The sequence below is a fragment of the Rosa chinensis genome, chromosome 6, assembly GCF_002994745.2.
Source record: "Rosa chinensis cultivar Old Blush chromosome 6, RchiOBHm-V2, whole genome shotgun sequence".
NCBI classification, from domain to species: domain Eukaryota; kingdom Viridiplantae; phylum Streptophyta; class Magnoliopsida; order Rosales; family Rosaceae; genus Rosa; species Rosa chinensis.
In genome coordinates, this window is record NC_037093.1 from 55,633,451 (window position 1) to 55,703,500 (window position 70,050).

Consider the following 70,050-nt stretch of genomic DNA (forward strand, 5'->3'; position numbering starts at 1 on the left):
CTGTAGTGTGTTCATTTTGGTTTTGTGTGTTTATGCAATTCACTTGAGGGCAATAATATGATTATTAGAGGGCAATAATATGATTATTGGGAGGCAATAATATGATTATTTGAGAGGAATAATATAGTTACTGGGTATTATTAGGGGGCAATAAATTCAGACGCTGGAATTCAGTCACTAGTCCGGTGCCGGATTCAGGATTCCCGTGACCGGTGGCCGAATTCAGGATTCCGGTGACCGGTCACCAAGTCCGGTAGCCGGAGTCAGGTCACCAGTCGCCGGAGTCTACCACAGGAGTCCCCGGCCTGCCACTGGTCACCGGAGTCCCCGGCCTGCCACTGGTCACCGGAGTCCCCGGCATGCCACTGGTCACCGGAGTCCCGTAAGGTCTCCGATGACTTCTCTCACTAAGTGACAAAGAAGGAGATGGCAAAATTGTCCCAAAAATAAATAAAAAAGAATAAAAACAATATTTAATTGGGTATTAGGGAAATAATCTCTTAGATTGTTTGGGTAAGTGGGCAATCTCTTAGAGTGTTTGGGTAAGTGGGCAATTTTTAAACTAAAACCCTTTTAATACAAGTGTTATGATATGAGTGGTTAGTTAGGGAGATGTACAATGAACAGGTTCACCGCCCACTTCCGATTGGTTAAAGAAGTCTAATTACGACTTTTAGCGTTGACCACGTGATCATTACCAGCTTAAGTTTTTGTTAGGATACATTTGGCCCATTACTGTTTAATATGCATACGTGTTTATAACGTACCCTAATACAGAAATACCTGAGTTTGCATGCACTAGTTTGTGTCACGAGGAAAATTAGACTACATCTTCTCCTTTCTATTTCTAATTGCAGTCTGTAATAATTTTAGTTGAGAAACCCCATGCACATGGAAGAATAGGCCAATAATGGTATTCACTAGAAAAAGAAAAAGAAAACCAAATCAAGAGTGTACTAGACCTAGCTAGGTGGAAGAACAGTAGCTGTGCTAGCTCTGCTCCATCCTTTAGGCAGCAGTGAGTATTCACGAGTACTCATGTGGCTCAATCGTTCATCTCCATCGGTCGATCCATTCAGCTCATCGCAGAATCCGAACCGGTTCATTCGGCTCGGCAGAAGGAATTGCCTTCTGGGTTTGTGCCACGCCGTTACACAATTGATTCAGGACTTGTCTCAATATCATTAGTAACAGTACTGGTCTCAGTGGTCTGTGATTGATTCTCATGATCACCATCAGCTTCACAACTAGTCTTATTCTCCCCTTCCCCTGTTTTCAGCCCAGTTTGTGTAGTACTTTCGCATGCTACTATTATTTCATCATTTGCTGCAGCAACTCTGTTTGGCATCTCGTTTAGTTTGAATTCTGGTAAGATGGGTCTCTTAGTGTTCTTGTAAACCAGGAACAAAATCATCTGAGCCATCCCAAATGTAAACCCTAAGATATTTGGCGCCTGCAAATACATGAATGATTTAAGTAAGTTAAGTACTTAATACGGTATTTTCATGCATGCTAGTGCTTATATTCTAGGATCAAGTAATATCGTACCGCTACAAATAAATCCTTGATCAAAAGGCCATAGAAGAACCACATGACAGCACAAATGGTTAAGCAGAACGATAGAGGGAATGACATGTATTCCACACTCTTTGTTCTAATAACCAGTCTCTGAGAAAATGAAAGGAATTATAAATCACAATTAAGTGGAATAGGTAAATATAATTTGGTAGTTATATAATTAAAAGGGGTTTGATTATATACCAGAATACTTAGAGGGGCAGCAAATACACAGACAGAGAAGACGACATTTATCCAGCCAACGACTTTAAGCCGCAGAAGAGGATTTGGGATTTGGTATGTAACTCCTACGATCACCCCATAAGCCAAAAAGTTAAACAGGACTAGCAGCTTTGCCGTGAAAATCTGTAGAAACCCAGAAACAGTTTATGAATTAAAACCAAGTACAATGCTGGCTCCCCTTCAAAAAAATTAAAACCAAGTACAATATTCACGTAAGCAGAGAGAAGATATAATCTAGATAAGAGTGGGTTATAACTAAGTACCCTGGAATTTGATGGTGCGTAAATCATGTAAACTATAAGGTATATAGTTTCTATGATGGAGCCAAAGGAATTGATTCCCAAGAGCAAATAAGCATTTTCTTTGATGTAAGCATAGTAGAGCATTAACATGGCACTAAACAAAGCCACTGAATATGGTAAAGATTGGAACCCGTCTGCTGATTTTCTCTTGTAAATCCTATAAAATGTCGGTCTGCGAAACACACGAACAAAAAGCGAAAATTAGGATGAACAAAGTTGATAAAAGATGATACATGCATGAATAAGTGAGAGCCAGCCAGACAGGGAGAGAGAGAGAGAGAGAGAGAGAGAGAGAGAGAGAGAGAGAGAGAGAGAGAGAGAGAGAGAGAGAGTTTACAGTGGGGCTAGCAAGACGAGGAAGGAGACGAGGGTACCTGTAGGGAAAAAAATAGAGCAACAGAGGAAAACAGAGAGAGGTTAGAGAAGAGAAAAACAGAGGGACATTAATAAATTAAAGAGAGAATTGAATTACGTATAAGCTATCTAGAGGAAGCTTAAGTTATGCTAAGGCAGTACCTAGCATGCCAAAAACAGAGGCCAGGGTATGAGGATCAGGGGCTACCATTGTTGGCCTGAAATGAATTAATGAAGCTCTTTAACTACTGAGAATTTGAGGGGCTTTTGAGGGCACACTTCAAAAACTCAGAGAGCTTGTCTTAATTTCCTGCATTCTGCTCATATATATACGGCTAGAAAAGGGAAAAGAGGGGAGAAAAAAACAAGAAAGAAATGGGTCTCTGAGAAAGAATTAACTGTATGTGTGAAATGGGTGTTTCGTGGGCAACAATTAATTGAGCTAGCTGTGAATAAGCTGATCTTCCACTATTTATGACCAAGAGCTTTCTTTTCCTAGCTTCTATGTATAATCGGGTTCGGGTTAAAACACACGATTACATTTGGTGAGTTAGAAATATTAGGTTGCCTGGTGAAGCAAATGATTGAGAACTTGAGCAACAAAACCAAGACAAGTAATGCATATCTCTGGTACAGCCTACAACTGGCTGATTGAACAACCCTACTAAACCGATAAACCCTGAACTCTAAACCCTAGCCCTGACTAAGCGTGTCTTCGGGTCAGACCGGAGGAATCTGGTGAAAGCATTTTTGGTAAATTGGGTTGGTGAGTCAACTGAAATGGGTAGAAACATGAGCCATTATATCGATTACGTGAAGCAAGTGACATAGCTAGAATTTGAGCAATACAAACCAAGCGAAGAATGCATTTCTGAGATAGGCTTTAACTGGCTCAAGTAGCCGTTACGTTTAATGTGTACAAATCGGTTTCTTATATACATTGTATTGTTGTTTTGTACATATGCGTTTTGTACAATGTTGCAATCATATTGCTTTTGCTTTACCAATTGGCACAACTGGACTATCGTCTTTACATGAACCAGATCAGAGGTCTTTTTGATCAGCTCACCAAAACAGTTTGTATGCTTCCTATTCAGCGTGACATAATGTATTTACCCAAGTGGCAATTCACACTTAATAAGTTTAAATCATATTCGCCCTAAATTTGCTTAGAACTTAGCATTATGGCGCGATTAAATTCGGTTGGATTGACACAACAAGCTACTTTTCAAGCACATCATGTGGGGATTGACACAACAATTTACCAACTTTAGTTGTTCAAGTTAGAATAGTCATCATCATTATCTTAATCTAATACGTTATTTAAGTTGGTGCGTTATTTAACCTAAATACTGTCACGTTTTAAATTAAATATGTGATAATAGAAATTTCAAAATTGAGAGATTTAGAAAAGTTACTAGTAATATTAAATATGTGCCAACTTAAATCAAAGGAAAGATTTGAACCTTGAAATCTATTACACCCAGGGATGAAGTCTGTGTAGTAAGTTCAGTGCACTGTTCGGAATTGGCAGCTAGGTTTCACCCATTTAAAAAATCTGACACCAGTCGTATGTCATTTCCACCTCCCAGATCCGACGATATCAATGTACTTTGTTTAACGCCAAATTGAAAACCAATGGTGTGGTTTGATCCAGTTTAGGCAATTGCCAATTTCCAGTGTGAAAATGTTTACCCCTAGTTCCACCGAAAGAAAAAAGAGGAGACGAAATTATAAGCTATATCACATTATGAACCGATGTTTGGATGCATTAAGGTTGTCAAATTTATTATAGAGAGAGAGAGAGAGGGTCATTATCATTATCGATCATCTTCATTTTTCGTTATTTAGGTATAGATGCCGGCCAGCTGATATATAACTTGATTGGGGATAATAACTACATAAGTGTAGAATGAATTGGCCACAATATATAGTCTTTGAAAATTCTAGAATTAACTAGCTTCTTTCGTTGCTTAGTGAGAAATGGCAACCTTAATTAGGTAAATATTTGCCATATTTTAATTGGAATAGCTGCGTCCGGATAATTGCAAGCTTAATTAGCGCGTTCAATTTTTACTTAGTTATCGGTTGTTCCTTTATTTCCATACCAATTAATGGCTGAAAGAACCAATTTTGCAAAACTATTTCTTAAAATGTCAGTGCTTCCCAGATAACGAATACTACTAAAACGGCAAGTGCAGAAGCCAGAAGCAATTATCAATACCAATTATGCTATGTAAATGGAAGGTCATAAGTTGATGACTAGTTGTTGATGTAATAAATAAATAAATAAATAAAACCAAAAAAAAAAAACTATGCCTTGTATGACCAATTGCAAGTTTATTTATTTATGTTCTTCATTTGAGATTACTTAAAACGCCATGCAATCATTTATACCATATATGTACTTTTGTTGGGTTAGGTTCCTTTCCTCTTCAGTTATGGGCTAGCTCTTAAAAGCTCATTTCATTCTTCTTTTTCTGAGGTCTATTCAATTCATTCAGTCACGGACTTTCTTCCAACGGTTTATAGTTCATTAATAAAGAAGCCATTTAATTACTGTTTCTTTTAGATCAACCAAACAGATTTTGATTTGACAGAGGTGTAAATATATACGGATCGATCATCATCCTCAGAGAGAAACCTAGCTAAAGTGCGCCAAATAGTTCGGAGTATTAATTTTTTTTGCACTGCATAATCGCGCGACCAAAAGATATAATAGCCTAACTTTATATACATGATGTATGTGTATATACACGTATATCTTTGTAATCTAGTGCATGCGTACTAGACTGGAAAAGGGGAAGGACTTATTGCATCCTAGACGTTTGAAAGTGCATATAGATCGATCTCTTTTTGTTTGTCATCTTTTCTTGTTAGAATACAAAGTTCAGTAGAACTGTTACTGAAATAACGTATGGCATCATCTGTATTTGTATATATCGATCATCCATCTATAGTTCATAGCATTCATACTTTATATGTACTGTGGATACTATCGTTTTAGTTTGTAGATGACTATCGATATATATCGACTTTGGAGACAATGATTAGTGGAGCATGTGTATTACTTAGTTTGATTGAAACAAGTATGAGTTTACCTTATCTTAAATTCTTAATCAGAAGACGAACCGTTTGATTGCACCAATTTTGCTAATGTACTGAGAAAGTGACTTATATCTTCTTGGTATGTACAATAAAGGAATTAATAGTTTGGTATTGTTTGAGAGATATGGAGAGATGATAGAAAGAGGTTGGTAGGTATCATGGTATGTAAATGTTATAAAGGATTTGGACTTTGATAGCATTGTGGAGAGCAAAGAATTTTCTCTATCAAATTAGGTAGCTAGGCAACAGGGTTTGATTCCAATAAAGGGCATCAGTACTGGGAGTGGAAGAGTAGGCGTTAAGAACTTAACATATTGACACATTTATGATATGTTAAGACACTAATTTTACAATTTCGTATTTTACCCACACTAATTTTACAATTATGAAACTAACATTGTAATTTGGAGGGGTTTTGTTTTGCCCCGTCTGTATTGTATCGACATTCTCTCTTTCTAATAAATGGAGGTCTGCTCCTTTATTAATCAAAAAAAGAAAAAAACTAACATTGTAATTATATATAAATGAATTATACGTACATTAATGAATCATATATTTGTTAATGTAATGTGTTTATCATGTGTCGGATGTCAACTTCGTATCATGTTTAAATCTAGTTGGGAGTCAACCACTGCAAGTGGCCTAGTGGTTCTTACCTAGTTGGGTGTGCTCCCCAACCTAAGTTTGAACCTCGAAGCTGTCAAAGTGGCTAAACACTGGGCTGCAATGCACAGTAGTGGCCAAAGGGGTTTATCTTGAGCCTAGGAAGCCTTTGGGTTCCCCTTGACAAAGTAAAAAAAAAAAAAAAAAAGTTAATTCCTGTTTACCCAGAAATCACATGTATTGTGCCCACTTGCACCAACAAGTGATAGGAGCACAAAGTGTGACGTTTTAATATGTATTTTTCCTCATTTGGCTAAGTTATTCTCTTAAAATTAATAATTATAATATAGTTTCTGTTTTTATGTACTTCATGGTCGAAAATGGTGAAAGGAGGTAAAAAAGAGCAGAAATGAAAGTAAAATAAGGACAAGTCATTTTAGAAACTTTCCTCTTTCATTTAAGAAAATATTTCCTATTTTGTTTTAGGGAACTTTCTTTGAACTTTCCTATTAAAGAGAGAATTTAGGAGTCCATCAAATTAAGAACTCTTGAGTGATGAATTCAAGGAAAACCTGAAGGAAAAATCAAGAAGAATTCAAGGAGATAAAAGGGAGTGTTTATAATCAATATATATTTATTCTTGATTATCTTATTTTTGATTGATTATAGACACCAATTAAATTCTGATTTTTCTTGATTTTAGGAGTTAATTATGTACACAATTGGAAGAAGAAATCAGTGCAATTCAAAGGAGAGGAATAAGGGATGTATCTGGTCACTATTCAAGGAATATACAATGAGTCATTAAGGGGAAAAGAGATCAGAAAAATCAAGACTTTGTCATGAGAAAATCAAGCAAATTTGGAGGAGAAATCACCTCTAGATGTTTGGCCATGATTGCATCACAAGAGAGGAGGATTCCACTATAAATAGCAGCCATTCTCAATACCAAGAGTATCACTTCCTGACCAAGATCACTTCCTGGCCTATCACTTCCTGACCAAAAACTATTCCATAACTCTGCCCAATTCACTTCTCAAACCTCCATCACCTACAAGACCTTGACCACCATCCTTTCATCAATCTGCAAAGTTCTTAGGCGCAGAGTCAAGGGCGCTCCACCACCATAGCAGAGATGAGTTCATCACCTTGTTGCTAAGCCGCTGAGGAAAGCTTCAAAGTGTAACTATGACTCTACTTATAATTATTATTTTGGTTTTGTGTGTTTGGATTTGCGAGTTGTGTAATTGGAGACATGAAACTTTCAAAATATTTTTATTAATATTTTTGAGATTTTCAGTTTATTATTAAGTTAATTTCGAGAATTCTTTGATGATGCATGTTACAATCTTATGCCCTTTTACGTGTTTAGGTAATTTTCAGAGTTAGGTTAATAAGTTTGCATGCTAGAATCACGCTGAGTATTCATGTGTGTTTGCTTAATTTGCCAAGAGTAATTATTATTTGTTAAGACGCTGAGTTAAACAAGTAGTAATTAGTTCTAAAGAACGATTCTGGAAATTACATGTTAATTGCTATATGTAATAGTTAATTTGCACGTGTGAGTTGATTCGAAGAACGGATCAGATAAATGGATTGGACCGTGACAGCTTTTCATTTGGGCTCTTATCTAGCATTTAAGATGGGCACGTTTTTGAAATGAATTTTCTGTTTTTACACTTAGTAATTTCCGAGTGGTAGTGGTCTAGGTTAGGGAAGTCGATCATTGTATATAGGTTTATTTGTTTCGTTTTTATTTTAAGTAGATTAGGAACCCAAATTTCCAAAACCCCCCATTTTATTCTTTTATTTGTTAACTGACCTTTTTGTGTAGGTGTACCCTACAATCCCCGGACTGAACAATCTCTGCTTATCCTATACTAACAACTACATTGGGTTAAATTGTGAGGCTATTTTAGCCACATCAACAAGTTTGTATTGTGCCCATTTACACAAATCTTAGGGGAAAAGACCAATGAGGGTAGTCTTTTCTAAACTAGTGCCTAATATGTCATATGCTGACTTTTGGGTTTAACCTTTGCCTTTTCTTATAAAAACATGTTCATACTTTTGAGAAAAACAAAACTAGCCTTCAACATGCTCAAGTTTTTCACCTAACGGCTCCCTGCCTAACGGTTACTTTAACAGGCGGAATCACTGCTGCTTGCTTCTATCTTAAGCTGAGTCAATTTTTTCTAAGAAATAGAAAGTCTAAGCCTAGAAATCGTACAGGAATAAGGCAGAAACTGATATAAATATTTCAAAACATCAAACTAAAAAATAAACATAATCGACAAGGTGGATGAGCAATCTGAAATTATTTATTCAAACATAATTTACATACTAAGGTTCAGAGCCTCATTCTCAGGTAAACAGCTAAGAAGCTATTTAGCTATCCACAAGAATGATTACAGACACTTGTAATGAAAGCACACTTCTTCACACTAGACAGGAAGGAAAGAGCACACTGCTACTATGGCTTTCTTACTTTTGAGAGAATATGATTCTTCCCCATTTTCGAATGCCTTACAATGAAACCTAAAGCTCCTTATATAGGGAGCGGAACTCAAACTGGAATTCAAAACATAAAAATGTATAGAACAACTTCGTGAATATCTGCTTTCGTGAGTGCTCTTGATAATGAAGGTCGGTTGGAAAAAGCAGATTCCTTTAGGTGAAATGTTTTTCACCTGCTTTCTTTTTGAAAAGCAAAAGCAGCTTTTGGGAAAAGTCCAAAGTTGCTTTCGGTGCTTTCTACACCTGCTGGTTCACATGTTCTCGTCCGTTTCTGAGTTGTGACCGATCGAGGACAAAGGAGTTGCTATCTATCCTGGCCATTTTGGTAGTAGTTGCATTTTCCTCGACATCTGTATCTACATACATCTTGTAGTGGTTGTCATTTTCAAGCTTTTCAACCCACTGTAAGAATGCCAGTGTCGAATCTATCTCTTTTCTTGTGAGAGATATGAAGAGGTCACTGCTGTTTGCTTCAGGATGATCATAAGCAGTGATAATTATTTTTCTCCTGCTGCCAGGAAAGTGTTTCTTGTATCTTCTTGGATGATCTTCTTGATGTATTCGAGAGACATGGCCTTCATCCATGGAATACTTGAATTTGGCTGGCCATTGTATCCAACACAGGCGGGCTGAAGATATCTTTTTTGAATAATTCTCACATAATGATAAGGAGAAATGTGTTCAACTTCACCATTTGTTCTATGAATCCATTCTGGTCGAGTAGATCTGAACTTCAGTCTAAGAGTACAGTCATTTTTTCTGACATTTTTGACTGTGTTGACGATGATAGGGGGTAGGCCTTTGAGGTCATCATCTGTTTTGGTCCATAGATTATGGACAAAACCATTTTCAACAAGCCAAACCTTGTGTTCTTGAGGATGTTCACTCTGAACATTAACTCTGTACCTTCCAACATAAAGTCCTGCAACAATGAAGAGGGTTGGAGGAATACAGTCCTCAGAATTATGGCTTCCAATCAAATTATGGAATTAAAACCAATCTGATTCTTTTAGTGCTATGCTAGGTACTCTAGCACTTTCTGGATCTTCAAGATAGTGAATTTTTTCACTTCTAACAGCACTCTACTGTATATAAACTTCTTCATGCTGTGGTATAGCATTTTTATGGAGTTCTTCAGCTAATGCGAACAGAGCTGGGAACATAATACCACTGTTTCTTTCTTGAAAGGCAAATAAGAGATTATCCAGGATTGCCTTCTGGTGGTAAACTAGCCTCCTGCCAGTTCTGAACACAGGATCAGCAAAGGTTCTTAATTCATAATTAAAAACATTTATAAATCCAGTTGGAGTTGGTTTGCTTTTTGGCAAAGCAACAGCCATCAACGGTCTTGATGAGTCTTTACTGTCTGCCGTTTGAGACAGGCTAGCCAATCCTTTACCCTGAGATTGATCAGTTGTGGCTAGTCCTTTTGAACTTAGCAGAAACCTTTTGAGGATTTTTTCTTTAGGATCCTCAGCAGTTTCATGTTCTTTCCCAGTTCTTCTGTTTCTGGGGTTGCGACCTTCGTCGTCATCTTTTCTGTTGAACATTGCCATTTCTCTGGTTAGGGCGTCTGGAAGATAGTTCTTGTTTCCTGCAATTAATTTCACATTATAATCATATTGGTTAAAAAATAATTGCCAATTTGCTAATCTTCCTCTATCAGCAGCTTTGTCAAGTTTAAAATTTTTAAAATTCTTTACTCTAGCACAATCGGTGTGGATAGTAAAGGGTTTTCCAAGAAAAGCTGGAGAATTTAAAATTATTTTCTTGACAGCCAAAATTTCTTTTTCCCCTGTGGCATAATTTAGTTCTGCAGGGCTGAACTAGCAGCTACAAAATTTGCAGATCTTTTCAATGTTAGTTCCAGGCATTTTTGCAGGACTACACCGGACCAGTAATTATCACTCACATCTGTTTGGAGGATAATTTCATAATTTTCCTCTGGTTGTTGTAGAGGAGGGAGGTTTTTGCAAAGATTTTTTATCTGCTTCACAATTTTTTCATCATCTTCAGTGAAGTTCCATTTTCTCTTGGAACTTGTTTTAGGAGATAAAATTGCTGTTAGTCCTGAGATTTTGAGAATGTCTCTCCCATAGTTTATGACTCCTAAGAATCTTTCTAGACTCTTAGCATCAGGAACTTCCAGATTTTCTCAAGGATGTGAGGTTGGAGTTTTATTACTCCATTCTTAATATTTATTCCTAGGAAATCAACTTCATCGAGGATAAAGAAGATTTTCTTTTCTCCTAAGATAATTCCATGTTGAACTATCAGCTTTACAACCTCATAGAGGTGTTTCATGTGTTCTTCTCTGTTTTTGGAGAAGACAAGGATGTCATCAATATAGATGATGCATAATTCAGCCACATGCTTGTAGATGTTGTCCATCTTTCTTTGGAAGATTGAGGGGGCTTGTTTTAGACCAAAAGGCATTACTAACCATTCGTAATGTCCTTGTGGTGTTCCGAATGCAGTGAGAGGAACACTCTCAGGATGCATCTTGACTTGCCAAAAACCTGACTTTGCATCGAATTTTGAAAAGATTTTAGCTCCTCTGAGTTAGTTGATCAGTACTCTTACTTGAGCAATTTGATAACCATCCTTGATAGTCTTTTTGTTGACATCTCTGTAGTCAATCACCATTCTAGCTTTTCCTCTGAGGTTTTCTGCATGATTTCTCACGTAGAATGCTGGGGCATGATGAGGGCTAGTGGATGGTTGAATTAATCTCTTGTTCAGGAGATCTTCAATATCTTTTCTGAATTCCTTTTGATCTTCCTCTTTGTACTGAGGAATAGCTTTGACATGACATATGACATTCATATCATATAATCTTAATTCACAGACCACTGGGTCTTTTTCCCAAAACTTCTGAGGGTCTACATCGATATTCTGTTCTACCATTTTATCAAGAGTAGGAATTTTCTGCGACTCAAGCTTATTCTAAAAGTGCTTGAGGTTATGCTCGTGGATGAAACTAGCTTCTTCATCTACGCTAGTTGCTTCTTCTTCTTCAGAAGATGATTCTTCAACAAGTAGTTCTTCTTGTTGTTTAATTTGGAGGATGGTTTCAAATTTGGGTTTGTAGGGGGTAAGATCACCACTATTCGGTTGCGATCTCTGATATTGTGTAGTAAAGTTTGGACCTACTACACTTTTGGCTTGAGTAAGCCTGTCTGCCCAGAACACCCGTTCTCCTTTTCTGAAGCCTATTGCTTCTTCATCCTGGATGAACCTCTGTTGGAGAATAAAATCATTTCCCAACAAGAAATCTGATCCTTGGCCTTCCGATTGCCAAACGTTGTGGATGGTAAATGTTCCTCCACCAATGGTGATGTGAACATTTTTTGCTACTTTATTCATTGTAAGATTGCTTCCATCAAACGTGACACCAGTAGCTATTCTTTTCTTATATTTTTTCCAGAGTTCTTCTGGAATTGCAAATCTCTTTACAACTGTAAATCCTGATCCATTATCTACAAATGCATGTAGATGATATTTTATGTGATCAGGGAATTTGAGTCCAATCTCTATGTAGTTGCTGTATCTACTAGTGTTGAAGCTCATTTTCTTGAGCTTGTTCTTGGGGTATGAATGGTTTACATTCTTCTAGAATATTTTCTGGTATTTCAACCAGTTCTATAGTTGTATTGAGTTTTTCTTCCTCAATTTTTTCTTCCTTTATTTTTGAGGAAGAGGATTCCATAGTTTCTTGGAACATAGTTTCTATTTCTTTCTCTTTTTGTTCAGAGAAATATTCTGTATATTCTTGTTCTACCAATTGGCTGACAAGGCCATTTTTGGTCTTTCTTCTTACTTCCTCTATGAAGCATTCTTTGTGATAAGTCTTTTTTGATTTTTCACAGAACATAGGAAGTCCATTCTTCTCGTGACATTAGCAGTAGTCACAAACGAATGTGCCAGGGTTCACCTGATAAGAAGACGTTATTGCTTCCGTCTTGCTTTTTTCCCAGTTTTTGACATATAGAACATTCATCTGTCTAGATTCTAAGTATTCTACTTCAGAACCTATTTCTGAATCAGATGATTCTTCTTCTTTTTCAGACCAGGCAGAGTAAACTGACCTGTCGTCATCCTCTTCATCAGAAAAGGCTATTTCGTAGCCCTTTATATTTGCCATTTCTACTATAGGCTCGTATTCTTCAAATAGAGTTTTAGTAGATGTTTTACCCTTTTCTAGGCATTCATTGGCATAGTGCCCTTCAGCTTTACATAACCAACATTTGCAAACTTTCTTGCTTGGTTGTTTAGGATTGACTTGGTGATTCTTCTTTTTCTTGAAGAATTTCTTTTTAGGATCTTCTTCCTGTTTTTCGAAATTGGAACTTTTCTTGAATTTCCAATCTCTTTTCTTATTACTCTTTTTGAATCTTTTAGAGTAATATTTTTCTTTTTTCTTTCTGTGGAACTTGGCTTCATGACATCCCCAGTTGGTTGGCATATCCATTATTCCATAACAGAAATTTTCAACTCCTTTGAGTTGTTTCTTGGCCATCTTAGCTCTAAGATTGGCTTTGCATTGTTCTTTCAGTAATTGCCTGATTCTGTCTGCAATTCCTCCAACTGAAAATCTTTCAATTGGTTTTTCGGCTATGCTTTCTCTCACAGCTGTTCTCCATGGTTCAGGGAGTTTTTTGTGCAATAAGTTAACTAGATCAGTATTCTCTAGTTCTCCGATTATATAGTAGTATTCTTCAAAATATCTCATGTCACAAATTTTGAGAGCATAGATATTTGATTTGGCCGTTTCTTTAGCCTTTTCACTCAGATTTGAGAGATCTCCACATAACTGATCATATAGGGGTACTGCAAAATCATACGGAGATTTTGAATTTTTGATTTCTTCGAGCCAGTCTTTTCCTCTAGCAGTCTCTTTGAAAGAGAAGTAATACTTTTTTGCTACTCCGGTGAGAGTAGTTTCATAGTACACCTGAAGATCTGGTGCTTCAAATTTTCCAGGGTTAGAGCAGAAGCCATCATCAGAATATCAACCCATTGGTCAAAAGTTTTTTTCTTGTCTAGAGCTTTGTCTAGATTTAGCCAGATACCATGAGTGGAAATTGGTATTTTGGGTATATTGTCCTCTGGGACAAAGCTTTGAGAATTTCTTTCTCCATTTTTTCTCGTAGGTGCTTTCTGTATAGGGAGTTTTATTTTTCCCTTTTCTCTTATGATGAAAGTTTTGGAGTTTTCTCCTTCTTCCATTTCAATATCCTGATAGGGAAGGAGTTTTCTTTCCTTTCCTGGATTGAAAATTTTCATTTCTTTGATTAGTTTTTCTAATCGTTCAGGATTTTCGTAGGATTCTGCTTCATCATAGAGATCATAGAGCTTTTGTGCTCTAAGCATATTTACTGGTCTGTTCAGATCAGCTTCTAATTCTTCTTCAGTGATGGGCTCTGTTGGTTTTTCAATAGAGAATTTGGTACCACTAACACTAGCTTCTCTAGTGCTGTAGCTTATTCTAAGAAAATTTTTGTTTATCCTGATATTTTCAGGACATACGTCACTTTTTCTGTAATTGTCGAATTTTAGACTGATATCTCCAGTCTTTCTACTTTCATAGATTGCTGCTTCTGCATTTTCTGCTGGTTTTTTCAGACCAGAAAGTTTCCATTCAATAGGAAAAGTTACTTCATTCCAAGTAACCTTATAAATCTGTTGTGAATGATTCTTCTAGTTGGTGAGGAATCCAGTAGTAAGACCTAGGATGTTTGATATCCTTGTCTTAGGTTCTACTGTGGTACTCATTAATTTATAGTATATTCTATATACTATAGCTAGTTCTTGCATATTTTTTTTCATTGATATGTCGCCTGTCTTGACTCTCAGTCTTAGACAGTGAGCTGCATCTTTTAAGCTGGTTAAGAAATTCGGAAAGCAGTTGAAATATGCCACTTGATTGCATAAAGATGCTTCAAGTGTTCCCAACAAACTAGCTTGAAAATCTGTTAGTCTATTGTCTTGTTAGACACATAGAACTGAACAGTTTATACCTTCTCAGGCAAGAAGTTTTATGCCTACTTGGACTGCTCCAATATGCATAAATTGATAATTTTTTGTTCTTGCTCTGGCCACTTCTTCAGGGGTGATCATCAAGAGATCTGTTTCTCTTGTTGTAGAGGGGATTGTAAATTCCAATAATTTGAAATGATGGCTATCCATCAGTTCAATCTTTCCCCTTTTGTAGATTTGTTTAAAATCTAACTTTGGAATTGAGGAGTTTTTTTACCTCCTGTTCAATTTCGTTGAATTCGAATTCTTCAGCATTTAGGAGTTGTACTCCTTTCTTTTTCCCGAAGATGCTCATCATTTTGACATCTCTTACTTCTTTCGGGTTTTCATACCGAATACTAGTATGACTAGTAGATGGTTCTAGAAAAATCATGTTTGGAACAGGATTCCTCTCTAGTCTTTCTAATGGTTTAAATCCATTAGCTTTCTTTGGTTTCACTGTAGGCACTTTCTTGTCCTTTAGTATATTTTTCATAGAATCCAGCGTTTTTTGCTGTTCATTGATTTTTCTACTAACGCTTGTTAGCTTTTCTTCTTCCGTTTTTGGAAGTTCCTTGATATAATCTATTTTTTTTTTTCAATTTTCTAATTGGTAGATTATAGCAGGTAGTTTTTCTAGATGATCTTGACATCTAGATACTTCTTTCAGCAAGATCTGATGTTTCTCATCAAATGAAATCAGTAGAGAATTCAACTTCTCTAACAGTAATTCTGACATTGTCCCCATTGGGGATTCCCCTTTTGAGCTCTTTACAAGCTCTGATACCAGTGATTTGCCGATCTAACCAATGCTCAAATAATCAAGAGGTTTTTGCTCCTCTTTAAGAGTATATAGGATATTTTCAATATCCTGCTCAACTTTATAGATTCTTGTTTGAATCCTAAAGATGATATCCCAGTAATCAGAAGTTTCTCTATTAACAACTAGAAATATCTCCTTTCAAAAAAAAAAAAACAACTAGAAATATCTCAGAGAAGCATATAAAAGTTACTCCGCTTAAAAAAGACTTGCATGCAAAAGTCTAAGAGAAATGCTAGCAACCTTCCCCTCCAATTTTTACCTTTCTACCTTCCCTATTCATTGCATGCTACATGTATTCCACTATTTAAAAAATTCAAATAATTAATACAATTAAAAGACAAGTGTTCACTTCCCCTCTTTACCCTTATTTAATTTCACATGTATTTAATTAAGTAATTAATTTTAGTTTCTCAACTTTTTTCTTTTTTCTTTTTGTGAATCCTTTTTATTTGCAATTTATATTACTTTTGTGGGCTTACGTACATATTTACATAAGAAATACGTACATATATATATATATATATATATATATATATATATATTTAAGAACATACATACTTCAAATTTTTCCAAAAAAAAAAAAAGAATTGAAACCAAAAATATGGCCAAACGTTTGCTTTACTTATATACATATATCAAAGAGAATGTTAAAAAAAAAAAATTATATGATCATCTAATCTAACATGTGTTCTAACGAGAAGGAAAAGAAAAAAAAAGTTTGCAGCTATCATGTCAGTGAGTTTTACCATTTTGTTTTTTGTTTTTTTTGTTTCTTTTTGTTTTTTTTGGGTTTTATATATAAAAAAAAGTAAAAAAAAAAGACTCAGTATTATGGAACATGACCAAATAAATGAAAGAAAAATTTTCATTGAAAAACTTAGGAAATATAAGAAATGAAAAAAAGTTAGAAAACAAAAGAGTCAAGAGTTTTTTTTTCCTCATATTAATAGAGAACATTTAATAAGATCAAACATAAATAAGGGCAAAACATGGAATGACATTAGTGTTGTAGAGAAACTGAATTTGAGAGGAATTTGCTGTGTCTTCTCATTGATAATAGGGGCCTCTTTATATAGAGGAGTCCAATGCATAGAATCTCAATCATACAAGGAAAGTAATCGTACATTGAATAGGAATCTAGATCCTTCTAATTTAGCCCTATTACCACTAGAGCAAGTAACCTAGAGTTTGGGCCAAACACAAATTAGGGTTTACTTGAACAATTAGTTATTTTTTCAAGATAGTAAATACGTAGATTGTAATCATAAATGAATCCACATGACACAAGATAAGTGGGGAAGGTAGAAAGGGAAAGGTTGGAGGGGAAGGTTGCTAGCATTCCTAAAAGTGAGTCAATAGCATAAAAATTAAATTAGGGGCAGTTCCTTCCCCTTAGGATTGGAACCGGCTCGGCAACACTAACAACCTTGGCAACACATGTCGCTTTTCTTGCTCTCCTTGAAGGCCCACAAATTTGAGCCGAGGCCTAAAGACCCAAGCCCAAATCCTAGCAAAAGAGGCAGAAACTTGGTTGCTGCCAGGCTGCCTCTGCTGCCACCATGCCCTCTGGAGACCGACCATTCCACCCTAACATCAGATGTCGATCAAGAACCACCAAGCCCAGTCGAATTCGGTAGAAAATTAGAAGAATTATCGATCATGCCTTGCTAGCAAGAAACACATATCGAAGCACTCCGCAACTGATTTGCCCTTGACCTCGATCTGCAACCTAACCCCGAAATGCGCTTCGACCTCGATCCGTGCTCTGTAGACTAGAGATCAAAACCAAGCCAGAAGACGTCCTGACCTTCTTGACCACTACGCAGTACTGAGCCTTGGCTCCTAGGGCTCCACGACCCCCGATGAAGCCTCGTAGGTACCAGAAACCATAAGGCAATCGGAAAAAAATTTCCGTTGTCGCTCTTCACTCAAAACCCTAAGGCTTTGCTTGTTTTTTTTTTTTCTTTCTCTGTTGGAATATATATAGCAGTCTAAAGTAAAAACACAAACAGAGTTATCTAACAACGTAGATATTACAAAAATTCTAAGGTGCTGGGCTGTTTTCTATACAATTATTATTTTTTGAATATTTTGTACCATTAGATTAATAATATATCCAATGGTCTTGACTATTTTAAAATGTGAGTAACCCATAATTTCCTCATCTATCAGGACGGTTAGAGAACGCGCCCCACGCGCGCGAAGAGAGAAAGAGGAAAACAGGTTGGTTTCGTGCATCCTCTCCCATGCTGGGTTCCGGTCCGGGAAAGGATGTCGGTCTGGGTTTGCAGCGTGTTTCCTTGGCAGCAGTGTGGTTCTTGGCTAGAGAAAGGCAGGTCATGCTCTGCATGGGCATATCGACTCCGATCTGTCCTTCCCGGATCATGGACTAGGGTAGGCGACGTGCAGAACTGGAGCAAGGCTTGTAGGCGGAGAGATCTGGAGTCACTACTGCATTGGAGATCTGAGCTGTGGTTGTGATCTCGTTCTACTGATAGAGTTGTGGCCGGTGAGGGCCAGGCTCCTTTTGGGATTCTGTTTTGGAAGTTGATAGGGTTCTGGGGTGGCCTGCGAGGGGATGCGGCGGTGCGGTGGAGCTTGGATGCGGTGCGGCGGAGTAGCGATCCAAGGAGGCAGTCAGATGCCGATGTCTACTGTTGGTGGAGCTTTCCTGATTGGTTTTGTTGGATGGTGGAGGTTGAAGGTGATCGGGTCGGGTTGTGGTCACAAATTAGTGAGTGGTTTGTCAAACCTTCTGTGGAATTGATGTTTGGAAGGTGGCGGCTGCTGCTCGAAGTGTTGACTGGGTCGACTCTGGTTTCGTCTTGTGACTGTAGGGTGTTGGTCCTGGTGCGTCTGCCGTTGCAGGGCCCATCTTTCTTCCGAGTTCATGTAGAATGGGTGTCTGGATTTGTGCTCTAGAAGGCTGGGCCTGGGCTCCCTTTGCCAGTGATGCTGCGCTTTCTGTTTTGGTTACTGTTTACTCTGTTGGTTTTGAGGCTGTTTTTTGTTGCTTCTATTAGTCAGTTCTTGAATAAGTCCATACTCTGTCAAGTTATGGTTGTCGACGTGGATTCTAGGGTACGAATTGATTTAGGTAGCTGGTTCGTAGTTAACAGGACCCAGTCTTACTCTGGCTTAACGTCGGGTACGTGTTTCTTTATCAGCCTGTGTTAAGGAGAATGGGAGATCCTGGGATAGCCCGCCCAATAGTCTTCTATTGTGGTCAGTTCCTATTCCAGTAATTGCTAGTTATTTTGGTCAATTTAGCACAATCAGCGACTCAAATTGGTCTCCGTCGTTGGATTCATTGACGAGTCAGTCTCTCTTTGTTAGAGTGAGGATACGTGTGGGTAGTCTTTTGTTGTTGTTCCTTGATGTAAACCTAGTTGGGTGCTATGATTGCTTTGTAATTATAGATTATGAATGAAGTTATTTCCGATCAAAAAAAAATGTGAGTAACCTTTTTTTTTTTTGAATAGAAATTAATATCATTAGAATCAATAGCCGGGAAATTGCCAATAGCTAGAGTTTATTTGCACTAACAACAAAATAGCCAGCAAGAAAATCCGGAAACCCTATTCTAAGTAAAAACAAACTCACTACAAGTCGATGATAAGCTTGCTATAATTAGCGAACTTATAAACAAAGAAACTTCATGTCTTCTAGGGCAAAATCATTCTCTAATTTCTCATTAGCCAATCACGTAATTGTACGTGATACCAATAGAAAATCACTTCCTAGCCAACAAATAGGAGCAACTCCTTATCCATAAGGTGCTTGACAATCTTATTCTAGATAAACAACAAATAGGAGCAACTCTCATAACAGTATGATCCAAAACTGATTGATTCAGGACCATAAAACAACCCAACTATCCAAGAAGGTCCACCTCTTAGGCCAGACCCATCCTCACCACTAAGTGATAAATGAGGATGGTAAGGCACCCTCCCTACAGGCCCATAAAATAGAGCCAAACAACCCAAACCCGAGCAGACTGAGCAAAAGCCCTAACCCACCTCTGTCAATCCATGCCACCACCACCACCACCAAGTTTTCCGGCTGCCGACCTTTTTAGCACAACATCAACTCGATAATCTGCTGCCGCTCTTCTGCAAAAGAGCAGTCAGCAATCCGCAATCCAAGTCTCAAAAAAAAAAAAATCTACCAGAACCAAGAAAGAAATAGTAAACGCGCTGCCGACTCTGTTGCTTCAACACTGTGCGCAAACCACCAATCCACTGCTGACTAGAACAAGGAGATCGAAACCGCCCCCCGACCCTTCGGTGCTTCCTCCTACCTCCAAACCAGTAGCCACTACTGCACTAAGTTTTAATCCGATTACAGAAGAGATCATCTCTCCTTCATACTTGTTAACTGTAACCGCTAATACACTCACCTGGCCGGAAACGGCTCTAGGCACGATCATGCAACCAGCCGCTGCTTGCACGAAACCTTATGTTGGTCTCTCTTGTTTTTCTCTATAACCGTTTTTTTTTTTTTTTTTAAGGAAACCTTTAACCCACCCCACCCTTACATATTTCAGTGAGAATCGAACCCATGACCTTTATAATATTGAAATTATAACTTACTAATATGTCATAGCTCATCAGCTTATGTAACCGGTTTACTTCTTAGCCAAATCATTAGTAATAATTAATTATGAAATATTTTTCTCTAAAAAGACAAAAAAAAATTAATGAGTCTTTTATTAAATCACACATTTTTTTTTAAGGAAATAAGTCAGCCCTTTATTGAACTAAAATGATTACAAACTACAACCCTCAGCTGCAACTGCAGCTAGAAGAAAATCAGGAGTAGAAAAATAAAAACAAGCTTGCTAAGTGTGCTAGCATGCGCAACTAACCGGTGTGCAATCATATTTGCATTCCTTCTAACATGAGTAACTCTCAGATTAGTGTGGGACTCCAAAATAACTCCTAGGTCTTCATACATGTACCCCAAGACATAAGCATTTGACTCAGCATGGAAGGTTAACTGACGTTGCACCGCCATATCATCAGTCTCCAAAGTAGCCGGCAAATAGTCATGTTGGACAGCAAACTGTATAGCCAACTTACAAGCCAAAACTTTAGCATGTTCAGGAGAGATTAAGCCATTCAAAGGACAGCTTCTACCTGCAAGCATTGCTCCACTAAGGTCCCAGATGACAAAACCTACACCCCCCTTCCTAGAAACATGTCGAAAAGAGCCATCGACATTTATTTTAAGCATACCAATTGGAGGAGCAACCCATCTCACTGCCCTTGTTCTGCGAACAGCAATACTGGACGTTTTCAGGTTATGACGTTGAAACTCCTGCAGCCTTGACATAGTCCTGATAACCACATCACAAGCCTCACTCTTCTTTTGTTCCCATACTCTACTGTTCCTCTCCTTCCAAATCCCCCAGAGAAGAAAAATTAAATCACCAAAACTTTTCACAGAAAGGTCCTTTGCACATAGCGCCCGCCAGCTAACTAAATTAAGCTGTTCTGCTTGAGGATTGTAGCAAATCTGTTTTAACACCCCATTAGTTTGTAACACCATCTTGGTGAAAGGGCAATCCCTGCAAATATGCAAAGTCGCTTCCCAGCTAACTTCACATAAAGCACACCTTTGAGATTCCAACTGTACTCTTCTTGAGGCTAGCCTCTCTAAGGATGGAAGGATATCATGACATACCCTTCAGATATGAATTTTTGCAGCATTTGGAACAACCACTTTCAATATCTTTTTCCAAAACTCACCACCAACAGATAAATCAACAGGACTACGAGAAGAGGAGTGAAAAAATGAGTTACGATAAGCAGTTTTAACCAAAAATTTACCATCTCTCGCGAGCCTCCAAATCAGTTTATCAGATACTGTTCTCATACTCAAAGGAATGCTAGTAATCTCAACTGCCTCCTCCACTGGAAACAATCTCCTGATCAACGACACATTCCAACTGCCTGTGCTAGAAATCAAGTCACTGATAACTCGAACCTCCTCCAAAGCCACCACATTCTCACTGGGCTTCCCTTCAGGCAAAGCTGGCACCCACACATCAGAAAAAATCTCTACTGCTGTACCATCCCCAATATGCCAACAGACATTATCCTTCAAAAGTTCTCTAGTTGAAAAAAATACTCCTCCAAGAATATGAAGGGGAGTTATGAGGGATAGCAATCCAAAATGTGTAATACCCCGAAAAATCCAAATTAAATTCCGTGGATCTTTAGAATTGATTTTACGGTAATAGGAGCGAGTACGAAGCTTGAAGAAGTTGTGGAAGTAGTTCGAACGATTTTATTTTCGAAATCGAACGTTATTTAGGGGAATCTCAAAAAGTGACTTTTTATACGTATGGAATTTGGGAAAACTTCCTTCATGAAAGTTGTAAAGCTCGTCGATACGATCGCGTGCATATGTGGAACGCAATATTCGGAGTTCGTATGAATAAGTTATGAATATTTGAAATTTCGGAATTTTCTATAAATATCAGAAAAATTCTGATATTTCATTAAGGACGAAAGTTTTGAGATTTTACGGAATAGTCCCCCGGATTCTCTCTCTCGACCTTCAGACCCGGCGGGTCGCTTCCGACCCGACCTGGCTGTTTCTCTCTCCTCCGGCGTCCTCCGGTCACGACCCGGCGCTCCCTGTGATCGCCGCTCCACGCCCAGACGCCCTCTGCCATCGTTTTGCTCCGCCGCTGCCTCCAGACGGAGATCGAAGGAGCCACAGCTCCGATCGGTGACCCGGCCGGATCTCCAGTTTTCCGGCATCCCCTCGGCCGATCCTTCCCATTTTCGTGATCTCCTCCTCCCCCTGATCATCCCCATGTAAGTCTTTCATCACGATTTTGTGTGTAGAACGCTAGATCAAGGTTTGACTTTTTCGACGTCCCTGATTCAATCTAGGATCTGATCAAACGCACCAGATTAATCTAAACTTCAAAGCTTGATCTAGGACGATCTAGGCCGAACCAGACTTAGCTCCAGGTATGAAAGTTCATCAGCCCTTCATTTTGAAGAAGTTTGTAGTTGACAACTTTTGCATCGGAGGTGGTTGACCGCCGTGTTGACCGCCGTGTTGACCGCCGTCTGACCACCGCTTGTGGCGGCGCGTCGGACCTTTTTTTGAGTTTATATTATCTGGACGATGATCTACGCATCCATACGAGCGTTTTGATATATTACAAGGTTATTTTTGAAAAAGTTGATAAATAGTGGATTTACGTTTTGACGTTACTATTTAACGTTTTTACGTTTTATCTTCGGTTTACGATCTGTGAAGATCAGACCATCGGTTTTACTTCAAATTTTAATATGTTGATCGTATGACTGTCCCGATGACTTTGTGTGGTCACGGGCGAAGATCCGACCGTTGGATCTTCGTATAATTGTGAAATAGTGATTCGGAAGGCGATTCGGGAGAATCCGACCGTCGGATTTTCATGAAAATTTGTGGAGATGTTTATAAGGACGATTTAGGAAGATCCGACCGTTGGATCTTCGTGATAATTTTGGAGGATGATCCTAAGGGCGATCCGTGAGGATCCGACCGTTGGATCATCATATAATTTCGATCCGACCGTTGGATCGTCTTTATTTTCGAATCCGACTGTTGGATCACCTTTATTTTTGAATCCGACCGTTGGATCGTCTTTATTTTAGAATCCGACCGTTGGATCGTCGTTTAAGGTTATTTCGTGTTTCGTTTACTAAGCAAAGACCATACTTGATTAGGTACTTGACGGTTTGAGTTGACGAGCGTTCGGAATATTGATATATTCGACTTTTTAGAAGACGCAGCTGGATTAGAGGTGAGTAAACCTCACATGGTTCATATTACGAACCGAATAAATTTAATTACTTTATTTTTGTCTCAATTGTGTGAAAATATCTCAATTATGTGAAAATATTTATGGAATAAATATTTGTTTTAAATCATATGGACTTGATCAACTACGGTCCATAGGTAAGTAAAATGATTTTATTATACAAATGAATTTCACGGTTTTTATACTTGAACTATAGTTGGTATTAGTGGTCATTCCTGAGCGGATGATTGCGTATATATATATATATTTACGTGGAATATATATTTTTGGTTGACGTGTGATTAGCATGATGAAATGATTGAGAATTGATTGGATATTATTCAAGCTATTAATCTCCCATTTAATTGTTGAATAATGAAATGTTGATCATGTGATGTGAAAGCTATTTTATATGGCCAATTGTGAATATGTGGAAATTATTTTAAGAAGTAAAGATTGTCTTGAAATAATATGTCTCTTATGTGGGTGTACATATGCATATTTACAATCTAAAATTTATAAAGATTGTATGTTGTGAAATTGATTATGTCTGAAAAGTACAATTGTGAAGCCGGGTGATTACAACAACCCCGTGCTTAAGTGAATTACTGGTAAAACTTTTTTGGGTGTTATGATGACGTTAAGCTGTGGGCTCTAGTCCCTTCAGATAGTGCACTATTATACTCTTAGGAAGGGTGGTACTTTGAGTATACATACTTTGGAGAGTGGCCTTGGTATGCTGTGGCTTACACATGCTTTGGTATTATGGACCCTAGCATGTGGTTTCCCGTGCTTTGGTATTATGGACCCTAGCACGTGGATTTATGATTTGATACCAGTCAACCTGGTTTTCCCGTGTTTTGGTATTATGGACCCTAACACGTGGATCTGTGATTTGTTACCAGTTAATCTGAAAATTCACTAAAAAGAGAAATGTACTTATGTGAAATTGATCAAATATCTATCCATGATATATTTTGAATATGTGAAGGTGTTGGTAAAAAGAAAATCAAGCATGCATTGCTTTAATGTTATTTCACATATTAATGTTGCAATATTTGTTGGTTGTGATCAAGCATGTGTTGCTCAAATGTTATTTCACATATTAATGCTGCAATATTTGTTGATTGTTTACTTGAGTTATAAGAATTGTAATTTAATCAATCAACAGTTCTTTCTTGTTTACTCACGAGCTTTGCAAAAAGCTTACCGGGTTTTGTGTTGTTGCAATCCCGGTACACTATTCAAATTGTGTAGCGGGTAATCTCACAGGTCAGGAGAATCAGGGCAGTGATCGTGCGGTTTAGAGTATTAGTGTTAGATTTACAGCATTTGTTTTTGTGAGGAGAATTATACTCATTTGAGCTTACAATTTGATTTGGTGAGAGTGTGTTGTAATAAGTAGCTTGAGGATTTGGTTTATGTAATATTAAGAGGTGTAAGGTGTGGTTGTTTCTGAGAGAAAAATTCAGAACGTTATTTGTATTGTTATTAGTCATGTTCCGGATTTGAATCCTTATTTCAAAATTCGGGGTGTGACAAAATGAGTCCTCAGGATAATATTTCGCCTTATACATACGAGCAATGAGTGACATAGGATTATTGATCACCCGCCAAGCCTGCTTGGCCAACATTGCAAAGTTGAAGTTAGACAAACTTCGAAACCCTAAACCACCATCTTCTTTTGGATTGCACAAGTCTTCCAATGAATTTTCCTCTTATCTAGAGTACTTCCCCACCAAAACCTAGCACACATATGTTCCAAATCTTCACAAAATTTCTTCGCCAGTTGGAATACACTCATTGCATAAGTAGGCAGAGCTTGAGCCACCACACGAATCAAAATATCTCTCCCAGCGCCACTTAACATCTTCCCTTGCCAACTTGATAACTTTTTAGACAAGTTTTCTTTAATATATTGAAATGTTGCTATTTTCCTTCTCCCGACATAAGTTGGTAAGCCTATGTACTTTTCATGTGACTCCACTACTTCAACTCCCAACAGACTTGAAACTTCCTCCTGCATGTTATCTACTACATTCTTACTAAAGACCACTGAACTCTTGTCAAAATTAACAAGTTGACCATAAGCCCTCCTATAAGTCTCAATAACATCCTGCAGCTCATAATATGCCTCCAATGAAGCCTGAGCATAAATCATACTATCATCCGCAAATAATAAATGATTAACTACGGGGGCATTGTCACAAACCTCAATCCCTGGTAACAGACCAAGCTCTTGTTTCTGTTGAAGCAAGGCAGAAAATCCTTCAACACCAGTAAGAAACAAGTAAGGTGATAAAGGGTCCTCCTGTCTTAATCCTCTGCATGGAGTAACTAAACCTCTTGGTTTCCCACGCAAAAGGAATATTTCATCGAGAAAACACATTGCATCACCGTCTCAATCCAATCCTGAGCAAGCCAAACTTGTTCATAACTTTCTTGAGAAAAGACCATTCCACCCTATCATATGCCTTACTCAAATCCAGTTTCAAGGCCATAAAACCCTCACTTCCTGCTCCCTTATTATGTATAAAATGAGCTATCTCATTAGCCACTAAAATGTTGTCTGTAATCAGTCTCCCTGGCACAAAGGCACTTTAGAAAGGTGAAATCAGATCTGGCAGAATCAGTTTCAACCGGTTTGCAATTACTTTCGAACATAATTTGTAAATAACATTACAAAGTGCAATTGGTCTCAAATCAGACATCTGTTCAGGACTATTGACCTTTGGAATAAGGCATATGTGAGTGAAATTAATCTGTCGAAGTAGCTAACTTGATTGAAGAAAACTCTGAACTGCCTTTGTCACATCAACTCCTATGGTTTCCCAATAATGTTGAAAAAATAATGGAGGCATTCCATCTGGACCGGGCGACTTAGTAGGATACATTTGAAATAGCGCACTTCTCACCTCCTCTTGAGTATACTGCGCACATAATTGAGAATTCATATCTTGGGTAACACAAGGATGAATAGCCTCAAGCGTAGTTTCCACTGCTGCATTGTCAATATCTGAGGCAGAGAACATCTTAGTGAAGTATGAAGTCACGATCCTTTCCAGGCCAGCATCATCCTCACACCAGACCCCATTTTCATCAAAAAGACCGTGAATCAAATTCTTGTGTTTCCTATTGGATGCCTTCCTATGAAAGTACCCAGTATTTCTATCTCCCTCCTTGAGCCAAGTTACTCAAGATCGTTGTTTCCAAAAAGCTTCTTCCTGAGATAACAATATTTGGAGACGATCCATCAAGCATTTCTTCTCATACTAAACCGGTTCTAAGATTGAAACATCCATTAATTCTTCCAGTCTAGCCCGGATACCAAGCATTTGCTGCTGCCTGCCCTGAAATACCTGTTTCTGCCATTTATCAAGGTGCATACGCGTATACGCTATCTTTGTGGTGACACAAAACATAGGTGTGCCTGATACATCAGTGTCCCAGGCCTCCTTCACTACACTATCACAATCTGTATGTTGTAGCCATTAGGCTTCAAACTTGAAACGATGATGTCTTGGGCGCAAACCCAATGGCGCTGCACTAGCTTGCAACAAAATGGGAACATGGTCAGAATCACTAGGAGGAAGATGACGCAACTTAGAGTGCCCAAAAATATCCCACCAAGATAGCGTACACACCGCCCTATCCAAACGAAGCTGCGTAACTGAGTTCCACCAAGTAGTCATTGATCCTTGGAACCCTAGATCCAACAAATCACGGTATCCTAAAGTCTCACGGAATCCCCTCATTTGGCTCTCCGATCTGATTGATCCATCAATCTTTTCACCGTTGTTTAGGATTTCATTAAAATCCCCTATCACCACCCATGGAAGAGAACTCATGTCACATAACTCCCGCAGTAGTGACCACGAACGATCTCTCTCCGTTGTTCTGGCATAGCCATAAAAGCCTGTCAGACGCCATTGAGGGTCACCAGGGCCTCCTCCAATCTCCAGGTCTATATGATGAGCAGAAGCTGTGCCCTCCTTCACCTTCACGTCATCATTCCAAAACATTCCCAATCCTCTAGATTGGCAGTCACTTAGCACCTCTTTAGAATGTCGAAACCCTAGCGTTGTTTGAAGAGCATGAAAATCTGTCAAACGACTGATTTTGGTTTCACAAAGAAATATGATTTGGGGTCGATTTTGGGACATGGGATCCTTCAATGCCCTCATTGTTGTGTCATTGCAAATGCCTCAACAATTCCATCTAAGTATATCCAATCCCATGGTAGATTGAAATTTGCTTTCTAGAACCTAGAAAGTAACCCTAGGTCGAGAGCCACTAGGTCAGAGTTTTTGTTGATTGTTTATTATTAAATCACACTTTAGTTACTCTACTTAGTTACATCAAGCATAGAAAATGTGGAATTCCTTTCAAAAAGAAAATGTGGAGTTTTCGTTTAAGAAATCAAAAGGTTCAGTTTTTCAGGTTTTATGTACGTTAAGTAAAACTGTGAAAGTAACCAACAAATGTGTTTAATTATGCTAGTGATTCAGTAAATGTTATTGTTTTCCTATAGTAAGTTATCAGATCTTGAAGTGAAACATATAGACTAATGTGCCAAATGAAAGAACTAAACTTTTGACCTACCCCGTTTCATCAGCATTAAGTTGATTGAAATTGATGGATATGAGATCTCATTGTTCTTCAGAATCTGGCAATATTGCCCTTCAATTGTTCAATCATTGTCAGATTACAGCTTGAAAAGTTCTCTATTTTTGTTTTCATCTTAGTAGAACAAGAATCTGCCTACCCAGTGACGTGTAACATTGCAGTACCAGAAACACCAGCTACGTACCTTTGTAGTAAATAAAGAAATACATAGGCATTTTTACAGAATTTTCAGAATATTTAATTTAGGACTAAATACTGTTTAGTCCTTGAGTTTTTGACCATAAAACACTTCAGTCTCTGACCTTCTAATTTCACACGTTTAGTCCCTGTACTTCAAAATTTCAGACTAATAGGTCCTTGCCATCTAAAAGTCGCGGCGAAATGTCTATTATGCCCTCAGTTTTTTTTAATTAATTAAATTTTTTTTTTTTTGGAAAAGGAATTTTTTTCCCCCTTTCTTTCTTTCTGTTTATTTTTCCTTTCTTTCTTTCTGTTTGAAAAAAAGAATAAAATAAATAAAAAAGAATAAATAAAAAAAGAGAAAGGAATAAATTTATTAAAAAAAAAAAGAACTGAGGGCATAATAGACATTTCGCCGCAACTTTTAGACGGCAATGACCTATTGGTTTGAAATTTTGAAGTACATGGACTAAACGTGTGAAATTAGAAGGTCAGGGACTGAAGTGTTTTATGGTAAAAAACTCAAGGACTAAACAGTATTTGTTAAAAAGTATTGACTTACTTTGTAGAGAGTAAGAAACGTATAAAGAGAGATGAGGGGAAAATAGAGAAGTGTATTATTCAGTCTTAGAGGCCTCCCTTATATAGAGGTAGGGTTTACATGATAAGTGTTTAAACTATTGATATATTACATGTAGGTCCCTAACCAATAACGTGGACAGCCACATAAGAAATAATATTTACAACACTCCCCCTTGGATGTCCACCAATTGATGATGGCATTGGACGCGCTTATTGTTGCCTCATTAAAAACCTTGCCAGGTAACAAAAACCCAGTGGGATAAAAATAACCCTGGTCGAAGGACAAAAAGAGCACAACGCGCAGATGTCCTAGGTAGCATGTTTCTTGATGCTCCCCCTGATTGCAATCTCCCCCTGATCTTTGCATGCGTCGCTTGATAGCTTCGAGAGTCGTCTCAATCTGATCCCTTCCACTAACTTCTGGAAAGTACACTTAGGTAGAGATTTGGTGAATAAATCAGCCAAGTTTTCGTCGGATCGAATTTGCTTCACTGAAATTTCTTGATTCTTCTGAAGCTCATGAGTGTGAAAGAACTTTGGTGCGATATGCTTAGTCTTGTCACCTTTGATGAATCCTTCTTTAATCTGAGCAATACAAGCAGTATTGTCTTCATACATGACTGTTGGTTTGTCAGTTACTGAAGGTAAATCACAGGTGCTTCGAATGTGGCGAATCATGGATCTTAACCAAAAACATTCTCGGCCAGCCTCATATAAAGCAATTATTTCTGAATGATTAGAGGAAGTTGCCACGAGTGTTTGCTTAGATGATCGCCATGAAATTGCTGTGTCTCCACAAGTAAAAACATATCCTGTTTGAGAGCGACCTTTATGCGGATCAGAGAGATATCCTGCATCAGCATATCCAACAATCGTGGAATTATCAACAGATTTATTTGTATAGAATAAACCCATATCTGTTGTACCACGAAGGTAGCGTAAAATGTCTTTTACGCCCTTCCAATGGCGTGATGTTGGAGCAGAGCTATATCTTGCCAATACGCTAACTGCAAATGCAATGTCTGGTCTTGTACATTGCGCCAAATAAAGAAGGGCACCAATAGCACTAAGATATGGTACTTCTGGACCAAGGATAATTTCGTCATCTTGTCTTGGATGAAATGGATCTTTCATAGTGTCAAGACTCCGAACAACCATTGGGGTACTCAGTGGGTGAGCCTTTTCCATACCAAATCTCTTCAGAATTTTTTCTGTATAAGCAGATTGATGGACAAGAATCCCACTATCCAAATGCTTAATTTGCAGCCCGAGGCAATACCTTGTTTTTCCAAGGTCTTTCATTTCAAATTCTTTCTTTAAATATTCAGCAGTTTTTCCAAGTTCTGAAGAACTTCCAAACAGATTCATGTCATCGACATAAACTACGACTATTGCAAAACCAGAATTTGATTTCTTAATGAACACGCAAGGACATATAGGATCATTAACATATCCTTCCTTAAGTAGATACTCACTGAGGCGGTTGTACCACATTCGTCCAGATTGCTTCAATCCATATAAGGATCGTCTCAGTTTGATTGAGTACATACTGCGTGGTTTTGCAGTTGCTTCAGGCAACCTAAGTCCTTCTGGGACTTTCATGTAGATATCAGTATCTAACTCACCGTATAGGTATGCAGTAACAACATCCATAAGACGCATATCAAGTTTTTCTGAAACTACTAAACTTATTAGATAGCGGAATGTGATAGCATCCATTACAGGAGAATATGTTTCCTCATAATCTATCCCAGGCCTTTGTGAAAAACCTTGCGCAACAAGTCGCGCCTTATATCTTGCAATCTCATTTTTCTCATTATGCTTTCTCACAAATACCCATTTATATCCAACCGGTTTGACATTGGGTGGTGTTTGGACAACAGGTCCGAAACACTGCGTTTTTCTAGAGAATTTAATTCAGTTTGGATTGCATCTTTCCATTTGAGCCAGTCATGTCTCTGTCTACATTCATTAACAGAGCGAGGTTCAGTGTCATCGCCTTTTATTATTTCAGTAGCTACTGCGAATGAGAATATATTGTCTATGATCATATCTCGACGATCCCACAACTCATTAGTGTACACATAGTTTACGGAAATTTCCTTATTTTCAGGTACCTGAGCCTCTTCATGGGCTGGTGTCTCACCAATGTCATTTTCCTCTTCTGTAGTCACAGAATCATGAATTGTGGATCGGACATTAATGTCTTGCCCAATATTCTCTTCAGGGGCGATTTCATTAGGATTCAGATGTGCCTTTGTTTTCCTCTTTCTAGGAACTGAATCTTTTGAACCTACAGGTCTGCCACGCTTCAAGCGTGCAGCAGATGGCTCATTGGCCGCCACATTATTTTGTCCAATTTGGACATTAATTCTTGCCGGTGCATTTATTGCTGGGATATGTGATCTTGTCACTTTTGCTGTGTCAGTGAATGCATCAGGCATTGTGTTAGCAATATTTTGAAGGTGCAGAATCCTTCGTACTTCAATTTCACTTTCTTTAGTACGAGGATCAAGATGAGATATAGTGGGTACAGTCCACATTAATTCACGACGTTCATTTGGAACAGTCTTATCTCCCCCTAACGGCGGGAATATTGTCTCATCAAAATGGCAATCTGCAAACCGTGCGGTGAAGGTATCACCCGTCATGGGTTCTAAATACCGAATAATGGATGGTGAATCAAAACCAATGTAGATTCCCAATCGACGTTGAGGGCCCATTTTTGTTCTTTGTGGCGGTGCAATAGGCACATAAACAGCACAACCAAATGTTCGAAGATGGGAGATATTGGGCTGGCTCCCAGAAACAAGTTGTAATGGGGAATATTGATGGTTGGCTATGGGCCTCAACCGAATTAAAGCTGCTGCATGCAAAATTGCATGTCCCCATGCAAAAACTGGCATCTTTGTTTTCATTAGCAAAGTGCGAGCTATTATTTGAAGTCTCTTAATAAGAGCTTCTGCCAAACCATTTTGTGTATGAACATGAGGAACTGAATGTTCAATTTCAATTCCCATAGACATGCAATAATCATCAAACGTTTGAGATGTAAATTCACCAGCATTGTCTAAATGAATGGACTTGATAGAGTAGTCCGGGAATTGAGCTCGTAATTTGATTATCTGAGCAAGTAGTTTGGCAAATGCCACATTACGGGTAGACAAGAGGCAAACATGTGACCATCTTGTAGAGGCATCAACTAGTACCATAAAATATCGAAATGGTCCACAAGATGGGTCAATAGGTCCACAAATGTCCCCTTGAATTCTTTGTAGAAAAGATGGGGATTCGATATCTATCTTTGCATAAGATGGTTTATCCACCAATTTCCCTTGTGAGCAGGCTTTGCAAGGGTTGCTTGGCAAAACAATATGTTTAGTCATCAATGGATGTCCATTGGAATTTGTAATGATCCTACGCATCATGGTGGATCCAGGGTGACCCAAACGGTCATGCCAAAGCATAAATGTATGTTGATTTTTGAACTGCTGGTTCACAACATGGTATGTCTCAATTGGTTGAATGGTTGTGTAATACAACCCAGATGATAGGGCAACCAATTTTTCCAATATATGCTTTTGGCAGTTTTTATTGGATGTAATGCAAAGATATTCCACATGATTATCATTTGTGGTCTCAATGTGGTATCCATTTAAACGGATATCTCTAAAACTGAGGAGATTTCTTCTGGATCTCGAAGAGTATAAAGCCTCTTGAATGGATAATTGAGTTCCATTGGGTAGCCTAATGTGGGCTCTTCCGGAGCCTTCAATCAGGTCTGCAGGACCTGAGATAGTAGTCACATTGGCTTTAGAAGGTGTTAAAGTGGAGAAATAAACCCGATCACGAAGGATCGTATGTGTGGTGGCACTGTCAGCAAGACATATTTCTTCTCCATCCTTCATAAGTTGAGAGCATCCAAAATCCATGTTCATGCCTTCATAAAAGAAATAATAATAATAATTAATTAATTAGTCTGACTAAGGCAATAAAACATGATATTATAGATCATTTATAGATAAAAACAATTTAGTCATTCATTTGGGTACGAGAGAAAAAAAAAAATATATATATATATATATACCCATCATAATTCCTTTTTGCAAACTGACGTCAAAAAAATAGATGCATCATAGACCACATGCAATTTAATTAATGAGCTCCAGAAAAAAAATAGGGAGGCCCCTTATGCAATTTAATTAATGCATCATAAACCACATGATAGAGCAAAAAGTATCCAGAAAAAAAACTTCTTTTTATTGCCTTGCAAAATAGCTAGGAACAAACCAAACTAAAAAAAATCAGAGGCCTAAACAAAAGGTGACTAATGTAGAAAGAAAATAAAAAAAAATGCCTAAACATAGGCTGACAACTAGTAGTCGTCAAGAATTCCACCACTGGTCATATCATCAAAATTGCTTCCATTGTTCGCAAAAAAATCTGAGACATCGAGCGGAGTAATGTCTATAGGCTCAGATGAATCCCAAGGGTCAGAGTGGTCAATGTAGTTTGTCTCCACATGTTTCTTTTTCAAGGAAGCTTTGTAGAGGGCCACCAAATGGTCTTCTACACGACAGGTGCGAGCCCAATGGCCTTTACCACCACATCTAAGACAAACATTGTCTTCATTTTTATGAGGTTTGATCATCTGACCATTTCCTTTAGTAATCTTGGCATTGTTCCTTGGGCCCAACTGCTGGTTGTAGCCCCCACGAGGTTGGCCATTTTGTCGACCCTGACCACGTCTATGACCACGGTTACGGGCTTTGCCATGCCTTCCACCACATCTATTGCCATAACCACTAGTAAAAGTAGCATTCGCTTCAGGGAATGGTTGTGATCCTGTAGGGCGAGACTGATGGTTCTTCATTAAGAGCTCATTGTTTTGCTCAGCTACCAGAAGACAAGAGATGAGATCAGAATATTTGGTGAATCCTCTTTCTCTGTATTGCTGCTGTAAGACCATATTGGAGGCATGAAAAGTGGAGAAGGTCTTTTCAAGCATCATGGCCTGAGTTACAGTTTCTCCACAAAGATTCATTTGGGAGGTGATCGTGAACATGGCAGAATTATAATCTATCACAGAACTGTAATCTTGAAGGCGCAGATGCGTCCATTCATAACGTGCTCTAGGGAGCACAACAGTCTTTTGGTGAGCGAACCTATCTGCCAAACCTGTCCATAGCTCAAGTGGGTCTTTGACAGTTAAGTACTCGTCCTTCAATCCCTGATGGAGATGGTGGCGCAGAAAAATCATAGCCTTAGCTTTATTCTGCGGGGACGCTGAGTTTCCTTCCTTGATTGTAGGCCCAAGGTTTTGGGCTTCGAGATGAATCTCTGCATCAAGGGCCCAAGACAGGTAGTTCTTGCCAGAGATGTCAAGGGCGACAAAATCCAATTTTGCCAAATTCGTCATCTTCCTGCCACAATGAAGATGAGGTATGTTAGGATCCATGTATAGTGTTAGAACTACAGGTTCTTAACAAATAAGTAATCAATATCGAAACTTCAGGTTCGAAAAAAAAAAATGAACATTGGATCGCAATTATATACACGAAGCTTCAGGTTCGTGGTCTTATGATTAGAACTTCAGGTTCTAAAATTCCGTATTTTTGAACTTCGGGTTCAAACGGATATGTACTCGAAACTTCTGGCTCGAGTAGCAGTAGTGAAACTTCAGGTTCACTTGTATTATGAATATTAAGTATGTTTAATTGATAAAACATATAAGATAAATTTAATTAAATAAATATTAGATATGCTATAAGGAATGAAACAGCAAAAATATATCCATTATGTTAACAACATATACCTCATATATATATATATATATATATATGTATGTATATGTATATGTATACAGGAACATGCGATTAGAGAATCATATGAAACCATATATATATAGCTAGATAAGTGCGATTAGAGAATCATAGCTAGTAAACCATATAAGTATAAAGGAACGTGTTTGTGAAGCAGGATATATTAAACTATATATATATATATATATATAGTGTACTTGATAAAGTGATATATTAAAACAAACAACCATATCGCAACAAGCCAACAACCATATTAAACTATATATATATATATAGGATTGCAGAAGCACATGTCAGATGAAGAATGGAAAAAAATAAACAAAACCCCAACATACAAGGGACAGTTCCCGTGCTATTAATTAACAAAACATTGATATGATGCCGTATATCTCCATAAACCCTAATATGCATAATTGATATAGATTATAAATAAACTCATAGATCATGAGTTATAGTTAAGAGCAACAACGTTGCACCATAAACTCATAGATCATCATAGAGTTTTAAGAAAAATAGCAGAGCGTGCTGATAACGTGTTAAAAAATATTGACTTACTTTGTAGAGAGTAAGAAACGTATAAAGAGAGATGAGGGGAAAAAAGAGAAGTGTATTATTCAGTCTTAGAGGCCTCCCTTATATAGAGGTAGGGTTTACATGATAAGTGTTTAAACTATTGATATATTACATGTAGGTCCCTAACCAATAACGTGGACAGCTACATAAGAAATAATATTTACAACAGTATTTAGTCCTTTAATTTATATGCTTTTAGTTTCTTCTTTTAGGTAAGAAGTGCAAGTGCAATTCTCACCTTTGTCTTAAGTCTGCAGCAAATCTAATCAAAGTGATTGAACTAAACTTGAACGCTTCCCATGCTTAAACTACAGCGAGGCCACTAGATGACTGGCTACTTTAGAAATCTAGAAACATCCACAAGTTTCATGGCAGATGAGAAATGAAAGAGAACAGTAAGTGTATTATTGTTCAACGTGAAAAAGCAAACTGAATTCATGGTAACTAAAATAAGCGAACTGAAGAAGCTGCTGCTATTAAAAGAAGGATTAATTTCAGTTTACCCTCCTGAGGTTTGGGGGTGAAATGATTTCACCCCCTCTACTTTCAATTTTGAATTTTTACCCCCTAAACTTTTCAATTTCAATCAGCCGTGTCCAATTTTTACTGTTCCGTCCAAATTGGACGTTAAGTTTGACTTTTGAGGGTTAAAATAGTCATTTCAACATAAAAAATAAAAAATAAATTTTTTTTTTTTTCTGTTTCTTCATTTTTTTTTAAATTTTTGTCTCCAACCTATACACCACAAGTTATAATATGTTTATAAAAACAAAAAAAATACTCTAGGTAGTTGAAAGCCGCTTGCTGGTCTACGATATTTGTGACATATCTCCGATAAAGTGAAGAAATATCTGTAAAAAATAATTTTACACTTTATCTATAAATAAATATTTGTAAAAAATGATTTTACACAGATATTTCTTCACTTTATTGGGGATATACAGATATTTACAGATAAAGTGTAAAATCATTTGTTACAGATATTTCTTCACTTTATTGGGGATATATCCTAAAATTCTTCAATTTATTGGATATATATCACAAATGTCGTAGACTAAAAATGATTTTACACAGATATTTATTCACTTTATTGGGGATATACAGATATTTATTTACAGATAAAGTGTAAAATTATTTTTTACAAATATTTCTTCACTTTATTGGGGATATATTCTAAAATTCTTCACTTTATCGGAGATATATTACAAATATCGTAGACCAGTTAGCGGCTTTCAACCACCTAGAGTATTTTTTTGTTTTTATAAATCTATTATAATTTGTGGTGTATAGGTTGAAGACAAAATAAAAATAAAAATAAAAAACGAAAAAAAAAAAAAAAAAAAAGACCATTTTAGCCCTCAAAAGTCAAACTTAACGTCCAATTTGGACGGAACAGTAAAAATTGGACATGGCTGATTGAAATTGAAAAGTTTAGGGGGTAAAAATTCAAAATTGAAAGTAGAGGGGGTAAACTGAAATTAATCCTTAAAAGAATCGAAACTCGTGCAATTTATTTCCTACAAACTTTAGTATAACACTGGCTAGCTAATATGCATGTAGCTGACAAATTTCGGGTCCAAATTGCAGTTTGCTAGTTTGGGTGTCAAATATGATAGGTTGGTTTATCTGCTAGTATGCTCCTATGAGAGTGAGACCAGTGGTCCTTTGCCAGGCAAAAATATTTGCAACCACTAGTCTGCTCACCCAAAATATATGTACAAGTTCTGAGGCTGAACGTCAAGACTGGAGCCCTCTATAAAATGAAAGGCAATGATTGGAGGTTACAAAATAGGCAGGTCCCAGAAAGCAGAGCTCAAGTCCATGCTATCTCGGAATCACAGAGAATCCAGAAACTGGAGAGTAAACTGGTTCAACAAGGCTTTTTTGAGTATATCAAAAGCAGGAACAATAATCAGTGAAATATCAATTCCAGTGCCTATGACCGTGCCGCGGTTGCTTCTACTTGGAACAAAAACATGTTTTGGGATACCAAGTGGTCGACCAGCAAGGCTTCTGTCTTCTAAGTTCAAGTGATAATCCAAGGTCACCACAATGGACCAAACTTCTTGTACCTAAGCGTTGTTGTTAGTGCAATGTTTATTTGATTGCATTTCCTAAGCACAACAACCAAGAGTCATGTTTTCATGTAATAACTTTCTACTCTTGGATCCTTAGAAGAATGGAATGCTTCAAGCTTCATGCACAACTCTCATCAATCAGGTATGTCTTGTATACGTGTGCATGCTTGTAAAGTGGTTAGGACTAAACTTGCCTTTGAATCCTATTATAGGATGCGATCCTCTTTGCAATCCTATTGTACTGATCTTTTCTTTTTTTTTTCAGACGGTTTTATCAAAAGCATTCAAACTTTCTTAAATTGGTTTATGGGCTTTTCTAAATGATGATTATATTTTAATCCATGCTTTTTAAAGGAAGTCATGAAGCCCATGTACATCAGAAACCCTAGCTCGTCCTCTCCTATATATATGTTTCTCTTAGGGTTGTTCAAGGCGTGGAATATATCAGAATATTTGGTCGTTGCCTTCTTGAGAGTTTTCTGCCTTTATCTTCAGAAAGCATTGAGCTAAAGTTTCATGTGAGAATCCTTCATAAGCTGTTCCTTGTTTAGCTTTTGAAGGGTTATCAAATCCCAAGCTTTTTCTGTCAAAAAAGTTTTCTGGTTTTATGCTTCATGTGTGTTGGTAGTTCATGCATGATTTGTGCCTTGAGGTGATTGACAACAGAGGTGAGAGTTGTGCCATCTCAAGATTGACAAAGGAGAACAAGATCGCTGATTTGGAAGTAGCAAAGATGAGGAGACACCGCTGCCCACTAGATTGGTTCTAGTAGAGTTGTGTGAGATCTTTTATGTACTTTCATATTCATATAGTGGATTGTTCACCGGCATAGTGCCCGCAGTTGTTTACTCCGTCAACAGATCTTGTGTTATGTGTGATGATTTTCCTTTGGATGGTTTGGTGAATTGAATAAATCATAACATCATCAAAGATCTGTATCTTCGATTAGGACTCAAGTTCTACTTCAATCCTATATTAGGATGCGAACAGGGTTGCACTCCTAAGACTGATTTCTAAAGTTGTTGACATATTGATCAGTTACTTTGGTTGGGAAATACATATATCCATTCTGTAATTTCACTTGTCTTTGAGGAATATCGCTGTCGAATCGTAAGAATGTAATAGGAGCCTGACCAGCAGCACCAAACTGTGGTACACTGGTATGCAATATGAAAAACAACCACCGAGTCCGCGGGCACGTAATAAGAGAATACTCACTCCAAGATGCCCCCATTAATTACTCATGCTATCGAATTGCCTGGACGATCAAAATTAATACCTCTCTCGTTGAGGCCACAGCCAAAAAGCAGTTGAGCACGTTCTGAATACCCACACTTGAACCAAAAGTGAAGGTTTCATGAACAAGAATTCCGCTGACAGATGACCTATCGTTGTAGTTTCGATGGAAGGTGCAAAGATTATTACCACTGCATTGTGCTGGGTTGCATAGGTGGTGTTGATCGTTACAAAGGACAGATGTAATGGTAGAAGAGCGACTATAAGGCTAGGGAAAATGATTTGAGTCTGGTTGAAGCGGTTGTGGCCTGGTTATCTGCAATCTTCGCATTGTGTTCATTGAAAGAGCTGCCAGTGTCAAAGAGTAGAATGAGCTATAGAGACCATGACGTTGAAGCTCTGCCCCTGATCGCACAGTTTGAGGACATATGGTGTGTGAGCTGGTAGTGTTGCTGATATTAATTGAACTAGTGATCGATTAACAAGTAGGTTAATGCTTTGAGCATTGGAGAGGTTGCCTGGTGACTCACGGGAGTCACGGTGGATGAGCCTCATGGAGAAGCCATTAGTGGGTTTTCCCAATGCAGCAGTACTTGATCGATACAAATTTTCAGATAAAATGTAGAGAATAAGGGATAGGACTGGTTTGGCCATGGAACTCATTAGACTCTTCTTGAGGTTTGTCACAGAATACAGTTTCAATATATGGAGTGAATTGTTGGTGTATACCTATATTCAAGAACATATATACAACAGTACCTGCCCCCCAAAACAAATCTCTAAAACTTGGTGTAAATTCAATGCTATAAAACACAGAATCCCCAAGGATATTTAATGCAATATCCAAAAATATTAATGAAAGTGATGCAGGTGTATATGGGGTGCTGGTGTAATGGCGTTTAATCTGGGAATCACTCAATCAGATGATAGGGTTTGGGAATCACTCACCAAAGAACAGAGTATGCACTGTTGATAAACTTTCAATCACATTAATCTCCCCACAAGGCCAATATTACATGATATATATGAAAGACACAACTTAATTGAAATTCAAGTTTCAATAGGACTGTCACTATGACCAAAGATGACTTTGACAGCTTTCCATGCGCATGACTTGTTTTAGAGACGAGGAATTAAATTACTTCTTGCACTTCCAATGGACTTTAATTAGCTTGCAGCTGGTCCTTTGACTGATGCATCAGAAAGTAAAATATCTTTCATATTTGGTTAAAACTGAAAAGTTGAAAGAAAAATTTGGTTGACCGACTCCACTTGGCTTCATCAGAGAAAAAGAAAATCTGAAGGCTCTGGCCCGAAAAGATCTTCTCTGTTGCTCTTCTCAGCACAACATAAATCTCCCTATCTACTATCTACGTGTGACATTGAAGCACCAGACACTCACCGCTGTCTTATTCTCCCAAAAGTCTTGCAAGTTGAATCTAGTCAAATGGTACGGTGATGCCTAGAAAGTTGATTTAGGACACCAAAATAGTATTTGGATATTTGTTTCCTAATTTAGATCAATTTCTATCTTGTTTTATTTTGAACTAAATTCTTGTAGGTACCACATTGGTTTGAAATTTCTGTGTAGATGTAATATAGTTTATCAGAATGTTTCTCCATTTTCTAGGCTGGTGCTATAAGAAACCTGTAATCATATGACAACTGCATAACAAAGTAGAAAAAGGTTTAACCGGAACGTGGGAAGCTTTATACATCATCACTAACAAGCAATTTGACTAGGAAGGGAGGAGCCTAAACAACACTATTTCACATTTTGTAGAAACAAGCAATCTAAAAAACATCCAAGCTTTAGCTTTAAAAGCTATTGAATACAATATTAGTAACTAAACTAAATGTAACAAGCATTTTGGTAGGACTTCATACCAGTGCTTCCACGACCTTGCAAAATGTTATAAAATCTTGTCCACCTCTCAGTATAAACCTTCAAGACCCACTCATGATCTGATTACCATATCTGCCAAATACCACATAAATATTTTCATTTTAAGATGTTGAAACTGGATCCCGAGTAAAAATACATCAGAAGAGGAAAGTTTGTTCATCGCCGCCCCTGCTAACTACCAGTGCATTATTTCTTAGATGCAACTAATTTGCAATAAGAAGGTAAATGAAGGTAAATGAAATGTGACATTGATGCATACATGAGACATTAGTGCAGAAATTGAGACTTCATACAGAAATACATAATGCAGATCTACCAGCAAGAAGAAAATGATTAGTTAATAAGAGGAAAGCAAACTATATTGGAGCTGTCATAATTACATACCATTTAGTTATCTATCTTTGCAAAACGTCCCTTAATTCTTGTCCTACTTTCTGCTCGAACCTTCCTTGATTCATACCTGATGTGCTTATCGTACCTGTTTTTTTTTTTTTTTTTCAAGGAATACATGTCATTTAACAAGCTCTAAAGATATTGAAAAGATGATATACACGGCATTCAAACAGACATGAAGGTGCATAAGTAAGTTAATTAATACCACCGCCACTTGATGTGAATATTATCAAATTAGGCTTAGGCAGTCTATTCACAATACATAATGATGTATATAAAACTCTCGATATAATCATACCATGATCTGAGCACATAAAAGTTATAAATTGCCTAAAACAATCAAACAAGTTTCAATTTAAAAAAAATATATATATATATTTCCAAAAAAATGAATATAGAATTCTAGACATAAAGTTGCAGACTTTGATGGTGGTGTAATACCTCCTTGTTTTCTTCTTCTCCTTGTACCTTGAGAGTGCAGACTCTCTATTTAGAGTACATTCATGTGAAGGAACTTTTGGGAAAGCTGAAGAGGCTTCAGAATTCATTTGCCCTCCAAAACCATCACTAGCATGACTTGCAGTGCCATCATTATTCGAATTTAAATCAGGAACCATAGAACAGTCCTGAAGGTAGCTCCTCTGTAATGTTTTTGGGAAGAAATCTTGACTTGAAGACTTGTCATAATGATTAGCCTCAGACTCCTGTGCCTGCATGAAATGAAACACACTCGGCCCTTTTTCTCAACTTCATCATCTTTGTTTCAAAAATAGATCTCCAGCTACCGACATAATAGAAGCATTACCTCATAAGCAGGAAACGCAAGCGGCTCCGCATCCTGTTCAAAATTTGTACAGAAACCCCCTGATTGCATATTATGCTCAGTCTCCGGTGATTGGAATCTCATGAAGGAATTAAGATCTACATCCTCATTCATCAAATTGGGTTCAGACTTTGCTACTACCCGAAGCTGACTCAGTATCTCTTCCTTGTGTCGCCCACACTTAGCATTCCGGTTCTGATTCAACAACAACATCCCAAAACCAAGTCAAAAATTGCAACAAAACCCAAGATGGTCTCCAATCCAAGAATCCTCACTACAAAAAACAAACTCACTGGAATCAAAACCTGAGTTCAAAGCAGGGTTTAGATTTCATTACCTTGGGCAGAGGAGGAACCCCCATAGCCTGAAACTTATGAGCCGGACTCGAAACAATCAAATCATCAAGACTAACAACAGAGGGAGTTTCCCAAACCAGAAAATCCGAAAACCCCTCGGACAAACCCAACGACCCGTCAAGCCCAGACCCATCAAACCCACCACCACCACCGCTACTCTCCTCACTAACAACCAAACCTTTCTTATCCAGATTCTCAAACCCCACAAACGCCAGCAGCTCATTCAACCCAGGGTTCCCGGTAAAACCCTCCACCGGCCTCCTAACGTGCACCGTCGCCGACGACAGATTATGCCTTTCCCAGTCACAGTTCTGGCACAGCACAGAGCTCTCAGTAGAGCAGAAAATAGAAGCAGGGGCTTCGTCACAGGCGTCACAGAGCTGTGACCGAGTGTGCTTGATGAAAAGCTGATTAGCCGAGTGGACCTCTTTGTCACAAGAGAAACAGAGCTTAGCAGAGTCGGCTCTGCAGTAGAGCAGAGCCATGGAGACTCCGCAGTAATCACAGAGCCTCTTCTTATTCATCTTCGGCCCCATGTTCTGGTGCCCTGGTTCGTCTTCTTCCTTGAAACCATTCATTTCTTGCTCTGGTTTTTTCCTTGTTTTCTGGGTGGTTGAATTGGGGAGACGGTATTTATTTGGTGTAGCTTTGTAACAGAGCAAGGCATAAATGTGGGAGGAGAGGTCTTATCGTTTCTTGATGAACAAGGACCATCATAAAGATGGGTTAGGTTGATTTTTCAAGCTCTAGCTTCGTCGACGGAAAGTGATACCTGTTTCACCATACTTAATCTCACCTTTTTTAGGGTTGGCTGCTATTTACTACTCCATCACTTACAATTACTCTGCTAATTCTCTGCAAAAGGTTGGATTTGGAAGTTGCTAGCTGCTACGTGAAAATTTTTGGTGTTCACGTGTACTTGATTGTGTGGACTGTGAATTAAAGAAAATTAAATAAAGTTAAAGCTCGAAAGTTCAAGTTCTGCGTCAACATTCAAACTTGCCAGTGACCGTTCTGTCACTTTCTATATTTAGTTCATACTAGTGACGCAAGTGATGATCTCCTAAATCTAAATTACCTAACATAGATGGAAGCTAAGGAATTATGTGTGAGTTAAGACTACAGAGTACAGACTCTCATTTTAGATTGGAATCCCTTTTTTACATTGGGTAAAAGGCCCCTTTATGTGTGTACTTTAAAAAAAAAAAATTGCTTGGCCATTTAATTATCATTATCGTTCTACAACACAAAAGTTCAATTTGGTTCTTTTTTGTACAAACAGTCTTTGCTGAACAATCTAAAGACTAAAGTCGAAACATTCCACTGTGAATCTGCCTTCTATAGTTTAATTCACCTTTCTGATTCACCATAAGAGAATTACTTCCCTAAAATTCCTAGTTGTAATTTGCTCAAAAGTCACCATGGAAACAAATAGGATGCTTAAAGTTGGTGAATGGGTAGTGGTCCTCTGAATAAATGTGATCATGTTTACACATACAATAAAGTTGTAAATGCCCAGACCATCTGAACCACCCCAACTCGCTTCCAAATTTGCTCCAATATCACTGTCTCTGAAAAGCAAATAACAAAGGGCAGACTTTGAGACAGTTTTTGACGTCTGGTTCATGTCGAGATATCTCACCAATCAACTCTTAAGGACCTAATTTTACATAACTATAATTCACGGCTAAAAAGAAAATATTTCCTCTTTTTTAAAAAAAAAAAAAAAAATTCTTTGCATCCGTAAATAATGGTCTTCATATTAGACAAAACTAGAATAATAGTCTTCATATCAGACAAAACTGTTTTTGATAAAAACATCACACGTCTCATGAATCGGGTCTTGTTCTATCACTTCATAAAGACAGGCAGATATCACAAAATTGAACATGTAAAGAATGAAACCACAAGGAAAACATGACAAGCACCGACTTGTCACAAGTGTCCTTGTCCTTGGCAAGCAAATACTGTTTCTCGCAAAATTTCATGTGATAAAGATAACTCATCAAATTAAAAGAACAAACACAAGTGTTCAACTTATGCAGAAGATGAAATGGATAAACATGAAATCAGAAACCTGACTCAGCTCTCGGTGGTTAGAGCACCCACTACCTAATAACGAAGTCATGGGTTCAAGTCACCATGGGGGTAGGAATGAAATCCTTTGATCCTCTTTAATTTTATAATTTTATAAAGAAGAAGGAAAAAAAAAAAAGACTATTTAAATTCTAGTGACACCTCAACAATGAATCAAAGATTTGATATGATGATGAACCATGACAACTAGTAGCTGTGATTCTTTGATATAATCAGCATACAACAACAAGAGGAGGAACATGGGGACTATCCTAGACAAAACAACACAAGCATAGTCAAAAGCGTCAAAAGAAAACTGCACAGCCTGTGTTCACTAACTTTTGTAACCAATGGAATGTCAATATTGAACACCACCAATGGAATGTCAATATTGAACACCACCTGAAATTCTGCGGGTGTTATATGAACTGCAATTGGTGCACTTGAGCCCAAGAATGTGAAAAGACACATTGCATGTTTTGACACAGTCATTGCAGAGGATAGTAACCTGGAAAACAGTTGTGGCAATGCAATTCATTACTATAACGTGTTCAAACTAACAAATAAAGCAAAACAAACAATAGATACCGCAAGTACCTCGTACTGGTACTCCTCAGGCATGGGAGTAGCTGCAATCTATCATCCAAACGAAAAGAAAAACACCAAATCAGAATGTGTAGTACAACTAGCAGTAGACAGAAAGAAAAATATAATAAGCGATTGAATATCAGAAATCAAGGTACAACTGACTCCAACCACAACGAGATAAGCATAAAGACATAAAGTTTGACAACAGTTGATAGCTACAAGAAAAGCACAATTGCAGCAGCGCAACAACTGGAGAGGGGAGGCAGCAGAATTCAAGTGAAGTATGAACTAAACAAAGGTACAGGAAATGACTATTAGAGAAATTCCTAAGGTTTTGTATCATCCTTAATAAAAAGCTCCTATGCTGATCATATACAGACAAACTAAACATAGAATACAAAGATCGACGAGGACAAAGCAGCAAAATTACATACCTCCTCATCCAACATATTCCAGAAACGAGTCATGTTGAGCAATGTCTTGGAGCAAAGGGGGCAACGATACCTGGATGATAAATCCAAAATATATAAACAACCAACTACAGTTCGACTAATCCAATTTACCGAAAAAAGAAGAAGTAAGAAATAAATGATGCTTAACTGATTCTGTGAGTGCATCTCAATAAAGCAATCCGTATGCATTGTGTGCCCACAGTTCATTATCGATGTGCCTTTAACCGAGTCAAAGAGATACTGTCAGGATGAATAAAATGTTGTTAGACATTCTTGATCTTTTACACCTTTTAAATAATCACTTTAAAAGTCAAAGAACAGACCTCATAACAGACAGGGCAGTGGTTCTTCATGGAATTTTCTACACATAAGTGATTATCGCGTAGATCCACTCCATAGCAAGACCCTATTTAATGCAAGGACATCAGGAAAATAAATAAATAAAATAAAAAAAGATCAGGCAGAATTAATGAGGCCCCCACCATCTCCATCGCCAACCCCAGAAAGAAATAAAAATAAATAAAGAAATAAGAAATGATTAAACTTCCCAAAAAATGCAATCAAGTTAGACCAACAAAAAAATTTGTGTGGATACTTCCAGGACCATAAGGTAAAAGTTTTCTCAACCACTAGCTGAATATAGAGAGACGGACAGACAAGTAAATTGATCTCATCTAATAACTTGGCCTATTGTTGGGTGCAGTTGGGGCCTGTTTTCCTTGTTGATTTAGGTCTCTCTACTAGGTAGTTATACTTATCCACAACAAAAGAAACCAAATCTGTAAACCATACTTAAGAAACTAATATTCATATCAGATGCGTATTAGTGAAACTTATATCAATGGTTCAATACCATAGGTGTCTTAAGCATAAAGCATGGTGCATTTGAGGGTGTGAGATGAGACAAGCATGATTGAAAATGAGAATACAAATATTTAGTTAGAGAACAGCATCACAAATCCAGAATATGAAACAGAGTGCATACCACACTTCTGACAATGGAAGAAGTTGTCGCGACCACCGACTCTGGTAATCAATATTCAAGACAAAGATGATTCAATTTGAAAGAAAAGCCCTTATTGAACAAAGAAAAATCAACTTCAGGAAGATAACAAAGTTTGCTAACCTACAAATTCCGCACTCGTTGCAATGAAATTGTCCTTTGTTGGTCTGCATTGTCAACAGTTTATTGATGTTAACCACCAAATTTACCACATACAAAGCTGCTTCATCCAAAAACACCTCTAACTACATTCATCTAAACATAACCAATTGAGACAAACTACTATCTTACATCATCATCAAAGAACTTGCAAATGTCGCAGAAATACTCTCCCATGCTAACACCACAGTTTGCACAAAGCTGAGCAACCTGGAACAGATTCCAAACCAAAACAAAATTATCATAACTAACATCCCCTAATCCCATTGAACCTTTCAATAGCATTACATCAAAGAAAGCACCAAAAACAAACCTCTTGCTCGGTATCGCAAATGGAGCACACAACCTGCAAAACCAATTCCAAATCCCCATTTTCATCAAAACCAAAACCAAAACCAAATAGTCTACTCTATAATTCAATACAACAGTGAAATCAACAATGTTCATACTTGCTTCACATCCTGTCTCACAATTTCATGGCGATCCTTCGGGTTGCTCAGAGAGCTCTAACAACCAAAACACATCAGCAAAATTAATCAACAGAAGAATAAAAATCCCAATTACAAAGAGAAAGAGAGAAACAGAGAGAGAGAGAGAGAGTTACGGCGGCTTCGTTGTGGCAATGCCTACAGGGGAAGATCTGATCGCAGCAAGGGGCTCGAATCCTGCACCGTCTCCGATAATGGTTGCACCTGCGCCACACAAAACTCAAAATTAGCGCCCAATTTTCACAAACCCTCGAAAAGCACGCAACTCTGCAAAAGCGTTGCGTTGCGTTTCGTATCAAATTGTATTACCCGTACTCGGACTTTCCGAAATCGCGTGGCTTTTGAGTCCGAGGTGCCGGAGAGCCGGAGCTTTCCATCGCCGGAAATAGCTCAAAATGGCGGAGTCTGAGAGAGACAGTCTGATACAAATTCTCTGACTCTCGAATACGACGGTGTTTAGCGTGTGTGTAATATCAAAGGGTCTCAGGTAGCCGGCAACTTTTATATTTCATCATCTTTGCGGGGCCCATTGAATCCTACGGCTGCAGAGGATCCACAAGTTTTTTTATTTCCTTTTATTTATATTTTTAATTTTCTACCCCGCTGCCTTATGGCGCCCTTAATAAAAAATTTCGTGTTATGTACCGACATAATTATAAACTTGAGAAAAACGCATTTATTTACGTGGCAATGTAATGCTTTGATCGGATCCCGAATTTTCTAGAGCATTCTTTGAATACCGATTCTTCAAAAAAATTAATTAAACTAAAAATCGTTGAATCAGTATATTGTATCAAACAAATACCAATTCTGATTGTCACATAACTTTTGATTTGACGTATTTTTGTAAAAATGTCCTCAAAAATATTTAGAACATGAAAATGCATTGCAAATGAGAAAAGAAACATGAAGAAAGTTGCCAACACTCCTGAAATTATTAAGATTTATGTAGTACTCCTTAAAAATTACCTCTTTAACATCACCATTGAGGTCCATTTATTGGTCCAAATCCTAAACATTGAATATGTAGTATGTAAGCAAATTATCCATATTTGTGTTTGGATAATCTTTAATGATACGTCACACATTGGAAGCTTTACAATGACACTTATCATTGCTCCAGATAATCAAAATACAGTTGATACTTCTGAAGTAGTAGCAGACTAAATTAATGATCATCAATGGAATGAGAATAAACTCAAAATTGTTCTTCCTAATGATATTGTTAACAAAATTCTAGCAATTCCTTTACCTTTCTCAAATTATCCTGATGAATTTGCTTGGGGACCTAATGGTCATGGAAAATTTACTATTAAATCAGTATCTAATGTTCAATAATATCAATCTCCTGCACATATATTCTCAATCTAAACTACTTACATGTATATGGAAACTTAACCTACCTCCAAAGGTTAAAGTCTTTAGTTGGCAGCTCATTAGACAAAAACTAAGAACCAATGACAACATTTTCTCAAGCACACCAATTGATCAAAATTGCCCTTTTTGTCATACTTATCAAGAAAATATTGATCGTTGTTGATTATTCATCTATTTTTAGTATACAAAACATGTATGGTCTTTTCTCCCTCCTAATCTCCAACCTATGAATTGCCACTTTTCTTATGTTGATTGGCTTAATACTTTCTTAAAGAGTAGATCAAAAACTAAATATAATCTTTAGAACATGTGTTGTTATTAAGCTACAACATATGGTACTCTAGAAATCAATTAATCTTTAGACAAAATATTCTGAATCCTAACCAAATAGTTTTTATGACCGCTAACAATGACCAATAATCACTACAATGCAAACAAAAAACCAAACATTAGAAAGAAGAAGTTCTTAATCACCTCCTTTTGTAAAATTGAACTTTGATGGTTCAGTTATTCAACAAAATTCATCAGCAGCCTCTGGTTTTGTCATAAGAGATGAGAATGGCATTCCTATTATTGCATAACAAAACATGTTGGCCATACAAATATCTTGATAGCAGAAGCAAGCAAAAGCACTCCGAGCAGGACTACAAACAGCAGCAATTCATGGCTTCACAAAAATTCTAGTTGAGGGTGATTCCAAGATACTTATGGACCGCCTAACCGGAAAATCAACTATTCTCTGGAGAATCAAAAAACTAGTGTTCCAGGCTTCCAGCAAATCCATTATAGGCACATTTGGCGAGAAACGACTTGATTGCTCCTATTGGTCACACAACTAATTCAACTACCCGGTTTGCAAGACTTCCTACTCAAGCCTGGAATGCTATGTATCTAGATCTTTCTGGTGTTGGTTGTTTGAGAGGGGCTACTTTGTAGCCTTGTTTTCTTCTTCTTTTTCATCGGAGAAAAAAAAAAAAAAAAAACCAAAACAAAGTTACATCTTTTCCAATTGTTCTGATTGGTATGAAATAGGGAACGACATAGTGGCAGCAGAAAAACCAAAGAGAAGCCCTCAAAAGCAACACAGTTTCTTTCAGCCACAAAGCCCAAAAAGCCGAAGCCAAAAAAAGAGAGAAAAAACAAGAAAGCATCTTTAGAAATCTCGATGTCCTTGTACAACTTTAAGCTCAGACAAATGAAGCAAGTCAAAATCTTTGTAGATTCACTGCAGTGCTACAAGTTTGACATAACTAAACAAAGGCAACTTGAATCACTATAGAGATGTGATCTAAATTTCGCACCACAATCAATTACATCAGAAAGGAAGAAGCGTGTGAAAAACGCGGTCCTCACTCCTCTGCAATGGCAGCCACGGAGTCAAGGGCCTGCCTTCCAAGATTAAAGAATGGTACACGAGCATGAATTCATCTTTTGCATATCCTTCTGGTTTTTAGCTGCATATAGAAGTAGAACCCCAAATACAGCTAAGTAACTCAGTAGTGACATAGAAACTTGGAAAGCAAAAAATTAAACACAGAAATTGAACAAGATTGCTTGACTAACCTTTTTTCTCTTTAGCAACAGTAGGCTGAACTACCACATGCATGGTTATAACACCACCAGGTAAGTTACCAAAGGACATTATTTTGGAATCAGCAAGTGTCTTACTATTCTCTAAAACTCTCCCACCATGTATCAGTTTCACTTCATTCACTGTCTTGGGTGTCACTGTTTTGGCTGCAATGGTCCATAAACCTCCATCAATTACACAAAAATACCACCATCTCTAACACAAGAAAACTTTCCTTAATCTGCACATTCATTCACGACTAATCACCGCTTATATACAACAATGTGTCCGCCTCTCTCATGACGTGACTAGACACATGGTTGCATACAGCGAGTCAAATCAGCATATATGTAGAACTGCGACGATCAAAATACGGATCTATCTAAAATACAACACGATCTTTTAATCAAAACTGAACTTTTCTGCAGATAATCACCAGTCAAATTAACCCAAATCAATCAAGAACATAATCAAAAATGCATACAGCTAATAAATTACCTTGAGGCCACTCAGAAAGTAGCCTTTTCTTAAGAGTAGCTACAGTCATGGAAGGCGCATAAGAACTGTGCCCAATATCTGTTCCATCATAAATCCTGAACTTAAGCTCAATGCGCTCCTCTCTCTGAGACATGATTTACTACACTAACAAACCCCTCCTCCTCCACTCCCAAATTGAAACCCTAACCACACAATTCCCACTCAAAAAATCCAATCTCCACCAACCCACCTGCCAAAACAAACCCTAAAAATCAAAATTCCCAATCTTCAGATAACCTTCAAATTCAACAATTTCAAAATCGCAACACTAACCTCAGCGAATTCACGAAATCGATCAAGAACAATCAAAGGCTTTACATCTGAACCAGCAGAATCAGAACCAATCCAGCCAAGTAAGCACCTCATATGACCCCCCTTCCACTGCTTCCAGTAGTCCTATCAAACCCTCTCTCTCTCTCTCTCTTTCTGCAATAATACACTCGAATTTACAGTCATAAATATTCATAATAATAAAAGCAGAATCACAGGCATGAAAATTAAAATCTTTACCAGTGTAATTTTTCCAAGCATGAACGAAATTTCGAGGCGTGAAAAATTGGGGCGAGATTTAGAAGACCCTGGATTTCTTAATTAGAGTCTCGCATTCTGCGTAGTTGGGCTTCTTCATCTTCTTCGCAAATCGTAAAAGAGAATCGAATCCCCCAGAGCGAAAAGAAAGAGAACAATAAGAAATTACGGATCTTTTGGCTCTGTTTCGGTTCTAATCTCCTGCTACCTACGGGAGCGGCATCTAGCTCTTTCCCCCGACCCGGTTTCGCCATGTGTAAAATTTAGATTCCCGAATGACGGATTTACCCCTGTTTTGGTGAGCTGTCGTGATTTCATTGGGTGTCAGGTCGGAGGAGTGAGAGAGAGAGGGTAGTTGGTCAAAAAGAGAACTCTTTATCAGTTGAGGTGGAACGCGCCACCAATTTATGAGTTCGTTAGTGTTAGTTCCTACTTCAGCGGCGCCGCTTCTGTGGGCTAGCGTTCAGGATAGGTCAGAATGGACCCGATGCTACGATTTGACCATAATACCCCTGTGGGAGTCTATTGCTTGCTGCACACAACTTATTTAGCATACTGCATCTGATCCCAAACATGATTAGTTAGTGAAGACACTTTGTTCCTAATTCCTTATCACATCCTAATGCATTCAATTGATTCGAAAATAGAGTCAGTGCTCCGAGTGCTAATCTATACAGTCGAAAATAGGGTCAGTGCTCCAAGCGCTAATCTTTATTTTAGACTGACCATTTGAATTTTATTATCCGAAGTTTCGAACTGTTTTTTTTTTTTTAAGTTATCATTCCAAAAGTATGTCACTGCAAGATAAAGACTCTACTTTGGTTTAAGGCTAAAGAGGCCAATTGGCCCTCTCCACATAAATTTAACCTAGCATTTCAGTATTGGACTCTGCAGGGCATGGTGGTAGTCTTATAGACCTGGTTAGTATGATAAATGAACTCCCTTCTTTATCTGGTTGAAATGGAAATTACCATGACTAATGCAGAGTTGCAGACACAGTTTGCATCAGCAGACCGACGCTGGGTGAGGCAGCAAACACTGCCCTTTTCATTGTGTTTGAATTTTCGGGATTAAGATTGACTGTGATTGATCACGGCCGGAGTACCAACATGAATGTCTGTTCGATCTATTGTGATTCTCAGGCGCCACTCAAAAGATTTTTTCTTCTTTACTCCTCAACTATACATTCATGTGCTTGTCTCACTCCATTGAGGAATCTTAACAGATTACTTAGATACGATTTAAATTCGTATTTTCTCTCTACTGTAATTCTAAGAATATGATGTTACAGATGCCTAGGAGGAGGACCATTCCCACTTGTAAAGGAACCACACAATAATATCATGTTACAGGGATCACATAGAGGGGACCGTTCACTCCATAAATTAGGTGACTGTAGCTATCTTCTTTCTGTTTAACACATGCTACGACGGACTCATCCCTATCAGAGACTCACTATGTCCCGAAAGATTAAGCTGTCGAGAAATGGGCCAAAAATATATATCACTTGCAGTGCCAAACTGCGCGAGGGAAGCACACAGTACTAATAGATAGAAATGGGGATCGAAGCAGTGAGGATTTCAAACAGTGCCAAGAAAATAAAGCTTTAATATCATGCTAGACAATACTAAAAACTTAATTAACCGGGTCTGTTGGTGAATTAACAGCGATAATATAGTAGTGATATTCAGGCCAATAGGCCAAGCTTATTACTAGAAATATTTACAGTTAGAAATTAGCAGTGATACTATATGTCGTGTTTTCTGTGTCAGAAGGATATGTCTGCGAGACTGTGACTTTGGGAAAGGAATATATATTAGAGATGCCGGCTATGTTGATCTTTCTATGCACTAGCTAGATGGAATGTGGAACACTGTAGCTTCGGGGATGGGTTGACACTGACTACTAAACACAAGACGATCGTTGGAGGGAGACAAGCAAGAGAATCAAAGATTCTCGATTACAAAGTGCTATAATGAAAGAATGCAATACCTCTCTTTATCTGTGATAAAGTTTGAAGAATCCATTCCATGCCAAAAAGAAAACTTTTCTTCTTTTTTCCCATATGGAGGGAGGCAACATGGATTGCGAAAGTTAAATCATAGATTTGACTAAAACAAGAATTTTACGTAAAGTTTCTCCATATAGCATTTAGCTTCAAGATTTTCTGTTATAGTTGTTTTCAGGATGCTGGAGATAGTTATTGATGAAGTTAACAGTGACCACTGATCTGGTTTGGAAGCAAAGTTAATTTGAATGTCTAGATATTTTCCCATATGGAGGGAAGCAACATGGATTGCGAAAGTTAAATCATAGATTTGAATAAAACAAGAATTTTACGTAAAGTTTCTCCATATAGCATATAGCTTCAAGATTTTCTGTTATAGTTGTTTTCAGGATGCTGGAGATAGTTATTGATGAAGTTAACAGTCACCACTGATCTGGTTTGGAAGCAAAGTTAATTTGAATGTCTAGATATTTTGTGCCGTCTGTGTTTTCATATTCCTTCAGAGAATATTTGGGTACTGCACTTTGTTCACAGGATATTCTGATATTTTATGTCGAATTTGACCGTACACTACTTGATTTTTGGTTTGAAATTGTAGACATGATCTAAGAGTCTGCAATACTTGGTCTTCAAAATGGTATTGCATGTTCTCATATATTATATTTTATCAAAGGTATGCTGCCATTTTGATAATCACATGATTCACATTCATCAAAGTACACCAAAATAAAATGTATACAAAGCTAACTTCATTAAGAATAGGAAACAGATTACAAGATATATATATATATATATATAGCTAATTCAATCTTACAAAGTACATGACACATCAAACACTACATAGACTTTGAATACAAAGCTCATCACTACAGTACTAATTTGAGCCAGTTTATTTTTGTCTTTTGGACATGATATTTTGAGTAGTTTAATCTTCAAGACGTAGCGTTTTGCTCATAAGACTTCAGTTTTGGGATCAGTTGTCCTTTTAGGTGGAGGGACATGACTTCATTGGTTGATCCGATCAGTGTTCCACCTATGAACACAGCTGGAACTGCAGAGCACCCCATCCTCATAAGACACTTCTCCATTTCCCTGCCGTCAGGGTCATTGTCGAGCTCATTAACTGAAGGGCGCACACCAATCTCCTGAAATAGAATGTTGACTGCATAGCACAGACAACATGAGCTCTTGCTAAAAATCACCACATCATTCGCCGATGCCAATCTTAAAACCTTCTCCATCTTGACAAACTTGATTGATATGGCAAAGTTTCGTCTTAAAGGGCAAATGTAAACCAAGGGAAGACGAAAAGTGACCTTGGTTACGAAAGAGTAGTTTACTTATTGAGAGTTCAAGACCATCGGATCGAATTCAAGGTGAACTCGACCCAATGGTGAAGTTGGTTTTCGGAATTTGGAGAAGGGAGAGAATTAGGCTAGGGAGAAAAGTTTGAAGCTTAAGATAGTTTGAATATTTGAGCTCTCACGTTGGACTATTTATAGGGACAGTAGCGGTGGACTGCTTAGTTTGAACAATAACATTCAAAAGAGGATGGTCTTTATTTAGATGCCCAAACTAATAAAGCAACTTTAGAAGATAAAGACTCTACTGTATGATGGCAGATGTATTTCATGCATGCAATACATTACTTATACTAAGAAACAAAATCTGTATCAAACTGAGTGAAGTGAAATTACATAATTTTCTACAAATATATGTGAGTGGTGCAATTAATTTGTGACAGACGTGTACAGACTATGCACCATTTATTCAGGTTAATACTCCCTGCTTATACTCTGTACAGAACAAAAGCTGAAAATTCTATAAGCAGGCAATTGCAAAGCTGGTCAATTCACACCGGATTCTCTCAATCACCTTCCTTGAATCCTTATGCAGAAAGATGGCGAATGAGATAGACTGCTTTCGGTGCCTATCGATTCCTGGTGTTGCGCCCACGACCAACTTGCCAAGATTCCTTCCCACACGTACAAGTACTGCATGTGAGAATTGAGTTATTTATAGGGTGGTGCTATTCACACACCATTTTTCACTATTCACTTTTATTTTTCTATTACTTTAATTCAATTTTCTTTTAAAAATTACCCTAACTACCCTTCTTTATAATTATGTTTCATTTTTTTTTTCTATTTGGCAAGTCAGTCATCCTCAAATCCTAAACCCTTATTTTTCCGCAGACACAGAATACTTCAAAACTCTTTTCGATTCCCTCTTTTCTTTTTCATCAAAAACTTATGTAGCATAGTCATTCTATCTCTCTAATATGATGCTTTGAAGTTTAATCATGGTAGAACAAGAAACTTTAGACCCATCATTTGAGAAAATTTTACATTTGATTTGCAATGGAGACATGGAAAAAAAAATGAGTTCAGTAATCATTCGAGCCCCTTTGAATCCATTATTCCTGTTAAGATTCTAACTAAAATTATTTGGTGTATTTGAATCCATTGAGCAACTATAAAACTTTACAACAGCCTAATAATGAAGGCCTTATGATTATAAACATGATTTGGTCTACTATATTATGCTAGTAGAACATAATTTTGTTCTCACATGAAGGTTACAACTGATTGCATTCAATATTATGTAGAGCATCTCTAAATTTTGTGTACATCATCAACTGCAATGTGGAAGCTTGTGGCTGAAGTGGATAAAACGTTGATTTCGTATTTTTTTAATTTTATAATTTTATTTGAGGATGATGCACCTGGATTAAGAATCATAAACAAACAAGCATTGAGTTTGGTACTATGCAAAGTATGAGGACAAGCTTTACAATTTGGATTCAGTTGGGTGAAGGTGATTACTTGGGAAACATATTATTTGTCTAATACAGGTCATTCCACTTAATAAACGTATTATTTTTCCTTCATTTATAGGTAAAAAAAATTGATTTATTGTATAATGATGTTTGATTCATGATATTATTGCCAAATAGAAAAAAAGAAAAAAGAAAAAGAAACAGATTTACAAGGGAAGGTAATTAGGGTAATTTATAAAAAAAATTTGAATTAAAGTAATAGAAAATTAGAAGAGGTGTGTGAATAGAGAAAAATGGTGTGTGAATAGCACCACCCTATTTATATTGGGAAAATTCTATAATACATACTCGTATCTCATACACACATTTATAAATGTGACAACAAGTTTGTTGTCAGAGTAGTAATATTGAGTCATATTTTGTGTAACCTTAATTCTAATAATAGTAATTATACCACCTCCAAACTTGTTACAAGTTTTTGAACAAATTTGTTGTCAATATTGTAATTTTTGTTTAATTATATGTAAATAGTGTAAATGAATATGGTAACTTTGTTCTCGATGTTGTAATTTTAATTCAAATGATTGTAATTTTTGTTCAAATAAATGTAAAATGAGTGTATGATAAACATCACAGTACCATAATTTGTCTCATTCATATGCTACTTGTGTTATATATGCTACATATGCTGTTATATATGCTACTTGTGTGGATGAGCATTGAGATTCCCTTCTGCTTTGAGAAAGAAAGAAAAAACTCCTCTTCCTAGCTAAAGATGAACGAGTCATCTCAGCATCGATGACTGCACATCAAGGGTTCAATAATTTAGGACCTAATCTTTTTAAAAAAGTAACCAGGAAGGCCATAGCCAAAGGCTGTAGATGTCACATAAACATGCATGCATATCTAGTTAAGTTAGTTTCTTGGATTCAAGAAAATCTTGTACGTAAGCAGATCCATAAATGTTTCTTCCTGATGGCAAAATTTAGAAGCTCGCACGCTATCTTGTTTTTCTTGCCTAGTTGCTCATAATTACCTATGCCTCTTTGAGGTAATTCATCAAAGAGAAATGGAGTGGGGGCAGTTGCCTTTACTAGCAACCTAGCTAGATCCATCAGTGATCACAGATGCAATAAATTGAGAGTTGAATGAGTCTTATTAAATATCTAAAACTGCAGTAATGTCACTGAAGCTAACTCTACATGGTAATCAAAAGCAATTAAGATTTATACTAGCTAACACAATATAAAGAAGCTTACATTAAGCAAAACTAAGAGGAGGATGAGGAGTGGGGCTTATATCATACACTATATACCATATATGGGCAAGTGAAAATGTTTATTCTATCTTTGCATATGTCCATGAAGGCCATGCATATTGGAGAACCTTTTAGGCCTTTTGAAGATTTGAAGGAATACTAGCTAGGCCCAGAAAGTGAGGCGTCATTTGATTCATCATTGTCTCTGATCCCTCATTATCAGCGCGCTAAGCTAAAGCGTGCTTTGTGCACGTGGCTTACTATACAATTCGCTTACTGGCAATTGTGAGCTTGAGCAAAGTGATACTGATACCTCAGGGAACTAAAGAAGCTAGCTAGCCCCAGTTACTATGTGACAGCGCCAAAATTCTGAGAACCAACCATTCCATCTTTTTCATACAAGATCAACACCCAAGCCTATGATTAAAGCTGGATTCTGCAGATTCCATATTGAATAAGAAAATGCATTAACAAAAATAAATTCCATATATAGCACTTCACATTTCATCTGTATTATATGTAGGCAAGTAAAAGCTAGTATAATATCTCTAGGCCAATATGATATTCAAACAGGGATCCAACTTACGCTAGTGGATAAGTTTTGTACCAGAATATTCTGATCATTAATTAAAGTAAGGATTGATCAGAAATGTTGATCATGATGAAGAATGATTCTCTGTGAAAAACTTATTCTATTTAGCTCTCTCTAGATTTGCAGGAAAACATTGTGTGTGTGTGTGTGTGTGTGGGGGGGGGGGGGGGGGGGGGGAGGATCACAAAATAATGAAAAACCCTCCTTGGTTTTTAGTCTTGCCATGAAACTATACATCTCAAATGCATATAGGGAAATAAACTGCACTAGGCAATTGCATTAAGAAAGTTTTGAGAACTCTTCAGGTAACTCTATAATATTTTTCATATATTGATGATCATGTGTGTAAAGTGCTGTATGCAATTAGATTGAGAAACTTTGCCGAACTCTGTCCAGCTTGTAGCTCTATATATATAATATTTTTCATATTGATGATCTGACTTGCATTTCAAGCATATGTAGCCAGATAATTAGGTACATAGTAGAAAAAGTAAAAACCCCAATACTACATGTTCCGTAATAAGCATGGTACTGGGGCTAGTTTCTGTGTTTACATACAGAGCTAATTAACAGCACATTAACAAGCATATTCATATAGCTTGGTTTCTGTGTAATTAGTATAACACATAGCTGGATAGCTAGAACCAGATGGCTCTTGCATCTTTGAGCATTTGCTTTAGAGACCCATCAACATGGAGGGATATGATATCCTTTGAAGAGCCTACATACTTCCCACCTATGAACACAGCAGGGAAAGAAGGGTTGCACCCGAGCTGCCTTAACGCTGACTCCATGTCCCTCCCATTTGAGTATCGATCAATCTCGTGAATAGCAGGGCTTGCACCGAGCTCGTAGAAAAGCGACTTGACACTGTGGCATATGCAGCATGAGCTCTTGGTGAAGATCACTGCTGCCTTCTCTGAAGCCAATTCTCTAACACTCTCCATTACAAAAATGGTTGGTGGGTTGGTTTCCTTGGAATGCAAGAAAGCTTTGTGTGTGAATGTCAGATGATGAGTAATTGAGCTAGGCTTGGTTGTGGAGATTGTTGGGATTGATCGGCCTATTTATAGTGGCAATGAAGTGTGGAAAAAAAATTAAAAAACCATATAATGGATAAGGAAAAAGCTGCGAAAGTAGCTGCCTTTAGATATTTGTTTGGATAAGAAAAATGCCTCAGCTGACTGATGATTTGCTTGATGGTGACCCTTTATGCCATATAAACAAATTGCAGGCAGCATATAGATACATATCTATAATCACACACTGTGATGATCATAATTCAGATCAAATCTCCTGGAATGTCCGTACTATATATGAACATTTTTGGAATAAGAATCGTGTATATGTTTAATATTTAACACTTTCGGCCTGGTTGGAGGCATCAAGAATACAAATTCCCTAATATTAATTTAGCAGCAACTCTTTAGGGATGATGGGAACAACAAGAGTGGACTTCATAAAAAAGTAGTCCCGTTATATTCCAAATGCAAGGCTTAATGAAAGTCAGAGAGCCTAGCTAGCTTATTTGCAAGGCTTAATGAAAGTCAGAGAGCCTAGCTAGCTTATTTAGCTAGGAACATCCCAATAGAATTGTATATCCAAGGTACGTACTCTTTGACATTGAGTATGCGAAATACCCTTGATGGGAGCATAATTATGCGATATTAATAACGTTAATCTCTATACTTTCTTTGTTAGTTTAGTGTATTTTCTAGTTATTTATGTTGTTTATTTGTTTTATAGGTATCATGGAGCAAAGAAGGAGAAAAGAAGAAAAAGAGGGATTGAAAAGCAAAATCGGCAAATCTAGCTATGCAGATCAGTCAACTTCGACAGAGCACTGAGATCAGTTCAGAACGATCAGGAGGATGATATTTATATTGATGGAAAGCCTCAGATGTCAAGTTTCCAAATCTTTTTACGGCTCGTTAATATCATTTTTCTAGAAGAAGTTATGGCCGATTTAGTACAAAGAGGTCAGGCTGCGCGTGAATCTGAGGTTGGACGGGAATTTATGTCTCGAAGCCCAAATCACACCAAGAAGCCCGAGGACGAGTTTCTGCTTCATATTCCAACTTATGATGGACAAATGGCATGATCTGAATGGTTGAAATAAGTCATCAAGTTCAAGAGCCAATAGGAAAACTCCACCTAAGCACGTGAACCCTAATTCTTTTAGGTTTTGGATTTCCTGCACAACAAGAAAGATGAAGGCAACCTCTAAGCATATAACAAGAGATCAATCAGCAGCAGCTCTCGCTCGCTCTCTGGCTCTCTCTCTTCCTCCCCTTCTTTAGTTAGTTTTATTTCTTCTATGTTTAGATAGTTTTTATTAGTTAGGGGCTGCTTGAAGCCCCTAGACATGAACTACAAGATGATTTGATTTTTGATGTTATTTTCTGTTAATCCAAGATGAGACTTTTGTTTACTACTTTTCCATTGATGAATTCTTGCTTGTATGCTTTGAGTGCACGCTTAGTATGCATGTTAGGGTTCTAATGCTTTGATTGTTTGATGCATGTGTCAATAGTTGGACTCCTCAAACCTTCTAGAGAAGCAATTGTTAGTTTTCACTATCAAGTAAACTAAGTCCTAGGTTTAGCAAGGCGCTAAGTTTATTGCGATGCCTAGTGATGTCTCAAACTCTTTTAAACCTTAATGATCTCTGCATGTTTAATCTAATAAGCGTACCTTTAGGTTGCATTGTTAGGGAATAGTCTAGGTGTAGAGCACTTCCTGCCTAGCGTACGAAGTAAGAAAGGGTAATAGGTTGTGTTCAAGCGTACCGAGCCAACCTGAGCATCTTCATCTAGATTAATTGAATTAGGATTGAACAAATTGTCTTGTGTGTGATTGTCGGGGGTGGATGCATCTTCCCTAGCTAGCTTTATTCTCTTGATATCAACCAATCTCAAATCTGTTTCAGTTTCGTTTTTCTTTCTGTTCTCTGTCTTTCTGTATTTTATTTTTATAGTAAACGATATCCAAAAATCACCAAATTTTGTGTGCTGGACGCCCTGTGTGTCTAATACATCCCTGTAAATTTTCGTAATTTTCTGAGTAGTTTAAATTAGGTTTTTAATTAGATTTTCGACTGCTGTTCGCTAGGAACAGTGGTCACTTTTGTGAAATTGTTTTGAGTAGTTATAACCTTAGTCCTCTGCGGGAAAGACCTTTGTTTACCCTTGCTACAATTGACAATCTTAAGTGTGAATAAGGAAAATCAATAGCTTATAAATTTAGCTATCAACCCTCGATAAAGTAAGAGAGCCTGTTAAAACATTAAGTCTTGGATGATATACTCGTATATACTAGTAGATCAGCATATTGATAAGTAGTTTATACTAGTTCATCATTTCACTGCATAGAACTCGACTACTACGCGTTAATTCAAAATAATTGACACTAACATCGCAAAATGTATAATGTATTGATACACTAACATACTCGATCGATCATAAAAGAAACCACAGCCTACAAAACTCAATATTCAAGCTAAGCTTCTCCTTTTTCGTTTTGTTCGGATTGCATTGCATGTTGTATGTTTTGTTCTTTGTCATGGTAGTGTGAGGTACGTGGCTGATGAGGAAAAAGATAAGAGTTTATCCAGTGAGGTTCTACTTTCTTCTGTTATGGTCCCTCCATCTAATTAAATGGAATATTAAGACTATCTGGTATCTACATCAAAATGCATAGAATATAAGAATGCGAGTGTAGTTAGCTAACCGACTTAGTTTTATCCATGACAATTTCAATACTCATTTAATTATATATACAGGAGCATCTATTTCTTATTCCCAATTGGTTTAATATGTAACTGGTAATATTTGTAAATTTAGAGTTTTTTTTATGATATTCTCAAAATTCTAACATGTTCTAATTAATATTGGTAAAAACAACGACGTCACATTCCCAATAATTTTCTTTTAGGAGTAGTACGTACGTACATTCAAATCTTTATGCGCGTGCTATGATCGATATTAGAGTCACTGCGTAAATCCAGTAAAACTGTAAAACATACTTCGCTACTTGGGAAATTCAGCTTGAATGCTCTAAAAAACTTGTAAATTAAATGATAACTATTAACTAAAGAAAACTTGTCTTGTTTACAAATTTCTTCAGCACTAGTTCAATATTGGTCGTTTTGCCCAATTTAGCTTGTACAGAAGATATAGCTTAGATAGGAACTGTCCAACTACCTCCATCCCAGAAATTCTTAGCTTGCCCAATTTACGATTGACAGTTAAGAACAAGTGCAGCTTCTCGTTTGTTCTCCATCAATTCCAGAATATGCCACGTGTCACCCTTTTTATTAATCAAGTAAAGGGGAAAGAACCATTTATGATCGATTCATAGTTGTCCTAGCTCGTCAATGAACATGCATGAGAATCGACAAGGCACATTCGGGAATTACGTGGCCTGTTGGTCCTGGTGGGGCTGGACATCGATGATTACTCCATCTAGCATTTAGGTTCCCTGACGTATATTTGTATACAGTACATGAAATGAAGATGATTTTATAGTGATTTAGAGGCAGTTTACTATTGCATTGAGTTGGTTTACGACTTATTTTTATCATGAATTATTATGCGGTTTTTACGATTTTTCCTTCGTACCTATATTAGAATATAAAATGATCGAATATACTCGGAGAAGAAGAAACCAAGACCACGAAATTAATAATTATAGTCGTTGATGGTGAAAATTATGCTCAAGAGGTTTTTTTTTTTTTTTTTTAAAGGTGCTCAAGAGGTTTGTGGGTGCATGTGTATGTAATCCAAGTAAACAGCATTTTACTTAATAGGTGTTTGTTCATTTGAATCCAACGTTATTCTCTAGACCAAAATTAAAAAGATGTGTTCTAAAAAAGGAAGCATTGGAGCTATGATTAATTTGAATTCCCCTGAAATATTGGTCGAAATATTAGATTTCCCTGGCACATTTACTATACCTGGAATGGAAAATAATCATGAATCGGAGACAAGTGGAATGAGAGAAGAAAGGAATCGGTATTGATTCCGGAGAATTGATTCATAAACCCATCCCCCCTTCGTAATCAAATTCCTGAGTATTCAGGAATCGATTCCTGATAAGGAGATGAGACCTACATCCATTCTAATTCCTTCATGTGTTAGTAAACGCAGAAATTCTTTTATTTGGAATCATTCCGATTCCTTTATGTGTTAGTAAACATAGGAATGTTTTTACCCCTTAATCATTCCCTCTCATTCCAAGTAAGTAAACGTGTCCTCAACTTACATTCCTGATTCCGTCCCTGCTTCCAATATCAAAATTATTACGTATCAGACTAGCAGGGAATATAGACTTCACAATTCAGGTCAAAAGGCCCTCTTACATACATGGTGATCCTTTCCTCGAAAACGACTACTACTTGGGCGGAATTGTCTGATGGAAGCTAGTCTTCATCTGGCAATCAACTTGGCGGTGTCTTAGGGTTTTCGACTTTGAGGATCTAATATATTTACTTTCCTTGGTAGATCAAGTTCACTCTCTTTCTTGGGAAAGGTCTGGAATTAGGCCCAATTTATGGCTTCTAACCTTGACTGTGGGCAATGGTGTTTAGGGTCGCTACAAATTTTTGAATCAATAATCCGACTCTGAGCCGGCTACGGGCTACCTCTGTTTAGTTTGTTTTAGGGATTTTGCAAGCAACCATATGTCTTGATTTCTTATTTCATCATACATTCAAGGCGAGCTATTATGTATAATTACTTGCTTATTAGTAAAATGGACCTTCAATTGTTAAATAATAATATGAAAGCACAGAGCTTTTTGTGGCGGTCATGAAATCGATCTTGATAAGAAGTTTCTCATGGCTACTCGGACTAATCAAGTGAGCAATATCTTGATTTCCTATTTTTTGATTTCTTTTTACATGCTTTCATAAAATGTGTATTGAAGTGAACCTTATCTCCAATGTTCTTTACATTTGGGTTCTTGATTTTTGGGTATTTCTTTAAATTTTTTGCTTTTGTTTTTTGTTTTTTTTTTTGAACTTCTAAATCTCGTAATCTAATTATTTACAGTTCTTACATCGTTGCAATGTGCTCACTAGTTACACGGTTGCACTTTACAGTTAATTACATATTTGTCCTTTAACTAGTTACACCGTAAAAGTAATTGTATTTGTAACGATCGACCTGTAGCCTTTGATTATATGCTTTTGCCTTTATATCATAACAATTAGTTATGAGCTACTCCCAATGAAAGCACTACAAATTAAAGCCAAGCCAAATCCAAATCTCAGGCAACTAGAATAATTGTCTCAGTGCAATTGTCTTCGAGTGAGCATTGTCTTTCCAGTATATCACCACAATTATAAAGCGAATGGAGTAGCCTATAGTGCACTTTTCACTAAATGGTGCATGCATGTTAGAATGCATATCCTTAGTTGAGACATTTGTTATTATCTCAAGTGGTTTTCTTAGTGCTTATTGTAATTTGAGGTTTAGGGATTATGTCCCCCATGTATTATATGGGCCCCTTACTTTTCAAAAAAAAAAAAAAATCGTCTCAGATCTCATTTTAGACTTTTGACAAAGACAACTAAACTAACAATGTGCAAAAATTAAATAACCGATAGTCTTACTAGAAAAAGTAGAGATTATATCCCGAATAAATCTTTTCAACATAAAAGCAAGAAAAGAAAAAGAAAGTATCATAACAAAAAGAGAAGCCTCAGACTTCTCTCTAAACCCTAAAGGCCAATTTTTCCCGAGTGAGAGTTCGAGCTCGTCCAGCGACTCCCTGGCGTGGGGGCTGGCGTCTAAGGGTCTGCTGCCGGACTGGTAATGAAGGCTATTGCCAGTGGGTTTCTCTCGAAGGGGTACTGCGCTGGGTCTGGCAACTAGTTTTGGCTGGGCTGGGGCGAGGCAGTGGTCATGCAAATGGGGCCGGTGGTCGATCCCTGATGAGGGTTTATTGGTCGGCGGTGCCACAGGTTTCTCTTTGGCAGTGTGTGGTGCAAGGATCTAAATAAGGGTTTGGTTTTTCTCCGTGCTAGCGTGGGTCGTGGCGGTTTGGGTCCCGGGTGATGAGGGATTGAGGCGGCTCCGGTCATGGTGGCATGCAGTGGACGGAGCTCAACTTGACTGTTTCGTACGGTGGGGATGGGATGGAACAAGTGGATTGGACCTGACCACACTGTTGGGCCCTGTGTGGACTTTCTTTGGCGGCTGCCCTTTTGGGCTTTGAATTGATTGGGCTGGGGTTTTTTTAGCCCTAGTCCATTATTTATGTTTTAGCATAGTCTTTTACAATAATTTCCTTTTAGGAAACTAATGCACGTTATGTGCACTCTATGTATCTCTAACGTCTCTAGAGTAATACCAAAAGAGGATCTCCGCTATATTTACGTACATAGACATTCGTGGGTCTATTTCTATGTACCACTGTGGGTACTACCATTACCTTCTTGTCTGTATGTAGATTTAGGGGATCGCACATGTAACGGCATTTTCTGGTTTTAGATAAATATATTAGCATTCGCCCTATGGGTTTGATTGAAAAAAAGAAAAAAAAAAACCTTTGCCCAAAATTTTTCCAAAAAAAACAGACAATTATTATAGCAATTTTGACTAAACCGAAAATGAAAATACAAGAGTAGCAGAGACGGGAATTTCTGATAGCGTTACATACATCCGCACCTTCCCTTTTCTAAGAAACATTTATTATATTCTGATACTAAACCCCCGAATGCTTTGTCGCTCTCCTCAATTAGGGTTTGCAAAACGAGCCTAATCGGAATCGGACCACTGAGAGTCCTCTGCGGCGTCAACGTTGAACCAACACTCCCGCAGTAAGCGATTTAGTTTCACCCATCAAACTAGTTCAATTTTGGAATTTCAACTTCTTACTCCTTGATCTTTGTTGAAGCATCCAAAACCCTTTCATTAAATTTGGGGGTTTCCTCAAAGAACGTTAAAGTTTCAATCTTTGCGAGAGTGAAAGGTGTATAGGCTATGAAAATGCAATCATCTCAGTTTTGGGCCGTCACTGTCTTATCTTTCTTATCCAAAATTGTTCCTTACGTGAAGTTTTGGGTGGGGTTGAATTTGGTGTAGTCTTGAAGTTTATATGTCTATGATGTTAGGTTAGATGAGGGGTTAGCAAAGGCTGAAGCTTTGTAATCTTGTTGGGTAATTGTATTAGCTCAAAGTTGATTTCAGGGTTGCTCAAATGGAGGATGCCCAAGAAGTATCTGAGACAATGTCGGAGGGATCATCCGAAAAGATACAGGAAACTCGCGATGAAATGCTCTCCAGGCACAGGTAGTTTGTTCATGAAGTCTCATTGTTGGTTCTGTTCTTGTAATTCTGCATATGATATATTTGGCTGGTGATTGCATCTGTTGTGGAAATAAGTTAAGTTATATATATTGAAGTGATAGTCCAACACTGAAAGTCGTCATATAACTTTATAAGACATACATCTGTATATACATTTTTTTTTGGAATTTTGTGGTGATTTTAGACTGGATCATGACATGAATCAGGCATTGAGGAGCTTCTGTTTGAACTAAATCAAGACTAGCTCCACCAAGATACTGTGTGCACTAGATATATCTAGTTTTCTCCCGACACCTCCATAATCATGAAACATACTATTCTTCTCTGTTAATAGACCTGTGAGTCCATGACTATGGCTAGCGCCCGGTGATGCTGGCCTAAAAATTGCTCGTCTTTGGTATATTTGTCATCATAATTAGTTTACTCAGGATAAAGTAGTAGTATAAATAGTAAGAATCAGGATTGCTTGTCCGTTGAATAGAGGCTGGTGTCTTCAACTTATTAGGTGAACTTCTCTGACTTCACCGTAGACAATTCATTTCAATCCCCTTTGTATACAGGAAAGAGACTTCAAAGTTGCAGGACAAGGAAATTCAATTGAAAAAGGCTGCAGCAAAAGGTAGCAAGGCTGAACAAAAAGCTAAGAAAAAGCAGGTGGAGGAAGAGATTTCTCGACTTTCTGCTGAGCTTAAAGAGAAACAAGCTGAAGAACTTGCATCATTAGGCTATAGCAGCACTAACAATGGAGGTGAAAAGAGTAATCTGGATACTTTAGTGAAGGCCATAGCTGGTGTTTCTGTAAGCAGTCAACCTGAGAATGCAAAGCCTAGCAAGAGTTCAAAGAGAAAAGTGAAAAGGGCTCAGGAGGATGCAGCAAGGGAGCAGAGAATTCAAGAAGAGCAGAGCAACTTAGTAAGCGATCGAATGGTTGAGGATGAGAAACTAGGAAAAAAGCTTGAACCCCTTGGTTTGACAATTAATGAGATAAAGCCTGATGGTCATTGCCTCTACCGTGCTATCCAGGATCAGCTGGCTCACCTTTCTGGAGGTTCTTCACCTTACACATACCAAGAGCTTCGAGAAATGGTGGCTGCGTATATGAGGAAGCATGCACCTGATCTTCTCCCATTTTTCTTGTCAGACAATCAAGGAGATGGTGATTCTGATGATTCCGTTGCTGAAAGGTTCGAGAATTACTGTAAGGAAGTGGAGTCAACAGCAGCATGGGGAGGACAGCTAGAGCTTGGGGCTTTAACTCACTGCCTTAAAAAGCCAATCAAGGTATACTCAGGATCATTCCCTGATGTGGAGATGGGTAAGGAGTACAAATCTGAGAGTGGAAATGGTTTTGGTTCTTCTGGTTCGAGTATTATGTTGTCATATCATAAGCACGCATTCGGGCTTGGTGAGCACTATAATTCTGTGGTCCCAATATGATCAAATAGTAGCAGCGTCCACACACAAAAAAACCGTTGGCTTGCTCTCTAGTTTGTAATTTGTGCTGAGAAAAAGCACGTTTTGAGCTCCTTTGATTCTTGATACTACAGTAGACAGTACTGCCACTACAATTGCGGTGTTTCCTTTTATTTCAAACTTTTCTGGACTACGTTGTGTAGCTAAATATGGTTAATGAGTATTTGACACATTTTAGAGCCATTTATGGCTTATGCTTCATGCAGCCATATATACAACTTGGGATTGTCTACCCGAGGTAGTTGGAAATATCCTGTGTAGTTTAATTTAGCATTCTGTGATCTGCAGGATAGAAGGAAAGATAGAAGGAAAGAAAAACCGGTGCTATAGTCTGATAAATCTGGATCAGCATGTGTGCTGAGCTACCTTACCGCCGGACAGACATGTGGCACGCTTCACTGTTTGTAAGGTGGAATTATCGAGTTGCAGATCCATGCTACTCGTTCCATCGCATAGGCGGCATGTACATCCGGATTACTGTGAGGTTGTGGTTGCTAGGCCATTAAGCACTTTAGTTCATGGGACATTCCCGATTATGTCTTTTGTTTCAGTGATGGCTTTTTAGAGAAGGCTGCTGGTGAATGGTGATGACCGACTCGTCAGGCTTTAAAGCAGGAGAACGAAGTCAATTAAGCTGTTCTTTTCTCTTCAACGATTAACTTCTCTTAAACTGGCACTCTGCAGCTAACTGGGCTTTCCTAAGCAAAAATGCAATCAAATGCTCAAAAACGGGTTGGCCCAAACCAGACCCTTATTAACCCGAATGGACTACACTAATTACCAAAGAAAAAGATTAATGTGTAATTATTATTTGGGGAGCCATATGTAGAAGCTAGCATACAGATTAATCGAGGTGTCAAACGGCGGGATAGACACACACTCAATAATCGTGTCATGAATTGCCCAAAACCCCTGCCCATCGAGTTAAGCTTTGTACTATGCCTTAAGCAGTCTGCCCGTGTCCATGCATAGGCTCTTTTTAATTTTACATGATTATTTTATTTCTAATAAATTAACAATTACAGGTTTGTTGGAAAATTTGAATGTGTGTTTATAGAAAAGTATCGTCGTGACAATTTTGGGCAAGCTCATTTAGTGGTGTTCGAGCTTATATCTTGCCGGATCCGTGTCATGTTCGTATTGTTTTATGTTAAATGGCCAAAAAGTTTGTCACCACCCAATCTATTTACATTTCGTGTCGGTACTATGCTTGACCTAGATCATGCTCAAGTCATGTTGAACTCATTTTCATTGTCACATGTTTGGGTTATATTGTGTTTGTACTGTTGTTTTGTAATAAATTTAATCCGTGTTGTGTTCGGTCTTAATAGATATCTCTATGATTAAAAATAAAAATAAAAGATAAATAATAATAATAATAGATATCTCTATGCACAATTAACTCAAATTGAAACTATAAAAGCCACCCATCCATATATATAAGCCCCCCCCCCCCCCCCCCCCCCCAAATAGAAGTATAGTTCACCAAATCAGGATAATTAACTCATGGCTTTGGAAATTCCATAATGCAAATGGTTTTTTAAACTCCAAAACTGAATGGAGTTGAAACTCTTGGCATGTATCTATTGTAGACTTACAGTAGAAAAAGAATGTAATTCCTCTCTTTTTCTCTTCATTTCTGGTTCACCATTACATAAATAGAAAGAATGTAATCACTCTTTATTCATCCTTATTCTTTCAGAATAAATTGAACCCTAAGAAATCAATATGGAAAAAGATTTATGGCCTCAATGAGGCCTAAGATTTATGGCCTCAATCTTAGGTGTCATGCCATGTCACCTACACACATTAACTATTTGTCAAATCATGCTATGTAACTCTTGAGAAAAATACAATTTTATCCTTCTAAAATCTAATGACTATGTTATTTTGGCTTTCTAAAAAATATTTTAGTTTTTTTTTTGTTTTTGCATTTTTTCTTTTCATTATACTCATGCTTAGATTTCAATAACAATTTTTTTCTCCAATCAAGAATAGAAAATTTTCATGTAATTCAGTCAATGGATTTGCACATACATTCGATCACAATAGATTTGCTTAACACATGTATATGAATTCAACCTTTGTTGGATTCTTGTAAATTTTGAAAATATATATAGTGTGAAATTCATACAATTATATATATATATATATATATATTCTTTTGTTCATTTCTTCTCTTTATGTAGCTAGGGTTTAAATGTTATATTTGAGTTTATTTTTATTTTTTTCCCCAATATATTTAGATTGTAGATGATAATTAATGGCTGCTACTAACATGAAATTTTTTCTTACCTCTTAATTTAGACATATGTATTTTCCAAAATCAATTTATTAATGCTAGTTTTTTGGATGAAATTAATCAATGTTTGGAAAGAAAAGTTAATGCCTATTTCTTGACACCTAATTCAATATATTAATACTATTTGGAAAGAAAAATTATAGGAAAGAATTTAATTAAATTAAGAAAAATATTGGTCAAAGAATTTGTAGACATTATTAATAGCTTATCTTTTTTTTTCGTCACCTAATTAAATTCATTATTGTAAGTAATTCACCCCCTAACATATAAAAGGAAGTATAAAAGGGTAGAGTTGGTGTTGCAATAGTATGATGTGGCAAGATATATTATGTGAAATTAAAAAATAAAATTTATATTTGTTGACATGGCATGATACCTAGGATTTGAGGCCATAAATCTTAGGCCTCATTGAGGCCCTATATCATTGCCAGCTAAAAACCTACTTGTCTGTGCTAGTTGCCAAGAGGCTAAGACCCTAAGAAAGATCTGGCTTGCGATTTGGGATCGTTTAGGTCTCACCCCATTTAGATAAGTAAAGAAACTATATCTATAAGCAGCTAGAGTTCCAAAACAGAATATGTAAAAGTATTAAACAAAGTAGTCTAAGATCTTCATCTCGGTGATGCCAAGAACCACCCTCG

General features: G+C 37.4%; 8 protein-coding genes across 11 annotated transcripts; 1 reads left to right on the forward strand and 7 right to left on the reverse strand.

Moving 5' to 3' along the window:
• Positions 1-809: 809 nt before the first annotated feature.
• LOC112174578 (bidirectional sugar transporter NEC1) lies at positions 810-2,866 on the reverse strand. Its single transcript, XM_024312377.2, has 6 exons — positions 2,619-2,866; positions 2,440-2,476; positions 2,064-2,274; positions 1,762-1,923; positions 1,549-1,668; positions 810-1,453 (listed from the first exon to the last, which is right to left on the reverse strand). The coding sequence occupies exons 1-6, from the start codon at positions 2,665-2,667 to the stop codon at positions 1,151-1,153; spliced, it is 882 nt and encodes a 293-aa protein (XP_024168145.1). The 5' UTR covers positions 2,668-2,866; the 3' UTR covers positions 810-1,150.
• A 30,229-nt stretch (positions 2,867-33,095) lies between these two features.
• Positions 33,096-34,139, reverse strand: LOC112171611. Its single transcript, XM_024308772.1, has one exon. The coding sequence runs from the start codon at positions 34,137-34,139 to the stop codon at positions 33,096-33,098; it is 1,044 nt and encodes a 347-aa protein (XP_024164540.1).
• Positions 34,140-40,067: 5,928 nt separating this feature from the next.
• Positions 40,068-42,678, reverse strand: LOC112168928 (zinc finger protein CONSTANS-LIKE 13). The gene is made up of 5 exons (XM_024305859.2): positions 41,889-42,678; positions 41,534-41,746; positions 41,170-41,438; positions 40,720-40,813; positions 40,068-40,407 (listed from the first exon to the last, which is right to left on the reverse strand). The coding sequence occupies exons 1-4, from the start codon at positions 42,483-42,485 to the stop codon at positions 40,723-40,725; spliced, it is 1,170 nt and encodes a 389-aa protein (XP_024161627.1). The 5' UTR covers positions 42,486-42,678; the 3' UTR covers positions 40,068-40,407; positions 40,720-40,722.
• Positions 42,679-44,139: 1,461 nt separating this feature from the next.
• On the reverse strand, positions 44,140-47,152 carry LOC112168929 (E3 ubiquitin-protein ligase MIEL1). Of its 2 annotated transcripts, XM_024305861.2 has the most exons (12): positions 46,983-47,151; positions 46,790-46,877; positions 46,635-46,691; positions 46,499-46,531; positions 46,318-46,395; positions 46,150-46,193; positions 46,009-46,049; positions 45,347-45,429; positions 45,172-45,263; positions 45,006-45,075; positions 44,581-44,619; positions 44,140-44,491 (listed from the first exon to the last, which is right to left on the reverse strand). In XM_024305861.2, exons 1-12 carry the CDS (start codon positions 47,048-47,050, stop codon positions 44,369-44,371), a joined length of 816 nt encoding a protein of 271 aa, XP_024161629.1. In that variant the 5' UTR covers positions 47,051-47,151; the 3' UTR covers positions 44,140-44,368. The 2 variants fall into 2 exon arrangements, with proteins under 2 accessions (XP_024161629.1, XP_024161630.1); XM_024305862.2 differs by lacking the exon at positions 44,140-44,491 and having other exon boundaries at positions 44,602-44,668; positions 46,983-47,152.
• A 2,026-nt stretch (positions 47,153-49,178) lies between these two features.
• Positions 49,179-50,895, reverse strand: LOC112168930 (membrane-anchored ubiquitin-fold protein 3). Its single transcript, XM_024305863.2, has 5 exons — positions 50,668-50,895; positions 50,431-50,583; positions 50,119-50,347; positions 49,614-49,787; positions 49,179-49,504 (listed from the first exon to the last, which is right to left on the reverse strand). The coding sequence occupies exons 3-5, from the start codon at positions 50,249-50,251 to the stop codon at positions 49,449-49,451; spliced, it is 363 nt and encodes a 120-aa protein (XP_024161631.1). The 5' UTR covers positions 50,252-50,347; positions 50,431-50,583; positions 50,668-50,895; the 3' UTR covers positions 49,179-49,448.
• A 2,530-nt stretch (positions 50,896-53,425) lies between these two features.
• On the reverse strand, positions 53,426-54,176 carry LOC112168931 (glutaredoxin-C13). Its single transcript, XM_024305865.2, has one exon. The coding sequence runs from the start codon at positions 53,932-53,934 to the stop codon at positions 53,626-53,628; it is 309 nt and encodes a 102-aa protein (XP_024161633.1). The 5' UTR covers positions 53,935-54,176; the 3' UTR covers positions 53,426-53,625.
• A 3,658-nt stretch (positions 54,177-57,834) lies between these two features.
• On the reverse strand, positions 57,835-58,384 carry LOC112174884 (glutaredoxin-C11). The gene has a single exon (XM_024312715.2). It carries the CDS (start codon positions 58,267-58,269, stop codon positions 57,961-57,963), a length of 309 nt encoding a protein of 102 aa, XP_024168483.1. The 5' UTR covers positions 58,270-58,384; the 3' UTR covers positions 57,835-57,960.
• Positions 58,385-64,952: 6,568 nt separating this feature from the next.
• Positions 64,953-67,288, forward strand: LOC112173153 (OVARIAN TUMOR DOMAIN-containing deubiquitinating enzyme 5). Of its 3 annotated transcripts, none has more exons than XM_024310729.2 (3): positions 64,953-65,144; positions 65,505-65,616; positions 66,195-67,288. In XM_024310729.2, the coding sequence occupies exons 2-3, from the start codon at positions 65,525-65,527 to the stop codon at positions 67,069-67,071; spliced, it is 969 nt and encodes a 322-aa protein (XP_024166497.1). In that variant the 5' UTR covers positions 64,953-65,144; positions 65,505-65,524; the 3' UTR covers positions 67,072-67,288. The 3 variants fall into 3 exon arrangements, with proteins under 3 accessions (XP_024166497.1, XP_024166498.1, XP_024166495.1); XM_024310730.2 differs by having other exon boundaries at positions 64,953-65,141; positions 65,514-65,616; XM_024310727.2 differs by having other exon boundaries at positions 64,955-65,144; positions 65,515-65,616.
• Positions 67,289-70,050: the final 2,762 nt, after the last annotated feature.

What these genes read in the sequence shown, in the direction of transcription:
- LOC112174578 (XM_024312377.2), bottom strand. Translation starts at nt 2,667, where the DNA reads ATGGTAGCCCCTGATCCTCATACCCTGGCCTCTGTTTTTGGCATGCTA. An exon ending in CTCGTCTTGCTAGCCCCACT is followed by an intron (nt 2,275 to 2,439) that starts GTAAACTCTCTC and finishes TGTGTTTCGCAG; the next exon opens with ACCGACATTTTATAGGATTT. An exon ending in CTGCCCCTCTAAGTATTCTG is followed by an intron (nt 1,669 to 1,761) that starts GTATATAATCAA and finishes TCATTTTCTCAG; the next exon opens with AGACTGGTTATTAGAACAAA.
- LOC112171611 (XM_024308772.1), bottom strand. Translation starts at nt 34,139, where the DNA reads ATGACGAATTTGGCAAAATTGGATTTTGTCGCCCTTGACATCTCTGGC.
- LOC112168929 (XM_024305861.2), bottom strand. Translation starts at nt 47,050, where the DNA reads ATGGAAAGCTCCGGCTCTCCGGCACCTCGGACTCAAAAGCCACGCGAT. An exon ending in TTTGCGATACCGAGCAAGAG is followed by an intron (nt 46,396 to 46,498) that starts GTTTGTTTTTGG and finishes AATCTGTTCCAG; the next exon opens with GTTGCTCAGCTTTGTGCAAA. An exon ending in GAGATGCACTCACAGAATCA is followed by an intron (nt 45,076 to 45,171) that starts GTTAAGCATCAT and finishes TTTATCATCCAG; the next exon opens with GTATCGTTGCCCCCTTTGCT.
- LOC112173153 (XM_024310729.2), top strand. Translation starts at nt 65,525, where the DNA reads ATGGAGGATGCCCAAGAAGTATCTGAGACAATGTCGGAGGGATCATCC. An exon ending in GAAATGCTCTCCAGGCACAG is followed by an intron (nt 65,617 to 66,194) that starts GTAGTTTGTTCA and finishes CTTTGTATACAG; the next exon opens with GAAAGAGACTTCAAAGTTGC.
- LOC112174884 (XM_024312715.2), bottom strand. Translation starts at nt 58,269, where the DNA reads ATGGAGAGTGTTAGAGAATTGGCTTCAGAGAAGGCAGCAGTGATCTTC.
- LOC112168931 (XM_024305865.2), bottom strand. Translation starts at nt 53,934, where the DNA reads ATGGAGAAGGTTTTAAGATTGGCATCGGCGAATGATGTGGTGATTTTT.
- LOC112168928 (XM_024305859.2), bottom strand. Translation starts at nt 42,485, where the DNA reads ATGAATGGTTTCAAGGAAGAAGACGAACCAGGGCACCAGAACATGGGG. An exon ending in GGGTTCCTCCTCTGCCCAAG is followed by an intron (nt 41,747 to 41,888) that starts GTAATGAAATCT and finishes TTGTTGAATCAG; the next exon opens with AACCGGAATGCTAAGTGTGG. An exon ending in TTGCGTTTCCTGCTTATGAG is followed by an intron (nt 41,439 to 41,533) that starts GTAATGCTTCTA and finishes CATTTCATGCAG; the next exon opens with GCACAGGAGTCTGAGGCTAA.
- LOC112168930 (XM_024305863.2), bottom strand. Translation starts at nt 50,251, where the DNA reads ATGTCTCAGAGAGAGGAGCGCATTGAGCTTAAGTTCAGGATTTATGAT. An exon ending in ACTTTCTGAGTGGCCTCAAG is followed by an intron (nt 49,788 to 50,118) that starts GTAATTTATTAG and finishes GGACCATTGCAG; the next exon opens with CCAAAACAGTGACACCCAAG. An exon ending in TGTTGCTAAAGAGAAAAAAG is followed by an intron (nt 49,505 to 49,613) that starts GTTAGTCAAGCA and finishes TTCTATATGCAG; the next exon opens with CTAAAAACCAGAAGGATATG.